Source organism: Lolium perenne, chromosome 6 (genome assembly GCF_019359855.2).
Source record: "Lolium perenne isolate Kyuss_39 chromosome 6, Kyuss_2.0, whole genome shotgun sequence".
Lineage (NCBI taxonomy): Eukaryota > Viridiplantae > Streptophyta > Magnoliopsida > Poales > Poaceae > Lolium > Lolium perenne.
This window is the reverse complement of record NC_067249.2, coordinates 164,041,427-164,113,515: the sequence shown is the minus strand read 5'-3', so window position 1 is coordinate 164,113,515 and position 72,089 is coordinate 164,041,427. Positions and strand designations below refer to the sequence as shown.

Here is a 72,089-nt window from a genome sequence, read left to right as displayed (position 1 = left end):
TTGTTCATCAGTTGGGAGGAGCAAGGCATAGCTGGATTGTTCCTGTGGCTCTGCTTAGAAGTGTTGATTGGAATGCCCATGAGGCATATGTACCACCACCCCCAGAAGATCCAACACATGACAATGGGAACCCTCATCCTCTTTCTGGACATGATCTTACAACTGAGCAACTTTATCAACAGCAACTGGCATTGTGGTGGCAGCAACATGGTCCAGCAGGGCAACACAACCAGCATGGGCACCAGCATAGTCATCAGCACCAACATGGGCAGCAACAGCACAATCTGCAGTAGCTACAACAAGTGCATGAGCAGGCAGATCATGCCAACAATAACCATCTACAGCTGGAGCATCACTTGATCTAGTGCTGCCAATTTAGTGCTTGAAACCATCATACTTGTTTGATCTAGTGCAGAAGAGAAAGCAAGAAATCTTACATGCACCAGAATGCTCATCACAGGTGAGGAAAAGCACTAGATCAAACAAGTATGATGGTTTCAAGCAACATAATAATCCTGATGTTAAACTAGTCAAGTCCAAGGTCATGCCAAGCTCAAACCTCTTCACCTCCTGACACCCCTATCCATGTGATGTGATCCATTGGTGTCAACTTGTGTGGGGTCCCTGCAAGGGAAGTATCTCCCCAGAAGCTGCTCTCTTCTCTACAGGAGGAAGTCCAAGATGAAGACGATGTTTTATTTTGTCTATCTTTTATCCTATAATAAGTAATGAATCTCTTAAAGCACTGGGTTGTTTTGTGCTGGAATATTAGGGGACTTAATGCACAATCTAAGCAGCTTGCTCTTATGAATGCTATTATCACCAGTGGTTGTTCTGTTATATGCTTGCAAGAAACTAAGAAGAATGACTTTGATATATCTTTTATTAAGTCATGTTGTCCTAAGAAATTTGATGATTATGCTTTTATTCCATCGAGTGGGGCTTCTGGGGGCTTATTAATTATATGGGACGGTTCTGTTTTTTCTGGCATGGTTATGCATTGTGAGTTCTTTGCCATTTATGTGCATTTCACATCTACATTGTCCTCACAATCATGGACCCTGGTAAATGTGTATGGCCCATGCCAGGGTGATAGAAGGCAAGAATTTGTGCACTGGCTATATAATCTCAATATGCATGCTCATGAGGACTGGCTTATACTGGGGGATTTTAATTTTATAAGATCTCTAAATAATAGGAATAAACCTGGTGGAAATGTAAATGATATGTTTATATTCAATGATATTATTCGAGAGAAAAATTTGACTGAATTACCTATTAAGGGAAGGAAATATACTTGGAGTAATATGCAAGAGGATCCATTGTTGGAACAATTGGATTGGTTTTTCACTTCTTTGCATTGCACAACAGCCTTTCCTTCTACATTTGTCACCACACAAGGAAAACCAACCTCTGATCATGTACCTTGTGTCATTACTATCAAAAACACTATTCCTGCCAGTAAATTTTTCAGATTTGAATCTTATTGGATTGCACATCATGGTTTTCAACAAACAGTGGAAGAAAGTTTGTCCAAACCAACTCACAAAAAGATTAGTGCTGCCAATTTAAATGCTAAATTTAAGAGGCTGAGATATGATCTTAAATATTGGAGAAAGTCAATTTCCAAGCTAACTATTTGTATTCAAAATACCAACAATGATTTGCTTGAGCTAGATATTATTGAAGATTGTAGGCCTCTGTCACTTGATGAAACAAATTTCAGGAAAATTCTCAAGCAACACCTGGCTAGACTGTTGGATTACCAGAATGCATATTGGAAGAAGAGATGTACCATGAGGTGGACTAAATTTGGGGATGAGAATACAAAATTCTTTCACTCAATTGCCACTGAGCGTCATAGAAGAAATTCAGTAGCATATCTACAGAGTACTGATGGAAATTGTGTGACTGAACATTCATATAAAGAGAAGTTAATATATGAGACTTATAAGCAGAAGCTTGGAACTTGCTCTACTCCTGCTATGCAATTGGATCTGGAGGATTTGATTGAAACAACACCTGGTCTGCATGATTTATCTTGCCCTTTTACTAAGGAGGAAATTGATAATGTCATAAAACACATGCCACAAAGCACCTGTGCCTGATGGTTTAATGGGCAATTTCCGAAAGCTTGTTGGCAAATAATAAAGGAAGATATTTATCAACTTTGCTTTGACTTCAATGAAGGAAAATTGAATTTGGAAACTATTAATATGGGTCATATCACTCTAATACCAAAAATTGGTGTCCCAAAAGGAATTAATGACTATAGGCCAATTACACTTCTCAACTGTGTACTCAAAATCATTACTAAGCTTTTGGCTAATAGATGCAGAAGGTGGTCTTACAGATTGTACACAAGAATCAGTATGGTTTTCTCAAGGGAAGGACTATAAAATATTGCCTTGCATGGGCATATGAGTTTTTGTATCAATGTCAAAAGTCTCAGTAGGAAATAATTCTCTGAAAACTGGATTTTGCAAAAGCTTTTGACACTATTGATCATTCTGGTATGATTAAAACTATGAAGCAAATAGGTTTTGATGACAAATGGCTCAACTGGATACATATGATATTCTCTTTTGGAAAATATGCAGTTCTGCTTAATGTAGTCCATGGTAGATAATTTCACTATAAAAGAGGAGTAAGATAGGGGGACCTTTATCTTCTCTTATCTTTGTACTGGCTGCTGATCTGCTACAATCTGCCATTAATAAAGCATTCCTTCAAGGACAATTAAAGCTTCCATTTCAATCTGACTTCATCAAGGACTTTCCAGTTATCCAATATGCAGATGATACACTCATTATTATGCAAGCATGTCCTCACCAAATTTCTATGATGAAGTAAATCTTAAATAAATATGCATTGTCTACTGGGCTGAAAATCAATTTTAATAAATCATCACCGGTGCCAATAAATCTTTCAAAAAGCAATGCTCGGAATATGGCTGCACTATTGGAATGTAATGTGGCTTCTATGCCATTTACTTATTTGGGATTGCCATTGGGAACAACAAAGCCTTCTGTACATGAGATGATGCCCTTGATACATAAACTTGAGAGAAGAGTTTCTGCCTATTTTATTATGATGTCTTACAGTGGAAGAGTTTCTGTGGTGAATTCTCTCATTACATCTATAGCAACTTTCACTATGTGCTCTCTCAAGATTAACCCCAAGATTTTGAAGACTGTTGAAAAAAATTTAGAAGACATTGTTTATAGAACAAAAAAACAGAGAATGGAGAAAAATGCAATTCCTTGGCAGCTTGGGATATGGTTTGCAGACCTAAGAATAAAGGAGGTCTTGGGGTGTTAAACCTTAAAATTCAAAACCAGGGACTGCTTTTGAAATACCTGCATAAATTTTATAATAAGGTGGATACTCCCTGGGTACATTTGATTTGGAATACTTATTACAGAGAGCATATCCCTCATGCCCTACCCCCATGTGGTTCCTTTTGTTTGAAGGATGTTTTCAATTTAACACCCATTTTTCGAGGGGTTGCATCAGCTAAAATAGGAGATGGCACTTCTACACTATTTTGGAAAGATTTATGGTTGTCTCAAATTAATGCTGAAAATTCCCAAGAGCTTTCTCTTATGTCACCAAGGAGGATGCTTCAGTTCATGAGGTTTTGAATGCTTCCAGACTTTCTGAAAACTTCTTCCTCCCCCTATTACCTGAAGCTATGGCTGAGCTTAGATTGCTACAGGCACAAACTGTTTCTATGCAACTTACAGTGTACCCATGATACCTGGACATATGCACGGGGATCTAATACATACTCATCAAGACTATACTATAAATTCTGTTTCAGAGAGATCACTCCCCACTGTACTTTCAAATGGATCTTGGAAGTCCAAATGTACTCCCAAGCTAAAATTCTTTGCCTGGCTATTATTGTCTGATAGACTAAACACAAGAAACATGTTAAGAAGAAGGCACTATCAAATCAACTCATCTTATGAGTGTATGTTGTGTGAAAAAAACCTGGAAGAAACAATTGAACATATGCTATTTCATTGTGAGTTCAGTACTTTTTGTTTGGATACACTGAACCTCCATTGGCAACAGAATGGTACAAGACTGCAGATTATAGAAAAAGGGGAAGGAGCAATGAAAAAATTTGATGTTTATGGAGGTCTTCACTGTTGGATCTTGGTGCATATGGAAAGAAAGGAATGATATGATCTTCAAAAATATAGTTCCAACAGTAGATTCCCGGAAGAGAAGATTCAAGGAAATTTTCCCATTGTTAGTTCATAGATCCAAAGAAGAGTTACACTCTTTATTTTTTGACTTGACAAACAATCTCTAGAAAGTAGTCTCTTCTTAATAGTTTAGATACCGAGGGAACTTCCCTGAAAGATGTACCAAGTATGATGTAAATTACTACCTTTACATTAATATAAAAGCAGTAGGAGCCTTTCCTACTGTCAAAGTTTCAAAAAAGAAATATGCCACTAACCAAAATTCTTGATTGCAATGATCCAGAGAAAAAGCAACTGGGCAGTGAAAACGCCTCCTGATCTGCCTCTGGATGTCCAAACCCGGGGGGAATTGAATCTACTACTTGTTACCTTGTCCTTGGTCTCCGTAGAAGAGAGGCCAGGCGGCGGACGAAGTTTGGAAGCAGGTGGAAGACCATGGCGATAACCCACATGCACACGAAAACTAGGGGGATCCACCTCCATACCAGGGCCAATGGCTTCTCTATCGCCGAGATCTCGACCATCAATCACTTTTCCTCGAGCCGAAAGGAGAAAAAGGCGACGAACCTCGGATCTAAGGTAGAGGAAGCTAATACCTCGATTAGCATTACCGTTGGACGGCCGTGGGCGTTCCCAGAAGACTGCATGCCAATAGGAGAGGGTGCCAGCCATGTCACGGAGGGGCATGGGGCACAGATCCTCAGAGTCGGCCGGGGGCGGCTAGGCCCCCATGGAGGCAGCGGCGCACTAAAATCTCATCTCTCCCTAGGTGGTCTGCAGATGCCGGAAATCAGTCTGTTGTATGCATGTTTAGAAACTTAACTTTGAATTGAGACCCCCATGGTCACCAAATAATTGATGGAACTCATCTTCCTCGTAGTTTCTACACATCATCTGTCAGGTTGTCTAGGAAGAAGTTGTTGTGGAACAAGTCTTTGATTCAATTGTCTTGAATGCTTCCCAGGGCTCGGCACATTATGTCAACATGGATGTGATTCAGCAAAACATAATAATAAATCATATGAGAGCTTCAGCTGACAACTCCGTTCTGCATAGCACTATTGTATTTTAGCATTATGCTTTTGATATATTAGGAAAGAAATTTTGGCCTATGCTTCCGTCTGACATGTTCTGGAAAAGATCATTTGATAAAATGTTGCCATCCATTTTCTATGAGACCATTATCAAAATGGAAATATGAAAGCGTGACAATTTTTTGTAATCCATAGTATAGTTCCTTTTTTGTATATATGTAACTATTTTAGGTTTAATAGATGATCTCGCCATGTCGTCGAGCCTTGGTCGCCTCAAAGCCTTGGCATTGGTCCTCTGAGAGTTCATCAAAGGCGGTTCATATGATGTTCTCACGGGTCAGTTCAGCCGGATTAAGCGATCTTGTGACCAGTCATTGCTGTCCGATCTCCGATTGTTGTCACCAGCGGAGTCGCCAAAAAGTGTGTTAGGCCCGTAAAGTTTCCGCCTAGAGCTATACGCGGAAATTTCAGCTTGCGTCAAAAAATTTCTTCCTTGATGCTAGGACAGAAATAATCCGGCTTACATTGGCATGTCCTTGTGCACCCTCGACACCAGGGGTGATACGCTGCAACTCACGTCGAAGGAGGCTGGCTGGAAGCATGGTATGCAAGACTATCCAGCTAGGGCGTTTTGAGACGTGAAGCTCCGATTCCTTGGGAGGGTGACTATGGGATGAACTTGGCCGAATTAGACCGCTCCATGCTCGATTTTTTATCTCTGGAAAAATCCACGCGAAGTTGCCAAAGAATGGAAGGAGGGACAAGAGTTTGAGGAAGTAAAAGGTAGAACTATTGATGTTTGACCATTGTTTCCTGATTTCAATCGGCCGCACCTCTCACATATATATGAGGCGGCTAGACTTCCTACACAAGTTTGTGACAACTCTTTACACGTTTACAAGGTGAAATTATAGTCTAACTCTAAACTAGGCAAGTCTTCACCAGCTTCGCACTAGATCCAGATCCAAATATCTATGTCGAATCTTGCCGAAAGCCACCTTGATCCTTTCGAGTTAGAGTCAAACTTTCCTCCATATTCATGCTTAAGTCAGATAGATTTTGGTCTTCGGGCGTCTACCAGCTTCCGTCTAGGCCAAGGTGACCAAATTTTGGCCTTAGGCCTAAGGGGGCCAAAATCTGGCTACTACGTAAAATGGCCCATGATCTGCCTTGGATCTTAGGTGGTCATGATTCTGCCTTGGGACCATGGTGATCTTATTTGGCCATCCTTCTTGGTGTGACTATTGGTTTTCTTCAAGTTCTTGCACCTTCCTTCCCTACCAAGTTGGCTTAGAGCATCTATAGCCGTGTCCCCCAAAGCGCCCCCAAACAGCGCAGATCGAGTGTTTGGAGGACGTATTTTATTTGTGTCGCGTTTGGGGGACATCGCTCCCCAGCCGAGTCCCCCAACCGCCGCCCCCAAACTTTTTTTAACATTTAAATACTCTTTTTTTGCATTTTTATTTCAGTAGAGAGAAGGAACATTCCATAAACTAATACATAATTGGGAACATGGTTTACACAAACTAAGACATAGTTTGAGATATGGTTTACACAAACTAAGACATAGTTAAAACATTTGAAAATGAGGAAATCTAACTAGTGTTGGCATCGCAGATTTCGTATGTTCGCTGCCAAGAAAGAACACTCCCACTCGCCCAAATTGGAAACTCCAGCTGGTGATTATACCCCTGTTGGTCCTTTCGAGGAAGAACATCCAGAAACCTTCGTGCCTATTTTCGTTGCGAAGTAAGAACACTCGGCGTGTTCAATCGTCCTCCTCATCGTCGTCGCCGTGGTAGTGTCGGTGGCAGCGCGTGTCGTCGAACACCTTGACGCTCATATCCGCGTTGCCTAGGAACCCGTCTGAATTTCAGCACAGCTTATCACCCGCAGACTGACGGACAGACCGAGAGAGTCAACCAGATACTTGAAGATATGTTGAGAGCCTGTGTGCTAGAGTATGGATCCAAATGGGAAGACTGCCTACCTTACGCAGAATTCTCCTACAACAACAGTTATCAAGCCAGCTTACAGATGGCCCCCTTTGAAGCCCTGTACGGAAGGAAGTGCCGTACCCCTCTGAACTGGTCAGAAGTCGGAGATAGTCAAGTCTTCGGTCCCAATATTCTCCGAGAAGCCGAAGAGAAGGTGCACAAGATCTGTGAATACCTCAAGACCAGTCAAGACAGAAGAGCTACGCCGACAAGAGACGCCGAGAGATGACCTTCGAGATCGGAGATTTTGTGTATCTCAAAGTCTCACCCCTCAAAGGAATGCAGAGATTCCAACTCAGAGGAAAGCTCGCCCCCAGATATGTCGGACCCTTCAAAGTTCTGAGTCGCCGAGGAGAAGTTTCATATCAGCTTGAACTACCGGAAGAAATGTCCGCTGTGCACAATGTGTTTCACATCTCACTACTTCGGAAGTGCCTGGAAGTGCCGGAGAAGACCGAAGTGTTCAAGAACATCGACCACGGAGCTATTGATATCAACAAGGACCTGACATACCGTGAAGTGCCTATCCGCATACTTGAAGAAGCTTTCAGGACCACCCGCACCAGGAGTATCAAGTTCCTGAAAAGTCAATGGAGCAATCACACTGAAGAAGAAGCCACTTGGGAGCGCGAAGAAGATATGAAGAAGGAATACCCAGATCTCTTTAGTACCTAGTTTTCTTTAGATCTCGGGACGAGATCTTTTGTAAGGGGGAAGGGTTTGTAACACCCCAACTTTTCAATAAAGAAAGAAAGAGAGAGTTTCCAAAAACCCAAATTTTAGAACCAACAAAAACTTTTTATCATCATATAGTGCTATGCATATAGATCACCTTGTTAATTATTTGAGTGTGCATTTTGCCATGATGCTTGCTTGTGTGATTACACTTACACTAAAACCCTAATCAAGGATATCTTGATCATCCTTTTGGAAGGAAAAATAAAAGGGAAAAGAAAATAGAAAAATCACCTCAACACACACATATGGCTTATGCCATTTTTGCAAATTCTTAACCTAGACCACTTTGGCTTGCACCATTGGTTGGAAATGGTTACTAAACACTTATAAACCCTTTTGGAACCAAAGAAACTCAAATCAAATTGAAATCAAATGCAATTTCCAATTCACATGCAATATGGTCACATGTGACATTTTTAGTCTGATGCCATCTTTGAGCCCCTGGTTTGGAAGATTTCTAAACTAAACTTTGCCCAATCTTTGCACCTCATCCAAGACAACATCAAGGTGAACAACTTTTCCCAAAACCACCCCTGCAAATTCTTTCTCAAAATCAAATGGGGATCAAGCAAAGTTGGAACCATAATGCAATTTGAAGATCATATGCAATATGTGATTTTGCATTTCAACTCCATTTTGACCACCACCACCTCCATTCTACTTCTAATATTATATCTTTACACTCCACCAAAAATATTTTCAAAATTCAAAAGTAAATTTCTTGCGGCCATTTCCACAAACACTTGGCAGGCAGGGTTAAAAATGGTGCCCATGCTGAGTTTTGTGCTTGGACCAAGTCCAACCCTGCCCTCTCTGCAGCTCTGGAGCTTCATCACACATCCTAGCACCAGTGCCAAGCCCTGCCAACCTCTCCACTTGCTCACCTTGACCATGGCATGACCATGCCGTGGCATGGCATGGCCTCACCGTGCCATCTCCCTCTCCCTTCACCTCAACCCTGCACCACCTTGTCCAGTAGCTCCCTCTCACTCCCCTGAACCTGCTCGTGCCCTTCCTTGACCGAGACAACGCGTGCACACGCCAGCACAGCCGCGCCCAAAGCGCTCCAGCGATGCCATGTCGTGCATGGTCGCGACGCCAGAGCGCGCAGCGCCCCGTCGCCTCAGCCTGCCCCTCGCCATCAGTGCCCGTGCGTCGCCTCGCCTCAGCACCAGGATGACGCCAGACACTGCCACGCGCTCGCCCGCACCCTGTCGTCGTCGAGGAGGACGACGACGTCCGCCACAGTACCCCACGGAAGCGTGACGCGCCCCACTGTGCTTGACCACCGACGACTGTTCTGAGCACACCGTGACGTTCCCTGAGCCCGCCTACGCATTACCGTACCTTCGCCCACGCCGTTGATCGACGGGAGAGCGCCATTGCCATCGTCACCGTGACCTCCCGCTGCTACTCGAAGCCGCTATAAAAGGAGCACTCTGCTCTCCAAATTGAGCACACACCTCGCCTCCCCTCTTCTCCCTGAGTCGCCTAGCCACCTCGCCGCTCCACATTGCCCACCAGAGCTCCCCAATTGCTACCTCACCGCCGCGCTCTGATACGTCTCCGACGTATCGATAATTTCTTATGTTCCATGCCACATTATTGATGTTATCTACATGTTTTATGCACACTTTATGTCATATTCGTGCATTTTCTGGAACTAACCTATTAACAAGATGCCGAAGTGCCAGTTCCTGTTTTCTGCTATTTTTGGTTTCAGAAATCCTAGTAACGAAATATTCTCGGAATCGGACGAAATCAACGCCCAAGTTCCTATTTTCACCGGAAGCATCCAGAACACCCGGGAAGGACCAGAGGGGGGGCACTGGGCCCCCAGACCATAGGCCGGCGCGGCCCAGGCCCTGGCCGCGCCGCCCTATGGTGTCGTCGCCCCTTCGACCCTCCTGCGCCGCCTCTTCGCCTATATAAAGCCCTTGGATCGAAAACCCTGATAAGTTCGACGAAAACCACAGAAACCTTCCAGAGCCGCCGGCATCGCGAGGCCAAGATCTGGGGGACAGGAGTCTCTGTTCCGGCACGCTGCCGGAGCGGGGAAGTGCCCCCGGAAGGCTTCTCCATCGACACCGCTGCCATCTCCACCGCCATCTTCATCACCGCTGCTGCTCCCATGAGGAGGGAGTAGTTCTCCATCGAGGCTCGGGGCTGTACCGGTAGCTATGTGGTTCATCTCTCTCCCATGTACCTCAATACAATAATCTCATGAGCTGCTTTACATGATTGAGATTCATATGAGTTTTGTATCACAATTCATCTATGTGCTACTCTAGTGATGTTATTAAAGTATTCTATTCCTCCTGCATGGTGTAAAGGTGACTAGTGTGTGCACCATGTGGTTCTTGTCGTAGGCTATGATCATGATCTCTTGTGGATTGTGAAGTTAACTATTACTATGATGGTATTGATGTGATCTATTTGGTTATGTTGATCTATCTTACACTATAAGGTTACTAAAATCTGAACATTAATTGTGGAGCTTGTTAACTCTGGCATTGAGGGTTCGTGTAATCCTATGCAATGTGTTCATCATCCAACAAAAGTGTAGAGTATGCATTTATCTATTCTGTTATGTGATCAACGTTGAGAGTGTCCACTAGTGAAAGTGTAATCCCTAGGCCTTGCTCCTAAATACTTCTATCGCTGCTTGTTTACTGTTTACTGCGTTACTACTGCTGCAATACTACCACCATCAACTACACGCCAGCAAGCTATTTTCTGGCACCGTTGCTACTGCTCATATATATTCATACCACATGCATTTCACTATCTCTTCACCGAACTAGTGCACCTATTAGGTGTGTTGGGGACACAAGAGACTTCTTGCTTTGTGGTTGCAGGGTTGCATGAGAGGGATATCTTTGACCTCTTCCTCCCTGAGTTCGATAAACCTTGGGTGATCCACTTAAGGGAAAACTTGCTGCTGTTCTACAAACCTCTGCTCTTGGAGGCCCAACACTGTCTACAGGAAAAGGAGGGGGAAGTAGACATCAAGCTATTTTCTGGCGCCGTTGCCGGGGAGGAAAGGTAAAAGGTACTCACACTCCGGACCTCGGCTACCAAGCTATTTTCCATCGTTGTAAGTACTCAAAGCTATTTCCTTTAGATCCTGCAATTGCATCTTTTTGTTTCTTGTTTACACTAGTTTGGCATAATGGACAAGAATGATCTTCTTATTTTATTTCCTGATTTAAAACATGGATTGTTTGATGCGAAAATTAAAAAACCTATGGAATCTTATTTGCATGCTGGTAGTAATATTAGTATGAACGCTTTGAACACCATTGTTGATAATAATATAGAAAGTTCTAAGCTTGGGGAAGCTGGTTTTCATGATCTTTTTAGTCCCCCAAGCATTGAGGAGAAAATTTTCTTTGATGATACTTTGCCTCCCATCTATGATGATTATAATGATAGTAATCTTTTGTTACCGCCTGTTATGGAGGATAAATTTGATTACAATATGCCTCCTATATTTGAAGATGAGAATAATAATGATAGCTACTTTGTTGAATTTGCTCCTACTACAATTAATGAGAATAACTATGCTTATGTTGGGAGTAGTAATAATTTTATGCATGAGACTCATGATAAGAATGCTTTATGTGATAGTTATATTGTTGAGTTTGCTCATGTTGCTACTGAAAGTTATTATGAGAGAGGAAAATATGGTTGTAGAAATTTTCATGTTACTAAAACACCTCTCTATGTGCTGAAATTTTTGAAGCTATACTTGTTTTATCTTTCTATGCTTGTTGCATTATGCTTCTTGAACTTGTTTATTTACAAGATTCCTATGCATAGGAAGCATGTTAGACTTAAATGTGTTTTGTATTTGCCTCTTGATGCTCTCTTTTGCTTCAAATACAATTTCTTGCGAGTGCATCATTAAAACTGCTGAGCCCATCTTAATGGCTATAAAGAAAAGAACTTCTTGGGAGATAACCCATGTGTTATTTTGCTACAGTACTTTGTTTTTATTTTGTGTCTTGGAAGTTGTTTACTACTGTATCAACCTCTCCTTATCTTAGTTTTGTGTTTTGTTGTGCCAAGTGAAGCCTCTAATCGAAGGTTGATACTAGATTTGGATTTCTGTGCAGAAACAGATTTCTATCTGTCACGAATCTGGGACTTTCTCTCTGTAGAAAAATCAGAAAAATATGCCAATTTACGTGCGTGTTCCTCAGATATGTACGCAACTTTCATTAGTTTTGAGTTTTCTGATCTGAGTAACGGAAGTATTTATTAGAAATTCGTCTTTACGGACTGTTCTGTTTTGACAGATTCTGCCTTTTATTTCGCATTGCCTCTTTCGCTATGTGGGATGGATTTCTTTGTTCCATTAAACTCCAGTAGCTTTGAGCAATGTCCAGAAGTGTTAAGAATGATTGTGTCACCTCTGAACATGTGAGTTTTTGATTATGTACTAACCCCTCTAATGAAGTTTATGAGAAGTTTGGTGTGAAGGAAGTTTTCAAGGGTCAAGAGAGGAGGATGATATACTACGATCAAGGAGAGTGAAAGCTCTAAGCTTGGGGATGCCCCGGTGGTTCATCCCTGCATATTTCAAGAAGACTCAAGCATCTAAGCTTGGGGATGCCCAAGGCATCCCCTTCTTCATCGACAAATTATCAGGTTCCTTCTCTTGAAACTATATTTTTATTCGGTCACATCTTATGTGCTTTTCTTGGAGCGTCAGTATGTTTCTTGTTTTTGTTTTTGTTTGAATAAATGCTTGTGTGGGAGAGAGACACGCTCCGCTGGTTCGTATGAACACATGTGTTCTTAGCTCATAATATTCATGGCGAAGGTTGAAACTGCTTCGTTAATTATTATATGGTTGGAATTGGAAAATGCTACATGTAGTAATTGGTATGATGTCTTGAATAACTTGATACTTGGCAATTGTTGTGCTCTTGTTTAAGATCTTGCATCATATACTTTGCACCTATTAGTGAAGAAATACATAGAGCTTGTTAAAATTTGGTTTGCATGAGTGGTTTCTCTAGAGTCTAGATATTTTCTAGTGAGGTGTTTGAACAACAAGGAAGACGATGTATAGTCTTATAATGCTTGTAATATGTCTTTTATGTGAGTTTTGCTGTACTAGTTCGTGCTTGTGTTTGCTTCAAACAACCTTACTAGCCTAAACCTTGTATCGAGAGGGAATACTTCTCATGCATCCAAATCCTTGAGCCAAACAACACTATGCCATTTGTGTCCACCATACCTACCTACTACATGGTATTTCCTGCCATTCCAAAGTAAATTGCTTGAGTGCTACCTTTAAAATTCCATCATTCACCTTTGCAATATATAGCTCATGGGACAAATAGCTTAAAAACTATTGTGGTATTGAATATGTAATTATGCACTTTATCTCTTATTAAGTTGCTTGTTGTGCGATAACCATGTTTACTGGGGACGCCATCAACTACTATTTGTTGAATTTCATGTGAGTTGCTATGCATGTCCGTCTTGTCTGAAGTAAGAGAGATCTACCACCTTATGGTTAAGCATGCATATTGTTAGAGAAGAACATTGGGCCGCTAACTAAAGCCATGATCCATGGTGGAAGTTTCAGTTTTGGACAAATATCCTCAATCTCAAATGAGAAAATTATTAATTGTTGTTACATGCTTATGCATAAAAGAGGAGTCCATTATCTGTTGTCTATGCTGTCCCGGTATGGATGTCTAAGTTGAAGAATAATCAATAGCGAGAAATCCAATGCGAGCTTTCTCCTTAGACCTTTGTACAGGCGGCATAGAGGTACCCCTTTGTGACACTTGGTCAAAACATGTGCATTGTGATGATCCGGTAGTCCAAGCTAATTAGGACAAGGTGCGGGCACTATTAGTACACTATGCATGAGGCTTGCAACTTGTAAGATATAATTTACATGATACATATGCTTTATTACTACCGTTGACAAAATTGTTTCATGTTTTCAAAATCAAAGCTCTAGCACAAATATAGCAATCGATGCTTTTCCTCTATGGAGGACCATTCTTTTACATTCAATGTTGAGTCAGTTCACCTATTTCTCTCCACCTCAAGAAGCAAACACTTGTGTGAACTGTGCATTGATTCCTACATACTTGCTTATTGCACTTATTATATTACTCTATGTTGACAATATCCATGAGATATACATGTTACAAGTTGAAAGCAACAGCTGAAACTTAATCTTCTTTTGTGTTGCTTCAATGCCTTTACTTTGAATTATTGCTTTATGAGTTAACTCTTATGCAAGACTTATTGATGCTTGTCTTGAAGTGCTATTCATGAAAAGTCTTTGCTATATGATTCACTTGTTTACTCATGTCATATACATTATTTTGATCGCTGCATTCACTACATATGCTTTACAAATAGTATGATCAAGTTTATGATGGCATGTCACTCCAGAAATTATCTTTGTTATCGTTTTACCTGCTCGGGACGAGCAGAACTAAGCTTGGGGATGCTGATACGTCTCCGACGTATCGATAATTTCTTATGTTCCATGCCACATTATTGATGTTATCTACATGTTTTATGCACACTTTATGTCATATTCGTGCATTTTCTCGGAACTAACCTATTAACAAGATGCCGAAGTGCCGCCTCGTTTCTGCTGTTTTTGGTTTCAGAAATCCTAGTAACGAAATATTCTCGGAATCGACGAAATCAACGCCCAAGTTCCTATTTTCACCGGAAGCATCCGTAACACCCGGAAGGACCAGAGGGGGGGCACTGGGCCCCCAGACCATAGGCCGGCGCGGCCCAGGCCCTGGCCGCGCCGCCCTATGGTGTCGTCGCCCCTTCGACCCTCCTGCGCCGCCTCTTCGCCTATATAAAGCCCTTGGATCGAAAACCCTGATAAGTTCGACGAAAACCACAGAAACCTTCCAGAGCCGCCGGCATCGCGAGGCCAAGATCTGGGGGACAGGAGTCTCTGTTCCGGCACGCTGCCGGAGCGGGGAAGTGCCCCCGGAAGGCTTCTCCATCGACACCGCTGCCATCTCCACCGCCATCTTCATCACCGCTGCTGCTCCCATGAGGAGGGAGTAGTTCTCCATCGAGGCTCGGGGCTGTACCGGTAGCTATGTGGTTCATCTCTCTCTCATGTACCTCAATACAATAATCTCATGAGCTGCTTTACATGATTGAGATTCATATGAGTTTTGTATCACAATTCATCTATGTGCTACTCTAGTGATGTTATTAAAGTATTCTATTCCTCCTGCATGGTGTAAAGGTGACTAGTGTGTGCACCATGTGGTTCTTGTCGTAGGCTATGATCATGATCTCTTGTGGATTGTGAAGTTAACTATTACTATGATGGTATTGATGTGATCTATTTGGTTATGTTGATCTATCTTACACTATAAGGTTACTAAAATCTGAACATTAATTGTGGAGCTTGTTAACTCCGGCATTGAGGGTTCGTGTAATCCTATGCAATGTGTTCATCATCCAACAAAAGTGTAGAGTATGCATTTATCTATTCTGTTATGTGATCAACGTTGAGAGTGTCCACTAGTGAAAGTGTAATCCCTAGACCTTGCTCCTAAATACTGCTATCGCTGCTTGTTTACTGTTTACTGCGTTACTACTGCTGCAATACTACCACCATCAACTACACGCCAGCAAGCTATTTTCTGGCACCGTTGCTACTGCTCATATATATTCATACCACCTGTATTTCACTATCTCTTCACCGAACTAGTGCACCTATTAGGTGTGTTGGGGACACAAGAGACTTCTTGCTTTGTGGTTGCAGGGTTGCATGAGAGGGATATCTTTGACCTCTTCCTCCCTGAGTTCGATAAACCTTGGGTGATCCACTTAAGGGAAAACTTGCTGCTGTTCTACAAACCTCTGCTCTTGGAGGCCCAACACTGTCTACAGGAAAAGGAGGGGGAAGTAGACATCACGCTCCATCGTAGAAGCTCGCCGGAGTTGGAGGCCATCCCCGGAGACGCCACTGCTACCAGGAGGACCGCCGTCTTCGACAACGTCGCTGCGCACCTCTCTGACGACCGCCGGAGCTCCGTCGAGCTCGCCCACCGTCCACCATCGCCGCCAGTAAGCCCTCTTCTCGTCGGAGACGAGGACGTCTCTGGGCCGTGCGATCCTCTCCTAATCGTGCGGCTCCCATTCAACGTACCGATTCGCTGAATAAAACCCACTGACGCGTGGACCCCACGCTGTCAGCTGGCCTGCTGCGTTGCTGGGCCGTCCCAATTCCCTCTCGCTCTGCTTAGCCCATTAGCATTTCCCGCCAGCCCACTTAGTTTGAATTCAAATTCCAGATTAGATTAATTTTGCAATCTGATGTCAACTTCAAATTTAAATAGGGACAAATCTACTTGGCCAAATTTTACAAACTTTATATTGCTGGAAAGCTGAGAGTTTTATCTATCCAACCCCACTGGTTTGAACCCTAGATCTGTTGTAAAATTAAAGTAGCAAAATAAACAAGGTAGAGCCTTTTGTGACTTCAAACAATTATTAAAAATCAACCAAAAATGCTATTTATTTGATTCCAACTCCTATAGCTCACATTTTACTTACACTAATTGTTTCTGCAAAAATATGGCATGGTTTCTTTGAGTGATCATGGCCTAGCTTAATTAGAGGACTATATGGCTATTCTTGGTCAATGATATTGTCCAAAAATATTTATAAATCATATGGGAGCTTTTCTCTCATTTAAATCTTGTCACAAACATTTCAAAATAAGATAGAGACCCTGGTCTATTAGGTCTCATGTGAAATTGTTTGATGATCTTAAATCATTACTATGTTAGGATTAAATTGCATGAGGTGCTTCACCTAATTTAAATCATTTTCTTAAATGATGAGTATGAAGAGGTTGACTTTGGTCAACCTAGGTCATATTTGATTCATGGAAGAAATTAAATCTTAATAAGATAATGAGAGGAAATTATTTCTCTAAAGAAGGAAAACAAAACACCTTAATTAGTATGAGAGGAAATTATTTTTCTTAAATATGAAAACAAAGTCCACCAACCTAATAGTAATGTGTGATGCTAGCCTAAGATTGTGTAACTCATGTGTGTGCCTAGTCTAGTACTTAAGTTTGGTATGATGATTGTATACCTCGTATTCGTATTTTAGACGCTAGTACCGAGGAGTATCAAGAGGAGGAGGTCTACTTCCAAGGAGAAGAAGACCACTTTGACCAATTCCCCAACCAAGGCAAGATAATACTCTTGCAAAGTGCAAAGCTCACCATGAGCAAGGCATCACCCCTTTTACTTTATGCTTAATGATCCTATTTCCAAGTTTTTACTTTACAAGCTTTATTACTTTTGTCTTATCAAAGTACTTTTTGATTTATGATTCACTTGGTTAGTATTGGATTACTACAAGAGTATCAAAGTTAGCCTAGAAGCAAAGCAAACTACTTAGCACCCCTCATACCCAGATGCTAGTGCTAAAATAAAAATGACTACTCTAGATGGGAACATGTGTTTGTGAAATGATGGTGAAAACCTTGGAATGATGAGTCATTTCCATTGAAAGATTTTGAAGGTGAATATGACATGAATTTTGACTTGGTGAATTTGATAAAAAACTGATGATTGAGTTGGATGCGATACCATTCTAATTCTTGAGTACCCCCACAATACCTGATTATGGGTAAGGCTTAGCTGGAAATTTATGTGTCTTAGTATGGGTTCCATCTAAACAAGCGTCATAGAGGTTATGCCGAGGCTGCCTCCGTTGAAAGTGAAATGACGTGAAATAAGGTGAATGTACAACCCAAGCCCTGTGCAGTTCCCGGGATAACAGTTGGCTATCACCGGGAGGCCAAGCTCATGGGGAGAGGTGCCTATACTAGGGTGTGTAAGTGAAAGGTTAATAGTTGATGATCCGCGTACTGAGTTACGATGATTCGGGGTTATCCCTGACGGATGTAATCAAATGTTGTGGCACAAGTGTGCAACCTCTGCAGAGTGTAAACCTATTCGAATAGCCGCGTCCGCGGTCATGGACAGTTGGAAAGGCCATACTGTTTCCGTCATCAGAAATTTATCTCTTTTTGACTTGTGAATTGAACTTGAAAGGTGATTTTGAATTTGAATCACAACAGAGTTGTGGGAATGACACTAATGTTCCCGCTTGAGTTAGTTAGCACATGAGGAGTCTTTTACTAAAATGTTTATGAACTAAAATTGGCTTTATGCAAATAACCCTAGAGCTTAGAACACTCTCAATAGCAATGTTAGTACTTACTTTAGTATTAGTTTGCGAGTACTTGAAAGTACTCACGGCTTTGTCCCTGGCTATTCAAATGGCCAGACTATGAAGCTGAATAGCAGTATGAAGATGACGGTCAGCAGGACGTCTACGACAACTAGGAGCTTCTAACGTCAAGCGTTGCATGTGGAATAGATAGTCCACTACTACTTCGCTTCCGCTACGTATTTGTGTAATGATCAATAGATCAAGTGTTGTAATGAGACTGGATCCTGTGATCCTATTTATGTAATGACTATGTCGGTATTGTAATGAATGATGACTCTTTGATATTCAACTGTTATGTCTCGCAAAAACAATCTTCCTGGGATTGCGATGTATGGCATAATAGGCATCTGGACTTAAAAATCCAGGTGTTGACAGTGACCATGCAGTTCTACCGCGGCAACGAACACGACCACGGCCAAGACCTCTGCCTCTACCAGCCATGGCGTCGACTCTTGAGATGGTGGCGGCTAGGGTTGGGGAGAGAGGCGTTAGGGTTTGTGTGTGAGGGACGATGCGAGAGCGCCACTTTTTATAGACCGGAGGGAGGCGGGGGAGCGGTGGCGCTCATTAACGCTAGCACGAAGAGCTAGGCACGATGAGACGCTTCCATGTGCCTCTGCGGAAACTGCACCATCGCAGTGCGCCAATAACTTCCATCGCGAGGTAGGCGACGATTAGGTTAAACTTGAATGTACTGCTGACACGACAGGCCCGCGTATCCTCGCCTCGCATTTCATTGTGTCTGGCGTGCCCGGAGCGTCCCGTGTGGAGCTTGGATGGACTCGGGGCGCCGGACACCGTATTGGCCCGCGCCGGACGGAAGGAGGCTTTAGGGCGCGCGGCTATGAACGGAAAAAAATTCGGCGCGCCCCAATTCCCTTTGGGGGGCGCTTTGGGGGACACGGCTGGAGATGCTCTTAGCCCCAATGCGTCCAAACCCTCTTTGGAGCTAAGGTGGCCATAATTCCGCTTTGATTGGTCAAAGCCACCTTAGGTGGACAATTCCGCTTTGGATGTCCGATTGCGCCACAAATCAACCTTGGGTTAAGTTGGTCACGGGTTCGCCTTGGGAATAAGGTGACCACGCATCCACCTTGGGGCTAGGGTGGCCACATATCCGCCTTGGAACTAAGGGATTCTCCAACCCTGCGACCCAAACGGACGCGCTAGGCCGTCCGTTTTGGGCCGTTTGGGTGGCCGCGCGGACACCAGGACAGCGCCCCTCGTCTGCGTGTCAGTTTGGGTCGCACGCTGCGCCCAACATGGTGACCCAAAAAGCCTCCACATGGTTCGTCTTCAACGCGCAGCTCTGCGCCATGGCAGGCCTCGACGGGATAACAATGGCGGGCGGGAGAACGCGCGGGGAACGTTCCCGCGCGCAACAGGGTTCCCGCGCGCGCGAAAAGGCCATGGCCGCGCGCTCGCGCGCCAAGTTTCCCACCAAGGCCGCCGGCTATAAAAAGACGGCGCCAGCCTCATAGACCTTCACAGCTTCTCCACCGTCCTCTCCCCCTTCTTCCTTCTCTGGCGACCTCTACACCTCCATCGCCATGTCGCGCACCCTGCAGGCCACGTGGGCCAAGATCTAAGGCGGAATCTTCCATAGGAAGCTCCAGCATCTCAGATCGGATCTTCGTGATTGCGTCCTGCTCAGCGGCGGTCGCGTCAGCGTTACTTACCAGGGCGTTTCCGTCGACAGAATGACGGTTTCGCCGATGAAGACGTGTATGCTGCCAATCGGGACGATGGAGAGCTTGATGGGGTTGGTCCTAGCCGGAATCCAGCACTCATTTTGCGGGACGATGGGAAAGTTTTTGGTGTAAAGCACACGCCCCACAGCGATGGATTCGCCGTAGCTTCCCATGGTGGAACCCTCCCGGTTCCGGCCTCCTGACGCCGCTGGCCCCACGGTGGGCCCAACTGTCGTTGCCTATTCAACGGTACCCTGGAGGAGGGATCCTCACAAGGGGGAGAAGAAGTAGGGACCATTGGGCGGAGAGTCCTCGGGACGGTGGTACGCGATTTACCCAGCTTCGGAACACCTGCTCGAATACATGGCCTACTGCTGCTTGTCTGGAATTATCTGGGCCCTTTCGCGTTGTTACAATGAGTTGTGGTTGTGCCTCTAAGGCTCACAGGATTCGGTTTATAAAGGCACACGGATCTAGCCGGATTACAGGTTGCCTAACTACGGTACAATGTCTTGCCGTGTACGTCAAGGATCCGCCTTCCATCTATGTCGTACTGGATCCGGGTTCCTCACAGGCCTCCACGAATCCGGCCTCCCTGATCCCGGGCTGGACTTCATCCTTCATGATCAACAGCAACTGGGCCACATGCCACATCACCATTTATGGGCCACCCGGGCTTGCCGGATCTAGGCAATGTCGATGGTACACCCATGAAGTATACCCACAACACCGCCCAGGCCAGGTTCCCGCAGACGGAGGACGAGGAGCGGGCGGACGCGCGTTGGGTCGCCGACGATGAGGCGCTCCGCGTCGCTGCTGAGGGGACGATGAAGAAGGAAGAGGACGCGGAGCTAGTGGAGGCGATCGCGGACGGCTCGCACGAGAACGCGGGCGGCTGGTACGAGACCGCAGAGGAGGAGGCGGAGCCCGCCGCGGAAGAGGAGGCGGAGCCCGTCGACGCCGACGACTTGTTCGACGACCTCGCGCTGACGAGCATCAACGTCGCCATCAAGGAGCGTCTCGCCGACCTCACACGCATGACGAAGGAGCACGAGGCCACCTGCCGGGCCGGCCGCCGCCATTTAGGCGACCTCCTCAGCTAGAAGAACCAGCTCCTCGCTAAGCGAGCAGCCCGCCACCTCATGTAGCTGCCCTCGCCCGAGCGGCGCGCCCGGGAGGCTGCTGCACCGGTGGAGCGCGGCCGCCAATAGCGCATGCGCCGTCGCGAGGAGAACCACGAGGCCCAGGCCGCCGGCCGCGTCCGCCTGGAGGCACGGACGCTGTGGAACGTGCCGCCCTTCAGGAGCTCGACCTATGCGGGAGGAGGATGGTGACACCGCAGGAGGCGGATGGTGACGCTGCAGGAGGCGGAGCACGAGTGCGCCCAAGCTGTGCGGGCGGAAAAGAGGAAGACGGCCGCGGAGGAGCGCTGCAAGAGGGCCGCCGCCGAGCCACCCAGCTGCTAAAGCTGGAGTGGAATCCTCACGCGTACAGGCCGCCCACGTCGAGTAAAATCCACGGCCCCGGCGGCGAGTCGGCGGCGAGGTCGCCGGCCCCGTAGGTAGCTAGACTAGTAGTAGTAGATTTAAGAAAAACTGTAATGGTTAACTTTAACGAAGAAAAAATTTATCTCTCTATGACACGAGGGCCAGAGGCGGACAAAGGCGGACGCGAGCGGCCACTCGGCGTACGCGGTCACGCAAACTCGTCCCAGATTTGGGTCGGGTTTGAATCGTCCCACACGCCGCGGCCATCCGTTTTTCGATGGGTCCGCACGCTGGGCCGCGTTTTTGTCCGATTGGACCCATCCGGATGCGCGGCCGCGGAATGGGTCACCGCCTTGGAGATGCCCTAAGGTGACCAAATCCGCCCTACTCTTGAATCTGGCTCAAAATCAGCTGCGTCCATCTAGCTTCTTCAGCTTCAACGGGTAGGGCTTGTTTCGCCCATAGGCGCCCCAAAACAGGTGCTAACACAACCGGTTTCTACTTTTGGCCAGCTGGGTATTTTTTCTAAAAGTTGAACTTTTTTGAATTATAATTTTTTCAAGTTTGAACTTTTTCTAGATTTGATTTTTTTATTTAAACATTTTAATATCTCAACAATTTTTGATTTGAATGATTTTGAATCTGAACATTTTTCAGATTTGAACATTTTCAAACTTGAACAATTTTAAATTTAAACAATTTTCAAATTTTAAAAATACTATTTGAACAATTTTTATCTGAATATTTTCATATTTGAACATTTTTCAAACTTGAACAATTTTAAATTTAATTAATTTACAAATTTCAAAAACATTATTTGAAATTTTAATCTGAACATTTTTCAAGTTTGAAATTTTTAGATTTGAACATTTAAATATTTTATTTCTATTATTATTATTTCTGTACTTATTAATTAGTTACTTAAGTTTGATAGAAAGTGTTTTTTCATGTTTTAGCATGGGTCGTTGGCTAGATACAAGGAAAACACTCACAAATCAAGGTGAACTGCTTCATCAATTTTGCTTCATCTTATTAATAGCTTACTAGGAAGATTGCCGCGGCGGCACGCCGCGCCCTTTGCTAGTAGACTGTTTGTTATAATATTTTAGAAATATTATAATATATAGTATGTGTTATCTCAAGTAATACAAAAGTGTTGGTGTGGAAGCAATATTCAAAAAACGTTAAAGTGGTACTGTAGCATCTTGGTTCAGTTTTTTTTTCCAGTGCCCATATGTGTAAGTGGAAAAAATAAAACGGTTTCCTTGCAAAGAAAGCACAAGCCAGATATTTTTCCTTAATATAGATCTCAACTGCGAGAAGAAGAAGCAGAAGCAGAAGGGTCTAATTCCTCTATGAGGAAAAACACAAAGTATAAAAGTGTAAAGTCACTCGTTTGAAACATTGTAAAAATAATCTTAGCTATTAGAATCGGCATTTTCGATGGTTAAAAGGAAGGAATCATAAAAGAGGTAAGAGCTAATCGTTAATCGATGAAAAAAAGGGTAATATGAAAAACGGCGAATAGTGGAGTATTTTTGTTTGTGGAGTTGCTACAGAAGACGATGGTAGTATTTTCTCCGGCCGAAAGAGGCTACGGTTGAAGTAAGTATACCTTTCTAAAGATAGCATATAAAAAGGCAATATTAGTCTTCGTAGGTGAAAGAGACTTTTCCGATGGAAGGTAGAAAGGCACAACATTGTTTTCTCCATGTAAAAAAGATGGCCAATGTTGGATTTTCCCGAATTAGTGCCAAATAATTATGCACCGGGAAAGAACTATTGACGGGTAATTATTGTCCAGAATTGATGATCCGTGTAAAATATACTACGCTTGAGCACCGTTGAGAAATTATAGTCGCGGAAATATGCACCGTGAAAGATTTACCATTAGAAAGTTAATGGCCTGGTTCATCGTATACATCGTCGAGGTACCATTGACGGTCAAGATTTCTATCGAGAAATTGCTTCCAGGAAAAAATATAGGTGGTTACTACATCGCGAAAAATGACTATAGAAATTGCTTTCGGGAAAAAATATAGGTGATTACTACATCGCGAAAAATTACTACAAATTATTTAACGTGATAAATTAGAATCACCACGAAAGAATGGTACTCCCGTGAAAAACTACTGGCAGATAATTAAATTACTATAGAATATTTCGCACCAGGAATTTGTGCGAAAAATCACTATTGAAAACTTTAAAAAAATTATGTCAAAAAGTAAATAAAAAAGTCATTATAAAAAGTGGCATCATTCATGTGCCACTTCATGCTCCAAAATGTTGTGGAGCGAGCAAGCGCATCCACCTTTATATATAGTACTTACCGTGGTGTTCAAGATTTGTATCGACAATTTGTTTTGAAAAAGATATAGGCGCTTAACGTCTCGAGAAAAAATACTGCTAAATAGTTAATGTAAATTTACCACTCAAGAATTATAGTTCGGTAAGTTATTACTAACATACAGATGAATCACACGGAAATTTATTTTAATTTTTTTAAACATAACTGAGAAAAACTAAAAAAGAAAAGCCAAAAGAAAGAAAAAAACGTGGCACTGTTCAGGTGGCACTATTCACGCACATGAACAGTGCCCAAAACGCTGTGGAGCGAGCAAAGGCCTCCGGCCTTTATATAGGTAATAATGTTTGATCCTAATTTCAAATAGGAGACGCGGGGTTGCACTTGCCCTCTTACTTTCACTGGAACTGATAAAAAAGAGTCCCCTAAAAATATATTATAAAAGAGAGAACATTTTCTTCTCTAAGCAGTGAAGTCTATAGTGTTCAAAGGCTTCTGCAGCCAAGGGTAGAACCAAAAAGGCCCATCCAAGACAAATGTAAGTGATAGCCCAAATAGCTAATGCTCAGCCCAAAATACATTCACAGCCGATCTTTTCTTTTAGCTTATGCTACGTCATTTGGTTCTTACCTTGATGGTTTTTCCCTTATTTACGGCCAAAATGCCGAGTCACAAGTGACCGAGCAGATGCTATGTTTAGGGCAGACATTAAACCATGCCCACCCACCATGACTGAATTGTTGGGCGGTGTTTCACTCGGACAGAGATCGGGTGACATGCAAGAGGCATGTCACGGATGAACAGTGCTGTGACATGCAACCATGTTCTGATCGTTGGATTAAAAATGGATGGCCAGATGACATGAACAGTAGCCGCTACAGGGACAATCTACAGTGTATCGCTACAGGGATAAATCTACAGTGCGTCACTACAGTACATCTGCTACAGGGTCATCTACAGTGCAAACGCTACAGTGCTTGATCTTGTCTATCCATTTTCGATCCAACGGCCTGCAGCGCATGTTACGGCACTGTTCACCGGTGACATGCCCACAGCATGTCACTGGATCTCAGTCCGTTTCACTCACTCGAACGGGTCTTTACGTCACCGACCAAACTTCTAGTCATCTTGCCGCCTCCTCTACCAGCAGTGAAGAACTGATGTACTCCGTATCAGCTATGGAGAGCCTTCCTTTTTTAGCTAAGACTACTCATAATGGGAGTAATTTCACTAGTAACTAAGTGTCCAACTCAGCAAATTTGATTATGTGGCAGTGAGTTAATAAGGAGAGAGGAAGATGAAGTAACATAGCTAGTTACTGTAACATCACACTTCTCAAGATACAATGAGTCTATAAGCTAATTAATGAAGACATATATGATACTACTTTGATGTTACTAACCACTATGAAGGTAGTAACATAGAGTAGTAACATGTGCATGTTACTACTCTATGTTACTTCCCACTATGACTAGTCTAATAGGGTGTCTCCGTATTTCAATGTTTTGGTCCGCACTGAGAAGCAGGTGTCGGTCTATTTTCTCTTTGGTTGAAACTTTCTAGATCGCTTGGTCAATAAGTATATATTTGAAAGTTAGGCTCATTTACTAGTTAATGCTGATCGTCTTTACTAGATCGGGCCATTGATTTGCTTCAATAACCACACAAAGCCTGAGTGCACACGTGCGAAAAAGCTAACGAAGAAACCAGACTAAACTTCATACAGAGATCTCTTGCTAAGGTCTGGTTCAAAAAATGGTTAAAAAACAAGACCCCATGCTTTTCATTTCAACAAAGTGAGGTGTCTTTAAAATAGGCTTTCATCTCGCTATGTTAGTATAGCAATCACACGGTATAACTGTTGAGGTCTTAGCACAAGTAAATCCAAAACATAACAAAAGAAAAGGGAAACAAGGTAAGGCGACGTTAATTTTTCATTCAGCTCATAGATAGTTTACAAAGTAAAGTACAATTCCCTGTAAGGAGATATTCCGAGCGAATTTTTTTTAAATAATACGAATATTTTATTTAAGTGCAGGAATAGCGCGCGTTTTCAAAAAATTTGGAAAGTGTGACCTGGTCGGACACTAGCTGACCGACCGGTCAGCAGCGGGCCGATCGGCCAGCAGCTGGCCGACTGCAGGCTGCGCAGACGGGGGACAGGCCGACCAGCGTTTGTCGGCCACTAGCAGGCCGACCGTGCATGCCATCTCCTTTCTTCGGCGCGGCGCGCAGACGCTCCCGGCCACGCGAATCTCTTTCTTCTTCCTTCCTCTTTCCTTCTTTCTCTGGCTGTTCGTCGGCTGCACACGAGAAGAGCTCGAAAAACTTCGTTTTTCTCAGATCCTCACTGATTTAGCCAATAAAACTTCACCATTTTGCTGGTATTAGTTGAGGGAAGCCCGATCTACATATGGGTTAGAGTTTGGTGGTGCTGTTTAGCAGCAATGGTGATGAAGTGGTGGAGGTTGATGCTGGTGTAAGGGGCTGAGCTGCTGCTGTGTATTGCTGGTGGTGCTGAGCTGCTGCGTGTTGTTCGTGCTGCTGCTGTTGGAGAGGCTACTCAAGCTACAAGGGTAAACCCTAATCTTTGCATATTAGTGTTAACTGTGTAGGTTAATGTAGGCTGGTTTTAGTGTTAGTGTATTTATGTGGGCTGGTATTAGTAGTTGATGCGGACGAATTTTTTTTTAGGTGAGCAAAGATGACAGATGTAGTGAAGATAGTATTTGTGACGCCCCGGAACCGGTATCCTGAGGATTCCAGCGAACCCACCAAAATCCGCAAGATATCGATTCAGAGACGCCCTCCGACACGACGTGCGCGACGAATCACACACGTGATACCAGAGGATTTAACACGAGCGGTAACATTACAACAGGATTACAATAGAGCCCACAAGAAACATATATTACAACAACGACTCCAACGAGTCAAGATACAAATATACAATACAAAGATCCAAATCATACAGAAGAACGAATACATCCGAGTACGGACAAGAGACAAATTGGACTAAGAGTCCTGAAGATAACCAGTGGCGTCCATAACCCTGCCTAGGCCAAGCCGGAAGGGTAACCTTGCTAACGTCGTCTTCTTCGAACATATCTTCATACCTGTCCGGTTATATCCCGTAGAAGCAGCAATAAGTACGGGTTCGTACTTAACAAGACTTCAAGACGTATAAGCATTCGTCAACCAGTCGTCCTTTGTACTTGAGGCACGCAGGGGACTTAGAGGACGCAAGAGGAACGTCATAGGCAATATGGTGGAGTTAAGCGGCAGCGTGAGCACTAGAAACCTATGGAGACACTCTACAACATTCGTCTAATCAGAGAAGGTGAGAGAGCGCATAAGGTAACAGATAAAATACTACACAAACATAACCCAGCCGATTACACATATCCCCTCCAACAATTGCGAAGAGGCAATGTAAAAGGCACTCAACGGTGGACAAGTTTTATTGGGTAACGGTTGTAGTAAGGCTATATTACTACGCAAGTTATTATCAGATTATTAGCAACAAGATAACGGTGTAAGTTGTTCTATGATCAAGCTATACAATTCCAAGTCGTCCATGACCGCGGACACGGCTTATCGATAAGATGTACACCCTGCAGGGGTTGCCCAAATGTAACCATACGCATGCTCGACCCCACTTACTACAGGTGGAGTCTCACATCAAGACCGTTCCCAAAGCAAGAGAAAGTTTAAATGGGAGCCACCCAACTAAGCTACCCGTGACGAAGTCCGGTCGTACTCCGATACGGACCCAGAGGTTTGCGCCGGCGGCTAGGCATGCGAACCACACGCTTCGCTAAACGTCCCGCAAGGTACAGTACAGAATATAAACACCCGAAGGCAATAGGAAGTAAACACCCGAAGGCAACAGTAAGTAAAGCATGGCATAGGCAAATAAAACCAAGGTTGTGGCTCCCAATAAACAGACTCGAGGAAAGGTAGTGGGTGATGGGGGTCCCACTCCCCCACGTATGGGTAGAGCGCTCAATCTCGGAACAGATAACAAGAACTCGGGTCCTAGGGGACATTAGCAAGTCAAAGTTCCGATGCTTTCGCAAAGGGGCTCACAGATGCCTCTGCTTACAATTTTAGTTGTTAACAATAAAGTAAAGTGTTATTATCTCCAACAACTAATATAGCATGTGATAACCTCCCAACAACCCAACATATCCTGATAAGATAACAGCAACGGTAACGAGATAAAACAACACTAGCATGCACTACGACTCGCAAGGCAGACCCGATAACCAAACAATAGCTGTAGGAGGTTGGTGGAGTCCATATAGGCTGCTTGAGGTAACAAGTGGAAGGGACACGTGACAAGAACGCAACTCAAGGATAGCATAAGGGAGAAGGCAAAATAAAATAGGTGAGCGACTCCTGCAGGGACAGGAGTATAGGGGAAATGCTTGCCTGTTAAAGCTTGCCGAGGAACATCCGCAGAACTTGTCGTATCTCACCACACCACTTCGTGATCCTATCCGGGAAGAAGCAAATGCTGGACAAACAACGTATGCAAGTCTTACTACTACGGATAAAGAATCGGCATGCTCATGATATAATATGCATGCTGGACATGGCAAGGATGATGCGATGCACTTATCCAATTTAATCGGAGTCGGAACCCCGGACAAACAAATTAGGTTGGAGTTGCATTTACTACCGCCAAAATTAAGTGGTTGTTAGCATGGCATATCATGGCAAGGGTGCGCTCCTTCAAATTTAAGCGGAGCGGGGAAAACCCTAGACGGTGTCCGAAATACTCTGCATATTATGTTAGGTGGTATGCACAAACTATCATGTCTCGACATGATGCAAGATGCAAACAGGCATATGGATGGCATATTCATGTTTCTCATATTTTTCTGATCAATTTTCATATATAAAGTATTTTATTTCGAGTTACAGATTTAAAGATATGAATTTAGCAAGTTTTGCAAAAGAAAAAGAACCAAACAGGAGATGGTCTGGGATGGACCTGCGTTGTCCTGGCCGGAACCATGGCATCATGCATCATATCATCCATGTTTTCACTAAATAAAATTATTTTATAAAGCCTATCTATTTTGTTTTCCTCTCATATGGTTTATATAATAAACCTCCCTTTGTCTATTCATTTAAGAAACCCTAAAACCCAACTATTTTATTTTGCTATAATATGGTTGGCAATGATAGCCATTACTTTTATGTTTCTCTCCACCTCTGTATTCAAAATTCAACTTTGGTTTAACTTTATTTCAAATCATTTGCAAAACAGTTTTCAAAAGAGAAAAAGGATGTTTTAAATAAAACAAAACCCTCCCCTCCTTCCTGGGCCTTTCTCTCCACCGACCAGCCCAGGCCCACCTCCCTCCTCCTTCGGCCCATCTCTCTTTCTCTTCCTCTCTTCCTTCTCTCCCCAGCCCATCTTCTTCTCTTCCTGGCCCAGCCCACCTTCCAGTACCGCTTCGACCTCTCCCTCTCCTTTTTCTTCCTCGACAGCGACCGCACAGAGAGCACGAGCCCCTCGTGCTGCTGCCGTCACCATCACAACCACCTCGTCTCAACCACTCCCTCCTCCTTCTTATCCCTTCGAGCCGAGGTTTCTCCAAACCCTAGACGCTCCCTTCTCCCTCCCTCGCGCCGCCAGTGGATCCCCTTTTCTTTTTCTCCTTCACGTTACAGAGAGGAACGGAGGGCCATGGTTGTTTTACAGTAACCTTCACCACCGAACCTTCCCCTTCATGGCTCTGCCTCCACAGACCACCCCACGCCTTCCCAAGACTACCGACGGATGCGCCTCATCGTCCTCTTCTTCTACGTGCAAGGAATCGAACCGGGGGCCTTCCAATCAATGGCAAAATCGCCGATTCCTCACTCCGGCGGCCGGCGTCTCCATCGAATTCCGGCCGTCTCCGACCTCCCCCTCCGTTTTCGAGCACACCATCACGCTCCTGGTATCATCCCCGTCCTCCCGAGCCTCTCCTCTCTCTTCATCCCGCGCTATGTCGACCTGCTGGTGTTGACTGCCAATATTCTCCGCAGGACCTAGCCGTCGGCGCAAACCTCTGGGTCCGTATCGGAGTACGGCCGGACTTCGTCACGGGTAGCTTAGTTGGGTGGCTCCCATTTAAACTTTCTCTTGCATTGGGAACGGTCTTGATGTGAGACTCCACCTGTAGTAAGTGGGTTCGAGCATGCGTATGGTTACATTTGGGCAACCCCTGCAGGGTGTACATCTTATCGATAAGCCGTGTCCACGGTTATGGACGACTTGGAATTGTATAGCTTGATCATAGAACAACTTACACCGTTATCTTGTTGCTAATAATCTGATAATAACTTGCGTAGTAATATAGTCTTACTACAACCGTTACCCAATAAAACTTATCCACCGCATCATCCTTGCCATGTCCAGCATGCATATTATATCATGAGCATGCCGATTCTTTATCCGTAGTATTAAGACTTGCATACGTTGTTTGTCCAGCATTTGCTTCTTCCCGGATAGGATCACGAAGTGGTGTGGTGAGATACGACAAGTTCTACGGATGTTCCTCGGCAAGCTTTAACAGGCAAGCATTTCCCCTATACTCCTGTCCCTGCAGGAGTCGCTCACCTATTTTATTTTGCCTTCTCCCTTATGCTATCCTTGAGTTGCGTTCTTGTCACGTGTCCCTTCCACTTGTTACCTCAAGCAGCCTATATGGACTCCACCAACCTCCTACAGCTATTGCTTGGTTATCGGGTCTGCCTTGCGAGTCGTAGTGCATGCTAGTGCTGTTTTATCTCGTTACCGTTGCTGTTATCTTATCAGGATATGTTGGGTTGTTGGGAGGTTATCACATGCTATATTAGTTGTTGGAGATAATCACACTTTACTTTATTGTTAACAACTAAAATTGTAAGCAGAGGCATCTGTGAGCCCCTTTGCGAAAGCATCGGAACTTTGACTTGCTAATGTCCCCTAGGACCCGAGTTCTTGTTATCTGTTCCGAGATTGAGCGCTCTACCCGTACGTGGGGGAGTGGGACCCCCATCACCCACTACCTTTCCTCGAGTCTGTTTATTGGGAGCCACAACCTTGGTTTTATTTGCCTATGCCATGCTTTACTTACTGTTGCCTTCGGGTGTTTACTTCCTGTTGCCTTCGGGTGTTTATATTATGTATTGTACCTTGCGGGACGTTTAGCGAAGCGTGTGGTTCGCACGCCTAGCCGCCGGCGCAAACCTCTGGGTCCGTATCGGAGTACGGCCGGACTTCTTCACGGGTAGCTTAGTTGGGTGGCTCCCATTTAAACTTTCTCTTGCATTGGGAACGGTCTTGATGTGAGACTCCACCTATAGTAAGTGGGGTCGAGCATGCGTATGGTTACATTTGGGCAACCCCTGCAGGGTGTACATCTTATCGATAAGCCGTGTCCGCGGTTATGGACGACTTGGAATTGTATAGCTTGATCATAGAACAACTTACACCGTTATCTTGTTGCTAATAATCTGATAATAACTTGCGTAGTAATATAGCCTTACTACAACCGTTACCCAATAAAACTTGTCCACCGTTGAGTGCCTTTTACATTGCCTCTTCGCAATTGTTGGAGGGGATATGTGTAATCGGCTGGGTTATGTTTGTGCAGTATTTTATCTGTTACCTTATGCGCTCTCTCACCTTCTCTGATTAGACGAATGTTGTAGAGTGTCTCCATAGGTTTCTAGTGCTCACGCTGCCGCTTAACTCCACCATATTGCCTATGACGTTCCTCTTGCGTCCTCTAAGTCCCCTGCGTGCCTCAAGTACAAAGGACGACCGGTTGACGAATGCTTATACGTCTTGAAGTCTTGTTAAGTACGAACCCGTACTTATTGCTGCTTCTACGGGATATAACTGGGCAGGTATGAAGATATGTTCGAAGAAGACGACGTTAGCAAGGTTACCCTTCCGGCTTGGCCTGGGCAGGGTTATGGACGCCACTGGTTATCTTCAGGATTCTTAGTCCAATTTGTCTCTTGTCCGTACTCGGATGTATTCGTTCTTCTGTATGATTTGGATCTTTGTATTGTATATTTGTATCTTGACTCGTTGGAGTCGTTGTTGTAATATATGTTTCTTGTGGGCTCTATTGTAATCCTGTTGTAATGTTACCGCTCGTGTTAAATCCTCTGGCATCACGTGTGTGATTCGTCGCGCACGTCGTGTCGGAGGGCGTCTCTGAATCGATATCTTGCGGATTTTGGTGGGTTCGCTGGAATCCTCAGGATACCGGTTTCGGGGCGTCACAGTATTTTACTATGGTATGGGTAGTGTCCGATCAAATGAAATGGGAGTTGATCTGAGTGAGTTCAAATATGTAGAGATGAATATGACTGCTCCTAGAACATGGACAATTGAGCAGGTGAAGGATTGGTTGACAGAATGTTTCGGGCTTAATCCTGAAGTGCACACAGTGGGTGTGCATGCATTATGGACTAAGTCGGTATCAAACATTTTGTGCTATTTGAGGCCTGTAGATGATACCTCTAAGTGGGTGAGCTGGTTAAAAGGATCTGAAAGGAGAGGAACTAACCATGTGGCATTAGTTCTTCCGGTGGCGAAGGAGGTAGCGCCTCCTGAAGGCGGTTACAGTGGAGGAGGTGGTTACGAATCAGGCCAAAGCAGTCAAGCACCCGGCGGTGGCGGTGGTTACGAGCCTGAACAGAGCAGCCATGCGGAAGATGTTTATAGTGGCCAGGGTGATGGTTACACAGGAGAAGACGGTGAGGTTGATGGTGACGAAGAAAATGGATACAGGCAGAATCAGATGGAAGAGGAAGATACAGAAGGTGAAACTGATGATGATGATTCCGATGAGTCTGATGATGGGGAGGAGGTGCCTATTCTGGGTAGATGGAATCACAGCTTTTCGTCTGCAATGACAATCAATGATGGCCTTGATTCTAACTGGGAGTATTACCAGAACAATCTCGCCGTAGGGGCCATGTTTCCGTCGAAGCGACATATGCAGGATGCAATAATTAAGTGGGCAATGGCGAGCCAGAGGGAGCTGAGAACAACCGTGTCATCTGGAAAATACCTGACGATGGAATGTGTGGACATCAATTGTCCCGGAAGGGTGCATGGGTATGTTCCTAAGTATGACACAATATGGCGTGTGAGCGACTTTGTGCCGCACAGTTGTGAGCTTGTAAGTATCCGCAATGATCATTGCAACCTGTCGTCTAATCTCATAGCCTTCTTTGTACACTAAAATAGTGGAAGGGCAAGCCATGAGAGTAAACGCCATACAGAAGAATGTTAAGAAGCATCATTTTTACACCATTTCTTATGGCAAGGCTTGGAGGGCTAAGCAGAGGGCGATGGAGATGAGGTTTCGTTCGTTTCGAGACGCATACGACGCTGTTGTTGCAGGCGAGGAATCCAGGCACATATGTGAACATCCAGGACTTGTTTTTGCCGGAGTCCCCATCTTACAGGGTTCTGCATAGAGTCTATTTCTCGTTCGGTGTATGCATCGAATCATTCAGACACTGTCGACCCGTGTTATGTGTCGACGGCACGTTTCTGACCGGTCAGTACAAGGGTCAAATCTTGACCGCCATTGGAATGGACGGAAACAATCAAATCGTGCCACTCGCTTTTGCGGCAAATTCATTTCACATTAATACTAAAACTAAAATAAAGATACATTGAAGCTGGAATTAAAATACGCCTTATCACTACAACAGAATTTAAGATACAATGGCAAACTAAAACTGAAATTAAGATACATAGCTAGTACGACACATCACACTACTTTCCCTGCGTCGACCGTGGCCATTTTCCAGACTTGTCGCCGCGTTCTTCTGCCGCTTGCGCCTCAGCAGCTCTTTCCCTTAGTCTCTTCCTTTCCGCTTCACGAGTCTCCCTGCGCACCTCTTCCTCTGCAAACCTACGTGCAGCCTCATCATCCATCCTCTTCTGATTCACCTCCCGATTACGAGCTTGTTCCGCCCTAAGTTTCTGGATCTGTCTCTCTCGCTCTGCTTTAGCATTAGCACGGGCCTTTTCCTGACGCTCCTCCTCAAAGAACGTTGCCCACGCACGCCGGTGTTTCTCCTCAACCTCCTGCCGCGCCCAATCCGGCTGCTCCGTGTCTATCCAGTGAAACCATTTGCATAGGGGTGGGGGAGACTGCAACAGAAACAGTACCATTAAATCACATTCATAAATAAATTTATGCATGCATAAAATTATGTCGAAACATACTGGCGGCCTAGTGGACGATGAAGCTGAACTACGGGGTGGATCATGCTCATAGCTCGCACACATGAAAAATTTCATGCCGAACTGGTGGGAGAAATCCTCCACCTGCTTAACCTTAGCAAGACGGACGCACCAACACCGCTCCGCAGTCACACCCGGGGGCAAACTTGCAGCCTTCGCCTTCACCGGCCTAAACTCCTGGTCAGAGCACGGCACACTCATGATGGCTAAGGGTGAGCAAACAGAAAAAAAAGAGAGATAGAAACACTTGTGCAGCGAAGACTATCGATGCCTGCTTTTATAGGAAAAAATCCAGCGGGAAAATATAGCGAGAGATAGTGGCGGGAAGGACTGGCGGGAGAACGTGGGGGGATAAAATTAGCGGTAGATCGTGGCGGGAAGGACGGGAGGAATACACGGCGGTGTGAACAAGAGAGGGGACAAATATGGTGGGAAATCGGCGGTGGAAAAATAATCATGCAAACCATGGGAAATTAGGAGGCCGATCGGTCTACAGCTGACCAATTGGTCTATAGCTGACCAATTGGTCGGTAGCTGACCAATTAGTTCTCTGACCAGACAGGGCCCGCCAGCCGCCTCCCAGTCGGTCTACCGGCATACCACTGCATGGTGTAGTATGCAAGTCTGATATAACACCAATGAAACACCGTTTCACTAGTATTATATCGCTCAGAGTGGTACAACAGAAACATATGCGGGTCCAAGGTATGTCTATAGAATTACAACATTTACTCTGTTACATAAGATCATAACAGCCTCCTACTTTACAATGAGGAAAATTTGCAAATAAACTCCAGAAGAACGACTCGTAGTCTAATCCTATCACGAACTCTATTTGTAGAGTATTTGACTAGCTATAGGGGCTATGAATAGATTCTAGCTAAATAGGAGCTAGGTTTAGGAAGCTAGTTCCCTTCTATGGCTAAACTAGGTTTTCTCCTTGTTGGGTGTGGTGTGTGACTCCTCTGACAGGGTCCTGTTTCTTCATGTAGTTGTTGACTCCTCGGCCTTTGAGTTGCACTGTAGATCCTCCTTTGATGCCTCCATATCTAAGCAAGGGATTTAAGAGTGGGATGAGTACGAGCGTACTCAACAAGTTCATTATAGGAAAGAGGTGTTTAATGCACTAGCTACGGCATTAGACCAGAAAGTCTAATACCCATGCAAGTTTTCATAACCATTTCTTCAAAAGGTTGCTTTTATTCAGAAGAACTATGTCCGTCAGCCTTCACCGGTTTACTAGAACTTCATGGAGCTCCTTTCCGGCCGCGTTCGCAGTTCCATATCCCGGAACAGGGAGTGACAGGTCACGGTTCTTTACACTCTGCAGAGGTGTGTTGCTTTACCCATAAGAGATCTTAACCTTGGTGCCAACCGGGCATATTCCCCGTCCACACTTCCTTTGGTGTGAGGCCCGGTATAAGGTCATAGCCAATCATATTCCTCCGCTACCTCGCACACCCACCCGTTGTTGCAAACCCCGACCCTGGGTCCTCGTCGGTCCACTTACACCACTTAAGGACGGACCCCGACCACGACGACAGTCTGGGATCGAACCAAACTCCTTCGCCAGTAGCTGCAACCCATCATAGACCACATTACCGTGGGGAATTAGAGTGGGATCCCCACCCTCAAGTTGTTCCGCAAGCCGCAACCGCTACGGTATGCACAGCATAACCGTGGGGAATTAGAGTGGGATCCCCACCCTCAAGTTGCTCCGCAAGATACAACTGCTACGGTAAGCGCATCCGTTGATGTACGAGAGGTGGAATTACGATTGACTAGTCCGTCCCATTCCAGATCTTATGGTTAACACGGGTATTACGGCACAAGAATCACTGGACGACATTTGTTGTTTAATCCTAGATGGATATAAACCCTTGCAATGGAACCTCCACCATATCAACACAATCCATGGTTCCATTGCCCACCACATAGTCATATTCATAGTTATGAAAATAATGGTTTTGGTTTTTATGCAATAGTGATAAACATAGTACTTTGCAAGTAATTTGATAGAAATACTCAAATGGCATGAGCAAGTGATGAACTTGCCTTTCTTGACTGCAAGATTATGCAGACAAGGTCTTCGGTGCGCAATAACTCCAATTCTGAAATAGCATCATCGTCCGGTAAGGACGATGTTTAAAAGATTGGCAAGGATGCAGTAATGCATAAGTATGAGATGCAATCGCTCTAAACGTGACCTAACCCCGATGATTTAGGATTAGTGAGTGGTAATGATTAGTTCAGGGTGTGTTGCACTTTTAGAGTGATTCACAAACAAGGTTCTTATTAAGAGTTGGTTACTTTGTATCATAAGCAATGCAATACAACACAATAATAATATTAATGGCACACAACAGTAGGATTTGGTATAATCCTAACATGTAATGAATAGTGGTTGGTCTTAGTATTATATGGCATGGTTAATGATTGCTTATCATATACTTCAAAAGAATAACTTTTGAAGAACATGTTCTTTGATAAAGAACAAGTATGATAATTAGGTTGGTGGGTTCTATGGGTTCCTATGGTTCCAATTGGTTTCTGGAGTAAGGATTAGATGGATCATAACCCTGTTGGATTAATCAACACTAAGGGCTTGTAAGGTTGAGTTAAGCATAGGTATTTTAAGCAACTAATTATACATAGGTGCTATCAAGGTTGGTATACCTTGTTGGTGATGGCTAGTTAGGGTTTATAGGTCTTATTAGGCAAGGTTGATGACTTCTTTATTTTCTTCAAAAGAATAACTTTTGAAGAACATACTTCTTAAGGAATAAGAAGTATTACAATTAAGGTTGAGGTTGTCTTGTATTAGCTATTGGATCTCTAAGTGGAGAATGGTTGGTTCCTAAATAGGATGGTTCATAAGTACCTCACACTAGTAGGGTTTAGTGGAATATGGTATGTAAGATAAACATTAGTCATGGTTACTATTAGGGTTCATCACAATGGTGTGATGCTAACCAAGGTTAGTTAAGGATGATGGTTTTGGGAATAGGATCTAGGGTTTACACTTGGTTAACCCTACTTGATTATCTTGGTTTTTTGAGTTTACATAAATAGGATGCTAAATTGTTAGTGTTAGGGTTCCTATATTTTATGTGAACTTGGTAAGCATTTAGCTGCTAATTATGGGTCTATAACTACTAATGAAGTAACATGATCTCATGTTAACTTGGGTTTAGGTTTGAAAATAATTTGGAGTTCAGATGAAATAGTGGAGCTAGGATTTCTGGTGGAATTAGGGTTTTGGGTTTCACATACAATTATGAGGTTGTGTTCTTTATTCAATATGGAATTAGGGTTTCTTAATCACCATATAGTTATTATCTTGATAAATTCATTATAAAGTTGAATTTATTAATAACTTTGAATTAAAAAGACTATTGGATTTGACCTTTTCTTATTTTTAATAATTAAGACAATTATTAATTAGGGTTTAAATCCTCCTATTGAGGATTTAATAAATTATAAGCAAAGGAAAATTAGTTTTAATAGTTTACTGATTTGCTTACTGGTTTTTATTATTTTTAGAAGTTTTTCTTAATTATTGAATTTTAATTGAATTTGGAATTAAAATTAAAGGCTTAATTAATAAGTATTAAATAAGTGAATTTTTATTAAAAATAAAAATTTCATTTTATATTTTTATTGGATAGGTTTTATCTTTATAAGAATTTTGATATCTTATATTTATTTTTCTGAGCTATTATGAATTTTCTAGATTTATTTGAAGTTTCAGTAATTGATGAATTTGAATTTAAACAAAGGAAAAACTAAATCTACCCGGCTTGCTATCCACAGAGGCATTGGCCCGTGGGCCAGAGCCACGTCGGCTGCCACGCGAACGTTGACCGAGGTCAAAATCCACGACGTGGCAGAGAAGCTCTCTGCCGGCGGTAAGCCGGTGACGGCGCCGCCGTTCCTGGGCTCGGGCGGACGGGATCCTCACACCCCTCGATTCAGCACAACGCGGTGAACCTAATGGTACGAGCGCCGCCCTTAAACGGTCGCCGGAGCTCGCTCGCCGGCGAGGCCGCGCGGTGGTGCTCACAGGCGTGCGACGCGACAGCGTTAGGAGGCACGCGCGAAGTAACCAATGGGTCCACGAGAAGTAGGAGCTCACCGTGATCACGAAAAAGGTGACGGCGAGGTCGGAGGTAGTCGGACGGCGACTCCATGGTCGACAGAGACGGTGGCCGGGAGCGGAGAAGATGAGCTCGTGAGGTCGCCTCGGGATGCTTCAGCTCAATTCCTCGCGCCAGTAGAGCGAGTAGAGCATGGCGGTGACGATGATGTCCACGGCGGGGCTTGGGGCTTCCCCAATCGACGGCGAGAGGTGGCGGTCCGGGAGCTAGGGTTTCGTCCATTTTCGGGATAGAGGCAGAGAGAGGGGAAATTTGAGGGCTAGGGTTTCATCCGTGGCATTTATACTTCCCCTCGCAGTCGTCGGCGTTCGCGGGGTCAACAATTTCGGCCGGGACGTGGAGCTCCGTCGACGCCGCGGTGTCGATCCCTGGCGAGAGGAAGAAGACGATTTGCTTCTCTGTCTTTATCCAGACGAAGGGTACGGTGGGCTGTGATGGGCCGTGTTGGGCTCCAGCTGCTGGGCTGCTGGTGGGCTACTCCACGGGCTACACGGCCAGGTAAGCCTGGTAAGTCCTTTTCTCCTCTTTTCTTTTTCTGTTTGATTTTCTATTTTGTTTTTTCTATTTGAATTCAGATTTGAATTCATAGTTTAACTCTTTTTTTTTGTTTTGCAGGTATTTGACAATTGGAATTTCATGAGAACTAATACAAGGATCATTGTATTACTGTATTGTTTTTGCATAAACATAATTATATGTGAGCCTTGTTGCAATATTTAATTAGGCAAGAATTTAGGTATTCATTTTAATTTCCTTTCTCATTTGTAATATAACTCCCTGTTGAATAATTAGAGTTGGTTATTCCTTTTCCAATTGTTTTGGAAGTCATTATTAGGACTTGATTTCATATTGGAGGAATTGGTCAATTGCACATGATTTTATGTGAGCTCCAATGTACTAGGGTTTTATAGTTTCTATCATAACCCCCCTTATTAAGGTAATACTATTATTATATTTAAAGTATCTAAGTAGGTATTGTTTCCCTCATGGTTCATCTTGATTACAAAGTTAAATGGTTGTTAACCACACCTGGGTTAATTAAGGACTAAGCATTAGGTGGCTCTTTTGTTTTACAATTGAAGCATAGAATCTGATTAATGAACCATTAGGGTTCCAATGCTATTTACCTAATGACACCTGGTTTGAATCTCAATTATGGCCTGGTTTTATAATTGGAACCACTCAAGTGATTCACAACTAGGTTTAAGATATAATTCTGGGTTGTAGAATTGAGATGATACTATCTTGTATTTGCTAGGGTTTAATCTCCCCTAACCAAAATAAGGTGTTTACTTACTTTAATTATTATTGTTCTCATTTAGTTGTTAAGGATCTGAGAAGTGATTCTATCTTATTCCTATAGACTTGTTTTATATCCTTAATCTATTATTAAAGTAACTAAAGTGATTGTGGTTCTTTTTATAGTTAACTTTGGTCATATGGATGGATGGTTTCTCACCATACAAAGTATAGAGTTTGACTCTAAGGTTTTCTTATGTTCTTTAATGGAGGAATAGGTAGAATATAAATGTGGTAGGATTCTACTTATGATCACCAAGTGATTTATAAGTTAGGGTTGAGATATGGGCCTAGGGTTACTTACTAGTGATCTCCCTATAATTTCATGTGGTGAATTATATCTATTTATCATATAGGGTTTAACTTCTGGCTTATCCTTCTATTTCTCCAACTCATGATTATGGCATTATCTTGGTCCACTATTCTCAATGGCTTCTACTCCCAATTCTTAGAGTATATGATCATTACCCAATTTGTAATGATCAAAGGTTTGGCTTCCAAAGTTATCTCTCAAGAATTAGGTTTCTCTCTCCCAAGATTAAGTATTGTCTTGATCAACTAAGTATAGCACTTTTAATTTACCTTCTTGAATGGGACTACTATGGTTGCCTCATTAGTTTATATCCCAGGAGAATGCCTGAGATATTACTTAGGGTTCTTTCCAGGGAACGATGATATAATCATCTGGGTATATGGATAGTCCTTTCCCACAATTGGGAAGTACTTCAATGCTAACCTAAGGTTATTCTCCAAAGATAATGATGTGGTCACCAATATCATGGTTAACATGAATGGGTTCTCTTTCTAGGAATGTCTTGAATAATATCCTAGGGTTACTCTTAAGGATGATGATTTGAATACTTGGATGTATATCCAAGGTTTAGCTCAAGGTTTGTGTTTGCTTCTCCAATAAATAATATAGAACTCTCATCTCTTTGGATTTGATGTATAATAATATGGAATGGGGAAGAATACATACTTCTAGGGTTGATCTCCTTGTCTTATTTCCAAGATTGAAATAGAATGAATACCATGAGGTTCATGGTAGGATCAAGGATTAGTTTAAGACATGGAAAATATAAGTCAAGAATAGTTCCTCTGGTTTATTGTTACATGATTTCAATTTGAATAGATGTTCATATGTTAGGGTGAAGGTTACCATATTATGATCTTTTATAAGATCAATCAATTGATCCTTGTTTAAGGTTTGTTGTAGTGTTAGTTTTAATTCCATTTGATCTAAACCCTTAGATCAAATCATCTCTACCCAAAACAAGGTTTTAAACAAAGTCACATTGAGGTTTATAGCGCTTGACATGATGAGCTACTTCAATTCCACCAAGGTCAAGTGAAGCTTGTGACTGTTTTACTTTAAAGCGCGAAAATTCCCCAGATTTTCTATGCATGAATGCAATGCACACATCTGTTTCCTCTATTTTTGTAACCCCATTACCTGGGATATTACAGTCTACTAAAGACCGATCGGTCAGCTGCTAACCGACCGGGTCACACTTTTCAAAATTTTTGAAAACACGCGCTATTACTGCACTTAAATAAAATATTCGTATTATTTAAAAAAAATCGCGATATTCCGAAGTGCTAGCACTATAGGGCAATCCCTTGTACATGAGCTGAATTAGAGCAACTGAGATATGGATAGACTGAGATTGTCTAATAGCTGATGAGCATGGTACAATGGCAGGAGCTTTTGGCTACTGCTAATACCATAATTTGAACTCTGATGAGGATCAGCTTATCTGGTCATATGAAACAGATAGTTTATATTTTTCAAAATCTATGTATGCTTTAGTTAATTTTAGGGGATTAACTACTATTTTTTTGCCTGCAGTCTGGGATTTGAAAATTCCTCCCAGAGTCCAGGTATTTTTATGGTTGTTTCCATAGAATAAAATCATGACTAGGAATACTTTGAAACGTAGAGGTATTCCCAAACCTATGAAATGCTCTTTCTGCAAAGAATTTAAGAGTGTGCATCATCTCTTCTTTGATTGCATAGTGTCCAAAAGCATTTGGCTTTTGGTTGGAAAAAAATTTAATCATAAGGTGGAAAAATACTTAGATATAGCTGGTAGATGGCTTTGTAACAAGAAGTTCTTACAATTTAATTTCATTTCTTCTCTTATCTTGTGGGGGATTTGAAATTCTAGGAATAGTTTAGTTTTTAATAGACTTACCTAGTTGGATTTGAAACAGGTGTGGAGAGTGATCCTGTCTTACCTGAGAAACTGGAAAGTTCCCTTCAAGGATCAAACCTGGAGGAAAGTGGCTTCTTTTGTGGATATTTTGATGCAACTAATCAAAGCACCCATGAAACCGAGGTGAAGCTGAAGTGCACCAGTTTCGAGTGGATTTCCTCCTGGGCTCCTGCCTCTAAGCTCGAGCATGGCAGGAGAGCGTTCCTGGCTTACCTGAAGGAACATCCAGAGGAAATGCCTCGGTCCACGTCGTGTTGTGATGCTCAGTTCCAATAGATGGTGTAATAGGAGTAGTGGTGTGGCTAGTATGCTTTTGGAGCTGGTAACTAGGAGGTTGGCATGCTTTTGCTCGCGCTGAGTTGAGGCTTTGATTCAGTTTCCCTGGATGGGCTGGTTTAGTTTGTAGTTTAAACTTAGCGCTCTGGCTCAAAGCAGTGGCTTTGTTTCGAGTGGTCCCCATGTTTTTCGGTTTCGAATTCGGTTCTCTCAAGAGTTGTTTCGTTTATGCTACAAATGGAACCGGGGGAGGATGTCTCTGTGAATATTAAAAAGAATGATGTCACAGACCCTTTCCTAAGGTGCTGATGTTCCACCGATCGACCACCGAAGCCCACAACAAAAGGTGTAGTCACGCAATGGCAAGGTCAGAACGGGCATAGGCGCACAGCTTAGGGCTCCTTTGATTTAAAGGATAGGAAAAACATAGGAATAGGAAAGGTATATGATTGAAATGGCATGTCTACTTGAAACCTATAGAAAGATGAAGTTTGTTTGATTGTAGCAAAGGAATTTTTCCATGAGGTATGAGCTGATGCTTTTTTCCTATAGAAATTACAGTACAAGATTTCTATAGGAATTTTTCCTATAGGATATGTTCCTATGAATCAAACAACATGTATAGGAATTTTTCCCATAGGAACCAAATCCTACACAATTCCTATGCAAATCCTTTGAATCAAAGGAGCCCTTATCCTGAGAAGTCCCTCACCAAGCAACATCATCGACGGCGGCCGTGTCAGCCAGCCAGCGGAAGGCGCCGGCCGCCTTTTAACGCTGCCTTGGATGGGCCACTCTGACGATGCGCGCCCGACTGACACCCGTTGGGATGGTTAGGTCACGACACTGAAATAAAGCGACGGCCGGAATGACGACGCCCCCTGCCGGCCCACCGCCCACAAGACCGCCGGAGAAATGGTGGTGTCGCGTCGCACTCCGCACGGTCGTTGTTGTTGGTGGTCGTGGTGGTGGTATGCTAGTCAGCTAGTGGCCGTGGTACATGTCCATATCACACGCCCGATCGCTCGATTCGGCAGCGACCGCCGGCGCCAGTGCGAGCGCACGCGTCGTTACCAGTCCCGTCGAGCAGCGCATCATCGGGTACTCTGGTGATCCATGTCAGGTGCCGGATCGCGAGCTCATTGGACCGGAGAAAAGGGCGAAAGAAAGTTCACTGCCCACTAACTCTATGGCCCGGGAAATAGCAATATCTCCATCGGAAGGAATCCATCCATCCACCATAGGGTGTCTTGTTGTTAACTAGCTAGGGATAGTGCGCCGTGTAGGGAGATAAGGCGCGCGCACCATTAGCCACGAACGAGAACCCGGTTCCGTTACTAGGATTAGTTAATCCAAGGCTATCAGTATGCGCCATGATTGTTAATTAATCGTGCGGATCTGTTCTTCGCGAGAAGTCTTTGCAAAAGGGACAAATTAAAGTGGAGACGCGCACTAGAGCGAAATTGTGCGAGAATACGGTGCCATATGATTATGATCGTCGCCGTGCCATTTAGTCCACGACGGTGGGGTACATAGAGCTCGATCGAGAAGACATAGAAAATTGGAATGTTTAATGTCTGAGGAGTGCAGTACTGACAGTGTGACACTGCTTAATTGTGACGCTAAACAAACGACGAAGTGCCGGTATGCATGATGGGATCCTTACCTAACTTCGGTGGCTAGACGCAGAGCGGTCGGTCATTAAGTTATCACATTCAAGCCATCGGAGGTTTGATTATGGATGAGAGGTGTTTTGGTGATGAAGTCTGGTTCTTCCTGTCTGTCGAGCGTTTGGTGACTGATAGCAGCCAGTAGCGGCCTTGGCAAGAAGAGGTGGCGGCACATGTGGATTCATTTTGGTGACGCTCCTCGAGTATTGAGTCACGATTTTCAGAGTGAAACCCTAGGTTTGGACTTCATTGGTTCATTGGTTTATTGGTTGTACATGCTAATGGCTTTGGTAAAGCATTGTTTTGTAAACTTGGTCTTTCTCAAGGTGAAAATCTAAGATCTTCAATCGGACGACGATCATGTTTGTGTATTGTTTCTTTCTTGAAGACGTTGTCCGAAGAATCACTATTGTAATTCAGGTGTTATCTTCCGTGGTACTTAGAGTGTGGCTGTTGCGAGTGTTTCATCACCGGAACAAAATCGTTAATTTTGTTTTTTTACTAATTAGATATAATTGGTACCTTTACGATGTTAATATATTTTCTGCACACACGTATAATTCAAAGACTCTACCCAATCTAATGCGCCATAACTGGCAACTAATCAGTGCAGAAGAAAGCAACAGAAGAGACGAAAGTTACCCTGGATAGTGGGCGTGCGAGTGGAAGTGGCGTACCATTTCCGCGAGGTAATCGGCAACTCCTGTCCGTCCGAGTGGCCGTATAGAAGACGAAACGCGCACCGATCCCTCACAACTTGCACCGTTACCTTGCTAGCTTTGCTGTTTTTACCAAGTTAGCCTAGTCGGTCACAATACGCAGTTAAAGTTCCATAACATTTAGAGGAATCCCATGCTCCATTAATCGAACCAGGTAAATTCAAAGGGCTGGCCGACGTATCTATCTATCAAGTCCAACTTCGCCTCTCTTGACTTCCCCGAGAAGAATTGCGCTGCACATGGCGTTGTAGCATGTACGCATGTACTGTATTTCTTTAGAGGTGACACTGATGTGCATAATATTAAATCAGTTTTGATAAATCTTAGGTGATTGAGTTTTTTTGTAAGTGTCGGTCGCCTGAAAGAAGTATATATAACCACAATTTTAAAAAAATGGATATTTATTTTAGTTGCATTTTTCTGCTTTTTAGAGAAGTGTAATTGAGATGGAAAAGTGCAACTGTACTCCCTCCGATTCATCAAAAGTGTTAAAAATTATACTCCCTCCGTTTCTTTATATAGTGCCTATAGATTTTCGGCATTTGTTTCAGAATATAAGGTTTTAGCTTAGCTTTTTTTCAATTACCCCTCCCCGTTCAACTCCCAAATCGTTCAGCTCCCAAAAATTGTTATGGTAAGTTAGAAAGATATGGATTTACCAAATTTTACGTTGATCTCAAATCGAACAGCAAGGGGTCTTGTGTAAAAAATACTTTTGCGCTAATTTCCGTGCCAAAAAACAATAGGCACTATAGAATGGAACAGAGGGAGTACTAAGTTAGTATAACTTTTGTACTAAGTTTTTGACACTTACTATGGAAGTATCTAAAACAGGTTGTACTTTTATATTGCACTTCCATTCTTTTAGGGTGGCCAATACTTACTAGCAAAGATTTAGACGGACCCATATTAAATCGATGATCCAACTCTCACAAACAATACGGTGTGTGTACCAATCGATTATGCATGCTGTATTTCTAGTGTAGCCGTCGGCGGCGGCATCATCCACATACTTTATCAGCCGTCGTCTGATCGAGCCTAATAAACCAAAATGCAGAGTAGCTCCTGCGGTAGTAGTAGTATTTTCTCCAGCCCTTTGTCCCGTATTTTGGAGCTGTGCTGTGTATGTTCACTGGCGGGCACGGCAGGGCGTTGGCCGGCGTAGCCGAAAGCGGCGGCCGCACATGCGTCGCTTGCCGCTGCCCGTTGACACTCCTGCCGCAACCAATATCCATCAGAATGCAATCTCATTTTTTGGATATTGTTGCTCTTAAAAAAGAAGTTTTTTGCATATGCAAGTATACCAACGGCTTGTCTGCTGCTCCCTTGGTCCCAAAAGACAATATTACAACCAATTTAGGATTATGTTATGCCTAGAGTGAGTATTTTTTAAAGGTGTGACTAATTCTAATTCTCGGTCAGATAATGCCACTAAATCTTAGTTGTAATTCAAGTTGCAACTTGCAACTAACATGAATCGCAAATAATCCAACAGTTCGTGGCACTTGCAACCGTGTTACAACTAATGATTAACATGAATCATGAAATAATCCAATGGTCTAGAAGTTTTTTCTTAGTTGCAACCTTAGATGCAACTAGAAAATCACAATTGCAACTCATTCTAGCACGAATCACGGTGCAATCCTATGAACTAGGAGTTGACTTACAATTAAGTTAATTCTCGTGTCAATTGAAAATTAGTAAAACTTTCTTTAAAACAGTCCCAGAATCCTGCGATGGCACGGAAACGTCCACTAAATTACATGTAACCTTTTGTAACACTTCTTGCCTGTTTAGTTACTTTCTAAACCTCTCCTTTGAGCACTTGCTGCGCAGTATTCTGCCTCTGCAGGATATCTATTAATATCCATCCATTGTGCAGGTGGCACCGGTCTGCTTTCAGGCTAGTTATTAGATTCATTTCCATGAAAACAGCCAAAAGGAAGGAAAGCGAGGAAGAAAAAGACAGCTTAGGCCAACTTTGAACAGAAGTCAAAAGATTTCCGACGATGGAGTTTTTCTAGCAAGTTGACACAGACAATCAATTTCCTCAAGAAAACTCGTCTCCCACGGCCGAGTGCCTGCACAATCACAAGTCAAAACCGAAGCACGCACCTCTCTTCTACGACCGTCTCACAACCCACCTTCTCTCCCTCACTCTTCACCGCCGCCACCATTGTTGCTTGAGCTGCAAGCGCTGGGGAGGCCAGCTTTTACGCATCAAATGGCATTAGACATCATATAGCTGCTGAAAAGAAAAACAAGAACCACTCTTCCTAGCTCAACACCATCGCTACAGCTCTTCTTGCTTCGATGGGGCATGTCTTGATCCAAAGCGCCACCAGATGGCCAAGCTGCTTCCTCCTATGGCTGTCCGTGCAGCTTCTCTTCCTGTCTCCCGTCTACCCACTCAACCAAAGCTCCTGCAGCCCCGGTGATTACCGTGCGCTGGAAGGCTTCTTGCAAGGTCTCACCGGAGGCATCAGCAGCTGGACGCTCTCAAACACGTCCTCGGAAGTGGCTAACTGCTGCGCGTGGTTGGGTGTGGCATGCGACTCCGGTGGCAGGGTCATCGGGCTGGACCTCCACGGCAGGAAACTGAAGGGCGAGCTGGCGCTCTCGCTCACACAGCTGGACCATCTCCAGTGGCTCAACCTCTCCAACAACAACCTCCACGGTGCCATCCCGGCCCCCCTTGTTCAGCTCCACAGGCTGCAGCGGCTCGACGTCAGCGACAATGAGCTCTCTGGAGCATTCCCAGTCAACATGTCGCTCCCGATGATTGAGGTCTTCAACATATCCTTCAACACGTTCAGCGGCACCCATCCCACGCTCCATGGTTCACCGCAGCTCACGGTGTTCGACGCAGGGTTCAATATGTTTACTGGAAGAATTGATTCAAGCATCTGTGAGTCGTCCGCAGTGATCCGTGTGATCCGGTTCATGTCGAATCTCTTTGCGGGGGAATTTCCAGCTGGCTTTGGAAACTGCACGAAGCTCGAGGAGCTATATGTGGAGCTCAACAGCATCTCCGGGAGCTTGCCAGACGACCTATTCAAGCTGCAACTTCTGAAGAACTTGTCTCTGCAGGAGAATCAGCTCACTGATAGGATGAGCCCATGGTTTGGCAATATGTCCAGCCTTGCTCAACTGGACATTTCTTTCAACTCGCTCTCTGGACACCTTCCAAATATTTTTGGTAGGCTTGGCAAGTTAGAGTACTTCTCTGCGCAATCCAACTCCTTCAAGGGCCCATTGCCTTCCTCACTGTCTCGGTCACCATCATTGAAGATGTTGTACTTGAGGAACAATTCACTCGGTGGAAAGATCAATTTCAATTGCTCGGAGATGACACAGCTGATCTCACTTGACCTTGGGGCAAACAAGTTCACTGGCACAATTGATAGCTTGTCAGAGTGCCAACATCTCAGAAGCCTAAATCTTGGCACAAACAACCTCAGTGGCGAGATCCCAGCTGATTTCAGAAAGCTTCAGTTTTTGTCCTACATCTCACTTTCGAACAATAGCTTCACAAATGTTTCCTCGGCATTATCTGTGCTTCAAGACTGTCGAAGTCTAACAAGCCTTGTGTTGACAAAGAACTTCCGTGATAGGAAGGCCTTGCCGATGACTGGAATAAATGGCTTCCGTAACATCCAAGTGTTTGTCATTGCTAATAGCCATCTTTCAGGAGAAATACCACCATGGCTCGCTAAATTCACGGATTTGAAGGTGCTAGATTTATCATGGAATCAACTGTCTGGGAATATTCCTGCATGGATTGGTGATCTTGAGTTTCTGTTCTATGTGGATCTTTCTAACAATTCACTTATTGGAGAAATACCGGACAGTTTGTCGAGCATGAAGGGCCTTGTTACATACAACAGCTCACAGCAATCCACGGAGACTGATTATTTTCCTTTCTTCATTAAAAAGAACAAGACAGGCAAAGGGTTGCAGTACAATCAGGTTAGCAGCTTCCCGCCCTCTCTAGTTCTCAGCCATAACAAGCTCACTGGTCACATATTGCCGGGCTTTGGAAACCTCAAGAACCTGCATGTCTTGGACCTCAGTAACAACAATATTTCTGGTATCATTCCTGATGAGCTATCAGGCATGGCTAGTTTGGAATCCTTGGACTTGTCGCATAACAATCTTACTGGAAGCATACCCTCTTCATTAACGATGCTGAATTTTCTATCAAGCTTCAGTGTGGCATACAATAATCTGATGGGCACAATTCCGTCAAGAGGCCAATTCTCAACATTTACAAGTTCTGATTACGAGGGGAACCCCAATCTCTGTGGCATCCGCTTTGGCTTATCTCAATGCAATTCCAGCCATGCTCCCATAATGTCTGCAACTGGAAATGGAAAGAACAAGGGTCTCATGTTAGGAATAGTAATTGGTACTGCACTTGGAGCAGCATTGGTTTTGTCTGTTGCTGTTGTACTTGTGTTCAGGAGAAGCTTCAGAAGGCATGATCATACAGTAAAGGCTGTTGCAGATACAAATGGAGCCCTGGAGTTGGCACCAGCCTCACTGGTACTTCTGTTTCAGAACAAGGATGATGACAAGGCATTGACTATCAGTGATATCTTGAAATCTACAAACAACTTTGATCAGGCTAAAATCATTGGTTGTGGTGGCTTTGGTCTAGTGTACAAGGGAACACTACCAGATGGAGCAAAAATTGCCATCAAAAGACTATCGGGTGATTTTGGCCAGATGGAACGGGAGTTCAAAGCAGAGGTGGAGACTTTATCAAAAGCTAGGCATCCTAATCTTGTGCTTCTACAAGGTTACTGCAGGAATGGCAGTGACAGGCTCCTGATCTACTCTTACATGGAGAATGGCAGCCTAGACCATTGGCTTCATGAAAAGCCTGATGGCCCATCTAGATTAACCTGGCAAAGAAGGCTTCAGATAGCCAAAGGAGCAGCACGAGGTTTGGCATATCTGCACTTGTTGTGCGAACCCCATATACTACACCGTGATATCAAGTCAAGCAACATTCTTCTGGATGAGAATTTTGAAGCTCAGTTGGCTGATTTTGGGCTTGCTCGGCTAATTTGTCCCTATGATACTCATGTGACAACTGACCTAGTAGGCACACTAGGTTACATCCCCCCAGAGTATGGCCACTGTTCAATAGCCACTTTTAAAGGTGACGTGTATAGTTTTGGCATTGTTCTTCTGGAGTTATTAACAGGAAAAAGGCCTGTTGATATGTGCAAGCGGAAGGGAGCTAGGGAATTGGTCTCATGGGTCGTACACATGAAAGAAGAACACCGTGAAGCAGAAGTACTGGACCGTGCAATGTATGACAAGAAATTTGAGATTCAAATGATGAAGATGATTGATATCGCATGTTTGTGCATCAGTGACTCACCTAAACTGAGACCATTAACCCATGAATTAGTTCTATGGCTTGACAACATTTGTGATAGCAGTGAAGCAACAAAGTGAAGTAAAGTTCAATAACAGTGACCTTCGCCGAAATACTTGTACTCAGTTTTTCCGTCCAATAATTTTATCACAGTGCACGATGTAAGATAATGAAGGATCGCATACAAAATAAGACACGCTTCAAGGGAGTCTAACTTGCTATTCAGTAACAGCAAAAGCTCTGTTACGCTGTATGTAAATGAGATTTTTGTGATAGCTGAAGCAAATGTTATCTGCTTCTTTTTACGCCCTTGTTCTAATTTCCTGTACGAAGTCATGGGAGATATTCTGAGGTAGGACATAAATATTCTGTTCTTTTACTAGGTTTGTAAACGGTAGATAGTTCACAAGTTTCCCTGCATTAACTTTACATGCTTTACCTATTACCCAACTTTTTTTTAACATTTAGCCAACTTGAAGTGTGTGTCATGTTGTTTTGGAAAGTTAACAAGAATTTTAGACATTAATAAGTATACAACAAAGTCATGATGACTAATTAAATGAATATGAAAGGAATGTAAATGAATTGTAGAGCTATGTACGAAACTGTACCTTATCATTGTCACTGTAATCTTCAGTTATCTTTCATTTCACTGCCGTTTGAGATAAATAATTAGCAATCAAAAGCAGGGGTCGATATCTAAAATTGCATTACTTCTGGCTTGGCAGTCTCCAATCGTCCGGAAGTAACAAAAGAATAATAAATATGCTCAGAATGGCAGTTGTTAGCTATCCTATATCGCTGATGGCTAATCATTGCAACCAGAAAATCGTTTCCACTATTCTACGGAGTAGTTTAATAACTCAGGTACATCATACAAAAAAGAAAGTCAATGGGAAACAAACCTGAGTACGATACATACCTAGTAGGCTGGCAGTAGTCATTGGCTCTGGCATTTGGTAGAATAGGTGGCTTGCGTTGAATGGGTGGCGGCTCCATCTAAGCCGAAGGCACCACAAGTTCGCCGTCCAAGCCGCCGCCCCTGAGTCGCCACGGCATTGGACACTGCTCTGTCGATGGATCGTCGCTTTCCACGGGCCCTTGGACGTCACGGTAGATCGACGCACGCCAACCGGCCGCCCGAGTGCGGTCTCGTACTCCCTTGGACTGCGACCCTGGGAGAGCGGCGCGCGGGCTCGACGGAACGGTGTGGTGGTCATCCGCGGAGGAGAGCGGTCGCAGGCAGCAACCGCGAACCGGCGGCGTATTCCTTCCCGACGGCGCCGCCGCATTGGAATGTCGCCGGCCTGTGCGGTGTGCGTTCTATCGCAGGCTGGTGATTTAGCCCAACTCTTCAGTTTGACAGATTCAGGCCCGAGCCAGAACCGCACGACAAATTAGCAAAAAGCCCGTGTCAAGCTGCGAAGACTGGCCCGGAAGGCAGCCACATTAGAGCATCATCTCGTATTTTACATCACCATGTTTTTGCTCTTTTTGCTGTTTTTACATCACTTGTTTTTGCTCTTTTTTCTGTTTTTACCCTGAACTTCGAATTTTGGCAAAACCACATGCCATTACAAGGTGTAGAGGGAAAGAGCATAAGGATAGAAATAGAATTATCACAGCCACGTCACTTAGCAAGACTTGAGATCGATTGTATATATTGACAAAGACCATACGTCAAGATGATGATCTACCGGAGGTGTGTTCCCATTGATCTGGCTAGAGTGACGGGTTCCGGAAAGCTCCGCCGGCGATCTTCCATGGGTGAATCATGCCTGAAGACTGCTAGATCGGGTGGGATTCGGTCGTGCACACCCGTGTTTTACTCTGGCCGTTTGGTTTCAGAGGGAGCGCTTTGAAGCTCTGCTAGCTGTTAATATCGTGGGGCACATTCTCGTTCCATGGTGCTGGCAGAGAATGTCATGAAAGCCGAGATCTGAGGACTACCAATGGAGGTCCCAATCTTTGGGGCGATGAGGTTTTTGGCTTGGTGGTTCATGACTTGGAGCAGCGGCATGCAAGTGGGGCGACTGCACTGGAGAAGACCAAAGTCTTACCTTTCAGGGTGAAAATCCAAGGTCTGGCCTTAATTGGTTGTGCCTGGCAATGACCTTGTTGAAGGCATTGTTTTGAGAGCCCGACCTTCTTCAGGATGAAAATCCAGATCTTTGATCGGGCGATGACAGCGCTTGTGCATTGTTTCCTTCTTGGAGGCGCCGCTTTTGAAGAAGTTGGACTTATGGTGTTGTCTTGGTGGTGTTTGTGCTGCTATTCCGATGATTAAACAGCCGTAGCGGGACTTTTCTTTTTCTGTAATTCTTCTTTCTTTTTTTGGTTGTGTGCATCCGTAATGCCGTTAGGGCAATGCGTTGTTGCAGAGGTTGGGTGTAATTGGTATCTTCGATATTAATATATGCTCTTTGTCGAAAAAACTGTGCCTACTTGCTTCCTGTGCCTCGCACACAGTGCCAAGCATAAGTGTTCTCCTAATCAGGCAAGCAAGCTGACTAATGTCTGTGGAAATTAGTCGTACAAAAGATTACAGTTCAATTTTAGTAGTCCACTCGACAGGCCACATCGTACAAAAGAACCTTCATAGTAATACACAGAAAGAAGCAGCAGCGGCACAGGGGCAACACTTAGAGAGTACAGATGCAGAGAAACATTGAAAATCACTTACTGAGCTACTTTACTTAGCAGTTGATACATCAGAACAGGTAAACCTAAATGGCTACTCCCAGATTTCAGTGGCACCAAAAACACCTCGCCATTTTGCAGCAGCACATGGCTCTCACTAGATTGGTCCAGAACTGAGGTTTCCCCTACACTTGTAGGGTCATAACATTGAATAAAAAGTAAAAAAGGGATTGCTACTGCAACTCTTATGAAGGCAACATGCAGAATAAACCAAAGGGCCTCAGGCCAAACTTTTGTTAGGAATAAGCAGCAGCAGTACAGGGCAACACTTCGAGAGTGCACAAGTTAAATACAGAGAACATGCTCTCTGAGTATCACCACAGAGCAGAAGACCACCACACTATACACATAGCCACACGCTAAAAGAAAAACGTTATGCCAGCAGACCTCAGGTAGCTGCAACGCGAGAAAGCCCACCGACCTCGAGGTCTCCACAATTTCCCGGGTAGCTGCGAAAACATGGTCAACAAAATCCCAAAAAATGCAGGTCAGATGATCCACACTGAATTAGTCAACAAAATCCCCAAAACCATGAGAACTCATAATGCGAGAAGCTGCAACAAAAAGAACGTTATAGATGGGAGGTAAACCTACACAGGGGCTCAAGCAATCAGTTTCGAGTGCAGACAAGACCTTTTTTCATGAAAAATGGAAAAATTTGCAGAAAATATACATAGAAGAGAAAATAGAGCAACTTAGGGTCTATAAATATCGGAATCATTTTCTTTGGTTAGAAGATATGCAAAATTTGTATGAAGAAACCCATTGTAGTGCAGCCCAGACCATTATAGGTGAAAGGACAAAATTTAGCAGAGGCATACATTCGAGAGAGAATAGATAATGTGCAAGCATTTTGTTTCTTCTAAAAATGCAAAACCGAAAACAAACTTTTAGTGTAATTCAGAAGAAGATTTTAAATGGAAGATCCAGAATTGGAATAGCATTTAAGAATAAATTGTTAATATCCTCAAATTAACCTCTTTACAAAACTACAATTCAGACCATAACAAAAGAATCAGAACATTATTTTGCCTTGTCTCCTCTATTGCACTTAACATAGACCGAAGTTACTGTTACCCTTTGTGCATCTTGGTTCTTGCACTCCACGAATCCAAGTATGAGAAATTATCAGCGGCAAATTTCCAGATACTGAAATACAATTGTATCACATAGATCCTTAACGAACATTGGAGAGATATTTTTCAAGAGCTGGAAACCATCATGCAAATATATCATCAACATGAGAGTGGCTTTTCAAATAAACTTGCAGAGGTGTGGCATCATGTTCTACCTGAAAGACGAAGGTTCAGTGGTTCCTGACAAACCTTACTCTGAAGTAGCAATTGGGGCTAGGCAAGTGGCCATTACCAACAGTCGTAGAGCGAGTCATAAGAATGACAGTGTTCAAGCTACTATCAAACGCCTTCTTCACCAGGAATGAACAGAACAAAGAGCGAGTATCAAAGCGAAGCAAGGCGGACAGTGGCTTCATAAGCTTCATCAACCCCATTAAATACCTACAGACCTGAAGATAGGAGTCTTAGAGCATCTCTAACAGAGCCCGAAAAAACGCAAACTGAAAACACCGAGTTCAGTGCACCGAAAACGCGAGTTCTGTCGAAATTCGCAGTGGCGCAGAATAGAAACCGTATAATGGAACTGAAAAGAGGAATTCCAAATGGCGCGGGTAAAATTTAGCGATGATCATAGTTCTAGATGACATAGTTGCTCCGATACATACTGGTACACCGGCAAGCGCAACCTAGCTAAGCAAAATGCGGCCTATATGACCTATGGCGCGCGGCGGTGCCGGTGCTGGCGGAGATGGTCGGCGGCGTGGAAGATCTTCACGCGTCGTCCTTGTCAAGCTCGACTATTTCGAGCTTGACGCGGCGGACGCGGGCTTCCCGGCGGGCCGCCTCGTACTCCCTGACCTGGCGCACGGCGTCGGCTTCCTTTCGGCGGAAGCGCTGCCGAGCCTCCGCGTCGCTGATCGCCTTCGCCTGAGCGAGGACGGCCTCCTCCTCATCGCTGCCGTGGACGTAGTCCCCGGCGAAGATGGTCGGCGAGCGCGCGGGGACGAGGTCGTCCTCCTCCTCGCTCTCCGCCACAGGCAGCCGCGGTGCGCGGCTCGACTGGCCGGAGGAGGAGCCCTCGCCGACGGGGCCGTAGCGAGCGAGCTTCCCTGGGGGCGTGAGCCCCCAGTTCGTCCACTGGCGAGCGCTCCTCTTCCGAGCGCCCTCGCTCTTGTTCCACTTCCGCCGCTCCGCGTCCGTGCGGAAGACAGGCGGATGCGGCGGTGAGTCGCCGCCGCCCAAACCCGCGGCACGGCCGGCGGATCCTCCACGGGAAGCGGGAGACGAGCGGCGGAGGGGAGTAGGGTTTGCGACCCGAACTCCCCTCCGCGAACCCTTTTAATACGGGGCGTGCGCTCGATTTCTCGGGCCCCTGAACTTCGTTTACGGGCCGGCCCATGTATTCGGGCGCTGATCTGCGCGCGTTTCGGCCCGAACCCGTAAATCCGCCGGAAAAGTTCAGTTCCGACGGGATTTACAGGGTCTGTTAGAGATGCTCTTACCTTGCTATGTGGTGTTCTCTAAATGGACAGTAGCCTTAATACTGGATATCTTACATCAAGCATTGTCTACCTCTGCTACAAGAGGTGATCAGGTGCTGTGAGATAGCATTATCACAGCCTCTTGTCCATCCACTTAGTTAGTACCTCTCATCACAGGGGCAAGCGACAATATTACCAAAGCAATGCACTGAGTCACTAACAGGCATAACAGGCATGCAAGTTGACTAATGTCTACTGATACTAGGTCATAGAAAATATTACATAATTATATCCTACAAGTCCATTTAACAGGCCACAGTATGTAAAAGTAGAAGAACCTAGATACTACACGGTGGAGCAATTTCAGCATCGACCACATCAAATGCCACAGCATGACCAACTAGCAATTTATGCTTCTCAGGAGCCGGAATTCAGCTCTAGAACCTGCAGAGCAAGCAGCGCCATCTCGGTCAAACCAATTTGTATTCTCTCATAGAAAAGCCAAATCCATATGATTCCAATAATGAACATTAAGTTTAATTAACCATTGAGCAGATTATACATAAATATTCGAAGCTGAATCATCCAGCAATTTTGGGCAAAACTAACATTACAACTGGAGAACAGCAACGCAAAAACAATTACTACTAGCACACCTTCGAACCTCTACAGTTGACATGTTCTCGAAGTTCTTTTGCTACACAATTTCACATGATTGCAGCAGAAACTATAAGATCAGTGACTCCATTAGAGGAAAAACTGAACTTCCTAGTTTGTGAAGTCAATCAAGGTTTATTTTGTGTATCATGGGCATATAAGAGGCTTACAAAACAGGAAATATATGGTATGTGACTCAAATGCATGATTTTTGAAAATGTAAGAACTGGACAGATTATTTATTTATTTTCGAGGGTGAACTGGACAGATTATTAAGCATATCCATGAGCTAGAAACCAAAAATAATAGATCATGCATCATCTTATAGATTGAGTAACAAAGAAAAAAATTACTTCACCTGTTCAACCACCATAGCACATCACCAGGTCCCGTGTGTTCACAATTTCAGATCCAACCATTTCCACCCAACTCCCCTTCCTAAAAGCAAAAGAAGGCCAATAAACCAAGGAAAATTCATGGAAAAGTTTAACTGGTGAGAAGGCCTAGTTGCAAATAATTATAGATTATGTGGCATGAGCTGGGGAATGTAGCTTTTGTGAAAATAATAATAAATGAAGTGAGATGTATTAGCAGGTGCAAGGAAGAACAAAAATAATACTCCTTTAACAGACATGTTAAGACTGGTAGATGTTCAGAGAAAATGCATCTATCCAGAATTATTCATAGTCAGCTGAAAATTTGTAGCAAGGAAAATATTTAATGGAAAAAGCTATATGGTTTCACTATATTCTTTTAGTGCAGTTGTTGCGTGTTTCCACATGTTAGAAAAATCATGCTTTAACATTTAGCAGTTAGCACAAAACCACAGTTAGCATTTAGCAATCACCAGAAAACAAAGTAATAGCTATATTCGTGTTATTGCTTTAATGTAGCCCACCAATAAACTTATAAATTACATCACTATAAGATCACCACTGGACCAACAAAGAAACAAACAACTAAATTTACACTTGTATGCCTACTCAATAACTAATCACACGAACAATGCTACATTAATCATATACCATTTGTGATCCAAAAGTAACTGGAACAAATCTCATCCAATAAAAAGAACTATTAGGATTTTGGTTGCTTGTTCAATGAAGATAGCGAGGTATTACCTGCAGTGTAGAAATTTGTGTAGGGGTAATGCATCTTGTTATCCCAGGAATTTCTTTTAGAAAATCTTGTAAACCGCATTGACTCAGGTTGAAGCATGAAGTCACCAAGATACATACCCAGAACAATCACATTTGACTCCTCATCATACCCCACCATTGTCGCCTTTTTGTAGCCGTTATCCATTCTTTGTGGAAAGAGCACATCCAATTTAATGAATTTCTGCTGCAGCGCCCATCTCGCGATACCATAGGAGTTCATTTTCCTCACCCATATATATATTCTCAGTTTTGACAGATTTGCAAAGCAAAGGGCAGTACCATCATCTGTCCGTAAGAGCTGAAAGGACCAGCAGTCGGCAGTCTGAGAGCCTGGCGGCTTCTGAATCACACCAAGGGTTTGCCTTTCAATATCAAAGGCAAGGATATCACCTCCACAAAACAACCAGTAAACTGCATTCCCAATGAGGATGCTGGGCCTTATAGATAACTCATCAGTAGTCGCCGTCGAGGCAATATTTCCCCATACACCAGACTTGGAATTGTAGAGAGAACCGAATGCATGCTTGTATCCGGTACAAACCAAAATCACTTTAAACGGACAAAAGAAGCAATCTCCGTGCACATGCTCATCTTCAGCATCAGCGCACAACACGGCGGCCTGAAAGGAATCCCCCCGTCTATTGTCCATACCCGATGGAAATGGCACGCGGTGCTGTTGGCCGGTGAGGGGATCCCACACGACAACCTCGGGCTCATTGCCATTGATCAGGATGGCGAGGCCGTGACGGCAGCCCATGAAGAACCACTTCTCACCTGGGTGGTTTCTCTGCGGCACGGAAAAGCGGGTGTGAGGGATGCGGTCAGGTGAGTCCAGGGCGGCAGTGAAGAGAGGTTGCGCGGCAATATGCCCTGTGAAGAAGCCGAGCAGAGGAGGCTCACGGTGGTGTTTCCGGAATCGTTTGAGAAATTGGGTGTCGGAGAGGATGCTGCGCCAAAGCTTGCAGACGAGAGAGGCGCGTGGAAGCGAGGAGGGCTGCGGAGGGAGGCGGAGGAGGATCTCCTCCAGAAGGAACTCGTCGTCCAGCGGAGGCGCTGGCGCCAGCGAGTAACGGCGGCGGCTCATCTGAGCTAGGGTTAGGGTTTCTCTCTAACAAGAGCTAGGGCTGCAGGAATCCCGGCGCGGGACCAGTGGACGACGCCCACCACCGCTGATACGGTCCACTCTTCCGACTCGGCCTCCCCGAGCTCCACCGGCGCGGGCACTGGCGACGAGCCGCTGCTGACGGCGGAAACGGCGCGACGCCGGAGAAGGGGTTAAAAGCGAAAGCGCGGCGGGCGGGGAGTCGCGGTGAGGGCGGAGGAGCGAGGTCTGTTGGGGAGGAGGTTGGGGAGGTGCGACGGAGGGCGGCCGCCGTCGCGGCTGGGCGCCTGGGCAGGAGTACGGCCACGGCACGGGAGCGCGCTGGTAGGGGTGCAAACGGATTGAAATCAGATCAGATACTGGTTATGCCATATCCTTTATCACATACGGAGTACAGTACTATTTTTTTTTTTTAGTTTTGGAATCGTAGCTAATATTGATCGGTTTTGGATTCAAATGCGATCGTAGCTTTAGCTTCAAATATGGATATACTGGACTACGTATTCGAATCGAAAGTAAGATGAATTCAGACCAGAAACAGAAAAAAAAAAGTCAGAAATATGCCTCCATCGGTAGATAGTTATAGTTCTTGCAAGTTTTAAAAGAGATTTTAAATTTTAGGGCATCTTCAACGGGGCAACGCAAACAGACGTTGACCAACCGTTTGCGTCTGCGTAGACCGAAAATGCGTCTGTTGGGGAGGGCGCGACACTGCGACGGAGGGCGGCCGCCGTGGCGGCTGGGCAGGAGTACGGCCACGGCACGGGAGCGCGCTGGTAGGGGTGCGAACGGATTGAAATCAGATCAGACACTGCTTATGCAGTATCCTTTATCACATATACTATTTTTTTAATTTTTGGAATCATAGCGAATATCGGTTTTGAATTTAAATGCGATCTTAACGAAATATTGATCGGTTTTAGATTTAAATATGGATATATTGGACTACGGATTCGAATCGAAAGTAAGATGAATTCGGACAAGAAACAGAAAAAAAAAGTCAGATATATGCGGTCCATCGGTAGATAGTTATATATTTCTTGCAAGTTTCAAAAGAGATTTCAAATTTTAGGGGCATCTCCAACGGGGCGATGCAAACAGACATGTTGCGTCTGTGGAGACCGAAAATGCGTCTGGGCCCTGCTTCAGCGGGCGACGCAAAGTGATCGGGCCGTCCGCGGCGACGCATACCTGCCCCAAATATGCGCCGGATTTGCGCCTCCGCGGACGATGCGCGGTCGCCGAGCGTCGTCATTTTCTTACCTGGTCTCGCACGTTAGGGACAGCGAAATCGACCGCTTTGATTTGTTTCTTTCCCCCTTCTTTGTTGCCCTAGTGTGATGCCAGCACCTCAAGCCCACCTGCCGCCGCCTCGCCGCACCGCTGCAGTACACGCCGTCGGCTCGGTCCTCTCCGCACCGGAGAACAGGATCTCAGTCGGGGTAGGCTATGGCGCGCACCTGTCGCCTATTTGGGGGCCAAAAATTACTGGTTGCGCCGCTTGGCCTCGCCGCCCATGACCTGTTCGGTCAATTGCGCCGGTAGGTTTCTTACTCGTGTTTTCGGCGCTATTATGTGCGGCCATTGATCCGCAGTTCCTACCCATGCAGATGGACATGTGGCAGGTGTTGGGCAAGTTCCGCGCGGAGGTTGTTAGCTCCTCTTCCGACGAGGAGTCCGATCAGTCGACGCAGACATTGGCTACTGATGCGGCCTCCATCCTCCACGAGTACAATTCAAGCCAGATACCGATGCACCGGGGCTCTGTCAAGGGCCGCTCAAAAAACCTGCCGCGCAACAGAGTTGAAGGGTACCTCCGGCTCCACGAGGACTACTTCCACCGCACCAATCCGGTGTTCAAGGAAAAAATGTTCCGGCGCCGGTATAGGATGTCAAGGGACCTGTTCATGGTCATTCTACGGGGCGTCGGAAACTAAGACCCCTACTTCCAATGCAGGCCCGATGCAATAGGTGCGCTAGGCTTCACCTCCTACCAAAAATGCTCCGCAGCTATACACATGCTATCATATGGAATGCATGTTGATATATTCGATGAATATCTTCGAATGGGTAAAGCACCTGCCTTGAGTCCATGTACAGGGTTTGCCAAGCCGTGATTGCCGGAATTACTGTAGGGAGCCAACTGTTGAGGATACAAAGCAGTTGTTGTCTATCAAAGAGTCTAGAGGGTTCCCAGGAATGATTGACAGCATAGATTGCATGCACTGGGATGGAAGAATTGTCATTCTTGAAGCTGACATATCTAAAGATTTATGAATTTGGCATTCATTCTTTGGCATGGCCGATTCCAACAACGACATCAATGTGTTGCACCAATCACCGGTTTTCAACAGGCTTATGCAAGGCAAAGCTCACCGGGTGAGCTACGAGGTCAATGAAAATGCATATGACAAGCCATATTATCTTGTTGATGGCATCTACCCTGACTGGGTCACACTGGTGAAGAGGATGAGGTTTGCCAAGATGCAAGAGGCTTGCAGGGGGAGCGAGGATTTGGTGTGCTCTAAGCTCAGTGGGAAATTATCCGTCACCCGGCAAGAACATGGTCGATGAAGACCATGCATGAGATGATGACATGCTGCATGAGAATGCACAACATGATCATTGAGAACGAGCGTCCTGATGGCCGCAACGAGAACCACTGGGATTTCCAAGGTGAGCTGGTTGCGCCAATCCCTGGGGCATTGTCTTGGGAGGACTATCTGCATATGAATGTAGAGGTCACTAACGAGGCCGTGTGCAAGCGCCTGCAGACGGACCTGATTGAGCATCAGTGGGCATTGGCTGGCCATGAAGACATTGCCTAGAGGATACCGTCTTTTTTTTCATGTACACTTTTTGTTGTTTTCAAACATCCCAATTCATGCCGACGCATCGCAAATGCGTTGGGCCGCTGGAGGCACCCCCAGGTGCAAACAGATACACGGACAAAAACGGTCATTTTTGTGTCCGCGGGGCGACGCAAACGGACGCACGCGGACAATTTGAATGTCCGATTTGCGTCGCCCTATTGGAGATGCCCTTAGTCTTGTGTAGTTATGAAAAGAAAACGCAATGCGCTAAAACTTAAGCATTGATAGAAATTTAGAGTACATGATCGCTAAATGAATTTAGTAACTCAATATCAACTAACATTGCAAGACTAGTTTTGGATTTTGACTGAAAATCGGATTATCCAGTTTAAAACCTTCATATTATCCTAATTCAATTTTGGATAATTCATATCCGCATACTATTTGTTATACCATATCATATACTGTATCTGGAGCACCACTTCGGAAATCGGATATCCTCTATCAGATTCATTAAAATCGGATATGGATACCTTCAAACGAATTCGGCAACGGTTTTACTACGAAAATTATCCTATCCGTTTAGACCCCTATTGAATGAAAATTTCACGATCTCTAGGGTTTTGCGTGTTTTATAACAACACCGGTGATGATCTAACTGTGTACTAAGCGTGTGAGAGATAAAGAAAAAGTATCACGACTGATAATATCGATACCCTCAAAAAGGTGAAAAGAGTGGGCATAATTCTTCCAGTGGTCGGCACTGTCGATGGATGAAGGCCGGCACTGCCGATGGATGCACCTCGGCACTGCCGGTGGTTGCACCCCGGCACTGCCGGTGGTTGCACCCCGGCACTGCCGGTGGATTCACCCCAGCACTACCAGCTACACCTGTCGATCAGCTATGACCTAATTTTCAGGGCCGACACTGCCGGTGGATGCACCCCGACACTGCCGGTGGTTGCACCCCGGCACTGCCGGCTGCCCCTTTCGACCAGTCGTGACCTAATTTTCAGGGTCGGCACTACCGCTAAAGTCGTCCCAACGGGCAGATTTGATGGAGGGGTATATAAGGAACACTTCTCCTACCTTGGAAAGTTGCTGAAACCCTCAAGACTTGTTCCACCATTGTTGATCCACCAAGAACACCAAAATCGTCAGATCTCCTCCCTCAACCACCCAAATCTCTTGAGCTTTGGAGAATCGAAGGAGAAGACCCCTGATGTCTACGGGAGCTTCTATTCTTGTAGACAGTGTTGGGCCTCCAAGAGCAGAGGTTTGTAGAACAGCAGCAAGTTTCCCTTAAGTGGATCACCCAAGGTTTATCGATCTCAGGGAGGAAGAGGTCAAAGATATCCCTCTCAAACAACCCTGCAACCACAAAGCAAGAAGTCTCTTGTGTCCCCAACACACCAAATACACTTGTCAGATGTATAGGTGCACTAGTTCGGCGAAGAGATAGTGAGATACAAGTAATATGGATGAGTATGAGTGATAATAGCAATCTGAATAAAATATGGCAGCGAGTAAACATTCAACAAAACAGTAAACAAACGGAGATTCGATGCTTGGAAGCAAGGCCCAGGGATCCTGCTTTCACTAGTGGACACTCTCAACAATGATCACATAATAGGACTACTCTACACCCTCTTGTTGGATGATGAACACCATTGTGTAGGATTACACGAACCCTCAATGCCGGAGTTAACAAGCTCCACAATATTCAATGTTCATATTTAAATAACCTTAGAGTGCAAGATAGATCAACATAACCAAATAGATCACATCAATACCATCATAGTAATAGTTAACTTCACAATCCATAAGAGATCACGATCATAAACTACGCCAAGAACTACATGATGCACACACTGTCCACTTTACACCATGCAGGAGGAATATAATACTTTAATAACATCACTAGAGTAGCACATAGATGAATAGTGATACAAAACTCATATGAATCTCAATCATGTAAAGCAGCTCATGAGATTATTGTATTGAAGTACATAGGAGAGAGATTAACCACATAGCTACCGGTACAGCCCCGAGCCTCGATGGAGAACTACTCCCTCCTCATGGGAGACAGCAGTGTTGATGATGATGGCGGTGGTGTCGATGGAGAAGCCTTCCGGGGGCATTTCCCCGTCCCGGCGGCGTGCCGGAACTTAGACTCCTGTCCCCCAGATCTTGGCTTCGCGATGGCGGCGGCTCTGGAAGGTTTCTCGTACCGTGGCTTTTCCGTCTCGTGGTTTTAGGTCGAGGGCCTTTTGTAGGATAACGTTGCATAGAAAACAAAAAATTTCCTACCGCGAACACGCAATCCAAGCCAAGATGCAATCTAGAAGACGGTAGCAACGAGGGGATATCGAGTCTCACCCTTGAAGAGATTCCAAAGCCTACAAGATGAGGCTCTTGTTGATGCGGTAGACATTCACTTGCCGCTTGCAAAAGCGCGTAGAAGATCTTGATCACGATCGCTTCCGGCGCCACGAACGGGCAGCACCTCCGTACTCGGTCACACGTTCGGTTGTTGATGAAGACGACGTCCACCTCCCCGTTCCAGCGGGCAGCGGAAGTAGTAGCTCCTCTTGAATCCGACAGCACGACGGCGTGGTGTCGGTGGTGGTGGAGAAATCCGGCGGAGCTTCGCTTAAGCGTGCGGGATGTGGTGGAGGAGAGAGACCGCTAGGGTTTGGGGAGAGAGGGGGGTTGGGCGCCGGCCCTCTAAGGGGTGCGGCCAAGGCTGAGGCTTGAAGTGGTCAGCCCCCTCTCCTATGCCCCTCATTATATAGGTGGAAGCCCCAAGAGTTGTAGTCCAAGTCTTCGAATAAGACCCCAACACTAAAACCTCCCATATGTGGGAAACCTACTCAAGGAGGGAGTCCCACTCAAGGTGGGACTCCCACCTTTCCTTGAGGTGGGGTGGCCGGCCACCTCTAGGTGGAGCCCACCTGGGACTCCTCCTTTAGGGTTTGGCTGGCCAAGCTTGTGGAGTCCTTCCGGGACTCCTCCTTCCATAGTGCGTTTCTTCCGGACTTTTCTAGAACCTTCTAGAACCTGCCATAAATGCACCGGATCATTTCCAAACTTGGAATATGACTTCCTATATATGAATCTTATTCTCCGGACCATTCCGGAACTCCTCGTGATGTCCGGGATCTCATCCGGGACTCCGAACAAATATTCGAACTCCATTCCATATTCAAGTTCTACCATTTCAACATCCAACTTTAAGTGTGTCACCCTACGGTTCGTGAACTATGCGGACATGGTTGAGTACTCACTCCGACCAATAACCAATAGCGGGATCTGGAGATCCATAATGGCTCCCACATATTCAACGATGACTTTAGTGATCGAATGAACCATTCACATACGATACCAATTCCCTTTGTCACGCGATATTTTACTTGTCCGAGGTTTGATCTTCGGTATCACTCTATACCTTGTTCAACCTCGTCTCCTGACAAGTACTCTTTACTCGTATCGTGGTATGTGGTCTCTTATGAACTTATTCATATGCTTGCAAGACATTAGACGACATCCCACCGAGAGGGCCCAGAGTATATCTATCCGTCATCGGGATGGACAAATCCCACTGTTGATCCATATGCCTCAACTCATACTTTAGGATACTTAATCCCACCTTTATAACCACCCATTTACGCAGTGGCGTTTGGTGTAATCAAAGTACCTTTCTGGTATAAGTGATTTACATGATCTCATGGTCATAAGGACTAGGTAACTATGTATCGAAAGCTTATAGCAAATAACTTAATGACGAGATCTTATGCTACGCTTAATTGGGTGTGTCCATTACATCATTCATATAATGATATAACCTTGTTATTAATAACATCCAATGTTCATGATTATGAAACTAATCATCTATTAATCAACAAGCTAGTTAAGAGGCATACTAGGGACTTCTTTGTTGTCTACATATCACACATGTACTAATGTTTCGGTTAATACAATTATAGCATGATATATAAACATTTATCATAAACATAAATATATAAATAATAACCACTTTATTATTGCCTCTAGGGCATATCTCCTTCAGTCTCCCACTTGCACTAGAGTCAATAATCTAGTTTACATTTGTAAAGATATAACACCTTGGCCTTATGGTGCTTTATCATGTATTGCTCACGGGAGAGGTTTTTAGTCAACGGATCTGACACGCTCAGAAACGTATGTATTTTGTAATTCATTTGCGTCTCAACGCATCACTCATTTCCAAATGAGTCGGCATTAAATATGTTTGGTCTTCTGGTGGAACCTTAATTCCGCGGTCTGAAATATGTCACTAATATTGTCATACACAATATAGCTTCAAAGTTCTGACTCCGTCGGAACTACACCAAGTTCTCAAAGAACCTCTTGACTTAACATCCTTTGTCATTGTCAAAACAATGACATACTCTGCCTTCTTTTGTAGAATCCGTCACAATATTTAGAACTCTTCTAAATCTAGCATAGACAACTTCTAGCTCATTGTGCTACCTTTTAAACAATACTTAGTTTAATTTGAGATTGAAATTATATTTTATATGTGACAAAACCAATATCGGTGTAACACCTTACAGCGATTTGTTTGTCATTTCTTCATACAAATATATATATATATATATATATATATATATATATATCCTTAGTTCTTCTAAAGTACTCAAGGATATTCTTACTGTCGTCCCATGATCATCATATGAATCATTCTGGTATATGCTCATAACACTTTATGATATCTGATTGTGTACATATTATTCGTGATTTATAATCACTCATGTGTTTTTTACTCATTGAGTGTCAGATACACTCAAGTCTTGTTAAAACTTCACATGATAAGAACATCTTCTTAATATTTCTATATTGAACTATTTCAATATCCATTCTATGTACTTTGACTTAAACTTATTTTGTGTTTCAATCTATCTTCATAGATCTTGACACTAAATTTGTTTCAGTCCATATCTTTTCATTGAAGTTAATTTCTCAATGAAAACTTTTTAATCAAGTATATAATTACATCATTTATAACCAACTATATGTCACATACATAAAGTATTATAAATATGTCTTAGCGCTCCCACTTAATTTCTTGCAAATGCAAGCCTCTTCATCATCTCTGATGAAATCAAAAACTCTTTGACTATTTCATCTGGTGAAGATTCTAACTCCGCGATACTTACTTCATCCAATTGAAGTTTGTATACCTATCTAGTATTCCACGAACCAGCAAAACTCTTGGTTGTATCTAGTATACACCTTTAATACACACTTCTGTTAAGTAGTGTATTTTGCCATCCTATTAACATATCTCATAAAAGAAATATGTAGTGATTACTAGAATAATCCACATAGACTATAAGCATTGCTACGGAAGATCTAATCTTATCGTAGTCAACTCTTTGAACTTTGTCGTAAAAACCTTTTCAACAAGTTGAGCTTCTTCAAGTCCATCAATTTCATAGATCCATTTACTTTCAAAAAATATTCATCTATCTTGGATTTCATGGCGTATAGCCATTTTAACGGAGTCAGGGCCCATCATAACTTCTTTATTTGTAGTTGGTTTATCATTGTTCAAAATCAATCCTTTGTCCACAAATCATTTATTTGATCACAAAGTAAACCATATCTACAAGGTTCAATATGTACTTCGATCTCCATGGCTAAAAACACTTTGTAGTCATGGGAGCCATGATCGTCGCGGTCGCTTCCGGAACCAATTTCCGATGCTGCGCTACTCTGATCATTATGCTCAGGTTCATAAACCTTATCAAGTTCTATTGTCCTCCCACTCAAAATACTTCGCAAGAAACAATTTCTTGGAAATAAGAAACATTGACAAACACTTTTGTCTTTGTCTCGTGGAAAGAATTCCCAATTAAATCTCTGGGATAACCAACAAAGACATTCATCCGATTTTGGTTGTAAACTCTTAGACCAAAATTTAAAGAAAGGACTATTAGGGTTTATACCCATGCCATAACTCTTATGGTGTCATTTCAACGGATCATGATGATGCTCTATTCAGTGTAAAAGCGGTAGTCACTAAAGCATAATCCACAAAAATATAATGGCATCAATATTTTATCTCATCATTGATCCAACAAAGTTTGGATATATCTCTTGGATACTTTATCATCACTATGATACTCCAAGAAACGTAAGTTGTAGAACAATTTCATAACTCTCTTAGATGTTCGCTAAAACTCGTAATTCAAATATTTTCACCATGATCCAATCATAGATATTTGACTTTTCTATTACGATGATTTCTACTTCATGTTGAAATTTATTTGAATCCATTCAAATGTTTCAAACTTCTTCCTTATCGAATATATTCACATATATACTCAATTCATTGTTGAAAGTTTTCATGAAGTAGAAGAATCTCCCGCACACAACTATGCCTAGTGAACCACATACATCATCATGTATTTTTCACTAAGTTAGTTGCCCGTTCAACTCTTGGCCTATGAACGGCATTTTAATCATTCTCTTTAGAAAAGATTTGCAAGCGCCAAATGATTCAAAAATCAAATGACTCCAAAAATCCATTTGCATGGAGTTCCTTCATGCGTTCCTTTCCAACATGACCTAAATGGCGGTTCCACAAATAAGTGGAATTCAAATCATTTGCCTTATGGCATTTTAGCGTCAATGTTATGTATGTGTGTTTCACCATTAAGATTTATAATAACTTATCCATCGTACATGGAGTAATGTCATAATTTGAACAACTCATTGTTTTCATTTGACCAGAGCAAAATAACAATTATTAAGTTCTTTATTTATAAATTCTAAGGGCTAGATAGAATGCCAACGACGAACATAATAACACTTTATTTTGTTCCAGACGTGCATTTCTATCATATTCCTTGTCAGTCACTTAGGCCATTGTATTCTTGTATTGCGTTGTTTTGTATGACACTTCATACCAACCAATATAGTAATAATACCCAAGAATTTCATAGTGTAACCTAACTAGGAATACAACCATAACATGTATATCATTTATATACACCTGAGCTAGACTTTCTAGTCTTTTCTTTTCTTTCTGCCAAAATATCTTTTGCAGTTTCTCTTTTAGCTTTCCTCATTATTCAGAAAAATACTTCAACATCATTAACTTCTAGGTTTGTTGGTCAAATACCAATAACCTTGAGGTTCTTACTTTGAAGTTGATCATCATATGACAAGTGTTCCAGATTTCACTATTAGTAACTTTGTAATATGATGAACAATTTCACTCATAATTTTTATCCATCATATCATGACGATTTTCCGAGACCATGTCTGTACATGCTAGGCTCGTAAAGTTTTGACCTTAGTATTCGCATATGCAAATCTAGCTTGCACCCGTTGTAAGCACACGTAGAATCTATCACACCCGATCATCACGTGATGCTTCGAAACGACGAGTCTTAGCAACGGTGTATACTAAGGATGATAACTTCATGGATATGCGAATATTATTAGTGCCCCAATAGTTGGAGGATTGTGACGCCTGGCGTCTTCAACCTTCATACATTCCCATAAAACTTATGAGTTTATGTAGTCTCACCAAATTTATATTCTATCATCTTGCAATAAGGTCTTAGATATCACATATATCTCATACCTTGATTATTTCTGAAAACTAAATTTTCAGCTCCTTACTTTTCAAACAGATTTGAACTTCAAGTTTCATGGAGACAAGATAACTTTAGGTACTAATTGAAACCTTAGCTCTTTGAATCAATAATGTGAGGTTTACTAAAAGTTTGCAATAGGACTTAATCAATTCTTGATTCTTTAACAATACGGTACTAATCCGTAAAGTTTCTTGTCAGATTTTAACAGTATTTCTATCTCCATAACAAGACTAGCGCATAGTAATAAACGGATGCCAATACTACAAAATTAATTCAAAATACTACTCAGACTATGTTCATGATAATTAGTTCATGTTTTAATCTAATTACTAATGAACTCCCACTTAATACAACATCCCTCATAGTTGTTAAGTGGTACACGATCCAAATTCACTACACCAAAAACCGATCATCACGTGAGATGATGTAGCTTCAATGGTGAACATCAACATGTTGATCATATCATCCATATGACTCGTGTTCAACCTTTCGGTTTCCGTTGTCCCGAGGCCATGTCTGTACATGCTAGGCTCGTCAAGCAAACCCAAGTATTCCGCGTGTGCAACATGGCTTACACCCGTTGTATGTGAATCGTTGAATCTATCACATCCGATCATCACGAGATGCTTCGAAATGACGAACTATTACAACGGTGCATACGAGGGGAGAACACTTTATTATCTTGATATTAATGTGAGGGATCATCTTATAATGCTACCGTCGCGTTCTAAGCAAAATAAGATGCATAAAAGGATTAACATCACATGCAGTTCATATGTGATATGATATGGCCCTTTTGTCTTTGCACCTTCGATCTTCATCTCTAAAGCACGGACATGATCTCCGTCATCTTCGGGCATGATCTCCATCATCGTCGGCGTGGCGTCAAGGTTCATGGCGCCGTCTTCATGGTTGTTTACCTCATGTAGCAACTATTATAACTACTTTGAAATACTACTCAACATGAAAATTAAAGACAACCATAAGGCTCCTGCCGGTTGCCACAATACAATAATGATCATCTCATACATATTCATCATCATATCATGGCCATATCACATCACCAAACCCTGCAAAAACAAGTTAGACGTCTCTAATTTGGTTTGCATATTTTACGTGGTTTAGGGTTTTCGAGTATGATCTAATCTACCTACGAACATGAACCACAACGGTGATACTAGTGTTGTCAATAGAAGAGTAAGTTGAATCTTCACTATAGTAGGAGAGACAGACACCCGCAAAGCCTCTTATGCAATACAAGTTGCATGTCGAACGAGGAACAAGTCTCATGAACGCGGTCATGTAAAGTTAGTCCGAGCCGCTTCATCCCACTATGCCACAAAGATGCAAAGTACTCAAACTAAAGATAACAAGAGCATCAACGCCCACAAAACCATTGTGTTCTACTCGTGCAACCATCTATGCATAGACACGGCTCTGATACCACTATAGGATAACGTTGCATATAAAACAAAAAAAATCCTACCGCGAACACGCAATCCAAGCCAAGATGCAATCTAGAAGACGGTAGCAACGAGGGGATATCGAGTCTCACCCTTGAAGAGATTCCAAAGCCTACAAGATGAGGCTCTTGTTGATGCAGTAGACGTTCACTTGCCGCTTGCAAAAGCGCGTAGAAGATCTTGATCACGATCGCTTCCGGCGCCACGAACGGGCAGCACCTCCGTACTCGGTCACACGTTCGGTTGTTGATGAAGACGACGTCCACCTCCCCGTTCCAGCGGGCAGCGGAAGTAGTAGCTCCTCTTGAATCCGACAGCACGACGGCGTGGTGTCGGTGGTGGTGGAGAAATCCGGCGGAGCTTCGCTTAAGCGTGCGGGATGTGGTGGAGGAGAGAGACCGCTAGGGTTTGGGGAGAGAGGGGGGTTGGGCGCCGGCCCTCTAAGGGGTGCGGCCAAGGCTGAGGCTTGAAGTGGTCAGCCCCCTCTCCTATGCCCCTCATTATATAGGTGGAAGCCCCAAGAGTTGTAGTCCAAGTCTTCGAATAAGACCCCAACACTAAAACCTCCCATATGTGGGAAACCTACTCAAGGAGGGAGTCCCACTCAAGGTGGGACTCCCACCTTTCCTTGAGGTGGGGTGGCCGGCCACCTCTAGGTGGAGCCCACCTAGGACTCCTCCTTTAGGGTTTGGCTGTCCAAGCTTGTGGAGTCCTTCCGGGACTCCTCCTTCCATAGTGCGTTTCTTCCGGACTTTTCTAGAACCTTCTAGAACCTACCATAAATGCACCGGATCATTTCCAAACTTGGAATATGACTTCCTATATATGAATCTTATTCTCCGGACCATTCCGGAACTCCTCGTGATGTCCGGGATCTCATCCGGGACTCCGAACAAATATTCGAACTCCATTCCATATTCAAGTTCTACCATTTCAACATCCAACTTTAAGTGTGTCACCCTACGGTTCGTGAACTATGCGGACATGGTTGAGTACTCACTCCGACCAATAACCAATAGCGGGATCTGGAGATCCATAATGGCTCCCACATATTCAACGATGACTTTAGTGATCGAATGAACCATTCACATACGATACCAATTCCCTTTGTCACGCGATATTTTACTTGTCCGAGGTTTGATCTTCGGTATCACTCTATACCTTGTTCAACCTCGTCTCCTGACAAGTACTCTTTACTCGTATCGTGGTATGTGGTCTCTTATGAACTTATTCATATGCTTGCAAGACATTAGACGACATCCCACCGAGAGGGCCCAGAGTATATCTATCCGTCATCAGGATGGACAAATCCCACTGTTGATCCATATGCCTCAACTCATACTTTCCGGATACTTAATCCCACCTTTATAACCACCCATTTACGCAGTGGCGTTTGGTGTAATCAAAGTACCTTTCTGGTATAAGTGATTTACATGATCTCATGGTCATAAGGACTAGGTAACTATGTATCGAAAGCTTATAGCAAATAACTTAATGACGAGATCTTATGCTACGCTTAATTGGGTGTGTCCATTACATCATTCATATAATGATATAACCTTGTTATTAATAACATCCAATGTTCATGATTATGAAACTAATCATCTATTAATCAACAAGCTAGTTAAGAGGCATACTAGGTACTTCTTTGTTGTCTACATATCACACATGTACTAATGTTTCGGTTAATACAATTATAGCATGATATATAAACATTTATCATAAACATAAAGATATAAATAATAACCACTTTATTATTGCCTCTAGGGCATATCTCCTTCACCTTTATATAGGCAAAGAGGCGGAGTCGGAGGGGCGACGAGGCGGTGAGGGGGTATGGCGGCGCGGCCAGGGCTTGGGCCGCGCCAGCCACCCTCCTGGGGCCCCTGTGGCCCAGCTCTGGTCCTTCCCGGGTGTTCTGGAAGCTTCGTGTATTTCTAAGATGCTGGGTGTTGATTTCGTCCGATTCCGAGAATATTTCCTTACTAGGATTTCTGAAACCAAAAACAGCAGAAAACAGCAACTGGCCCTTCGGCATCTCGTCAATAGGTTAGTTTCGGAAAACGCATAATAATGACATAAAGTATGCATAAAACATGTAGATATCATCAATAATGTGGCATGGAACATAAGAAATTATCGATACGTCGGAGACGTATCAGCATCCCCAAGCTTAGTTTCTGCTCGTCCCGAGCGGGTAAACGATAACAAAGATAATTTCTGGAGTGACATGCCATCATAACCTTGATCA

The 72,089-nt window shown here is 43.9% G+C and overlaps 2 protein-coding genes across 5 annotated transcripts; one reads left to right on the top strand and one right to left on the bottom strand.

Annotated features, from left to right (window-relative positions):
* The first annotated feature begins 46,401 nt into the window (after positions 1–46,401).
* Positions 46,402–50,042, top strand: LOC127325737 (phytosulfokine receptor 1). The gene has a single exon (XM_051352556.2). It carries the CDS (start codon positions 46,662–46,664, stop codon positions 49,815–49,817), a length of 3,156 nt encoding a protein of 1,051 aa, XP_051208516.1. The 5' UTR covers positions 46,402–46,661; the 3' UTR covers positions 49,818–50,042.
* A 2,601-nt stretch (positions 50,043–52,643) lies between these two features.
* Positions 52,644–58,240, bottom strand: LOC127325721 (uncharacterized). Of its 4 annotated transcripts, XR_011747416.1 has the most exons (4): positions 56,773–58,240; positions 56,010–56,089; positions 53,729–53,962; positions 52,644–53,646 (listed from the first exon to the last, which is right to left on the bottom strand). XR_011747416.1 is itself a non-coding variant. In XM_051352534.2 (3 exons), the coding sequence occupies exons 1-2, from the start codon at positions 57,893–57,895 to the stop codon at positions 56,049–56,051; spliced, it is 1,164 nt and encodes a 387-aa protein (XP_051208494.1). In that variant the 5' UTR covers positions 57,896–58,240; the 3' UTR covers positions 52,644–53,962; positions 56,010–56,048. The 4 variants fall into 4 exon arrangements, 3 of the variants coding, with proteins under 3 accessions (XP_051208494.1, XP_051208492.1, XP_051208491.1); XM_051352534.2 differs by having other exon boundaries at positions 52,644–53,962; XM_051352532.2 differs by lacking the exons at positions 52,644–53,646; positions 53,729–53,962 and adding an exon at positions 55,041–55,438.
* Positions 58,241–72,089: the final 13,849 nt, after the last annotated feature.

Coding starts and splice junctions, on each gene's coding strand:
- LOC127325721 (XM_051352531.2), bottom strand. CDS start 57,895: ATGAGCCGCCGCCGTTACTCGCTGGCGCCAGCGCCTCCGCTGGACGAC. Junction 55,439..56,772: donor CACAAATTTCTACACTGCAG/GTAATACCTCGC, acceptor CTTGCTCTGCAG/GTTCTAGAGCTGAATTCCGG.
- LOC127325737 (XM_051352556.2), top strand. CDS start 46,662: ATGGGGCATGTCTTGATCCAAAGCGCCACCAGATGGCCAAGCTGCTTC.